General features: G+C 46.4%; 1 protein-coding gene across 2 annotated transcripts; it reads right to left on the bottom strand.

Moving 5' to 3' along the window:
* Positions 1-41,094: 41,094 nt before the first annotated feature.
* On the bottom strand, positions 41,095-51,766 carry LOC109778252 (ferrochelatase-2, chloroplastic). Of its 2 annotated transcripts, XM_020336797.4 has the most exons (11): positions 51,571-51,766; positions 51,359-51,475; positions 50,892-51,264; positions 50,342-50,485; positions 49,381-49,482; positions 46,993-47,096; positions 46,786-46,912; positions 42,816-42,968; positions 42,486-42,586; positions 42,158-42,359; positions 41,095-41,557 (listed from the first exon to the last, which is right to left on the bottom strand). In XM_020336797.4, exons 2-11 carry the CDS (start codon positions 51,406-51,408, stop codon positions 41,333-41,335), a joined length of 1,581 nt encoding a protein of 526 aa, XP_020192386.1. In that variant the 5' UTR covers positions 51,409-51,475; positions 51,571-51,766; the 3' UTR covers positions 41,095-41,332. The 2 variants fall into 2 exon arrangements, with proteins under 2 accessions (XP_020192386.1, XP_045089426.1); XM_045233491.2 differs by lacking the exons at positions 46,786-46,912; positions 46,993-47,096 and having other exon boundaries at positions 51,571-51,747.
* Positions 51,767-72,089: the final 20,323 nt, after the last annotated feature.

Here is a 72,089-nt window from a genome sequence, read left to right as displayed (position 1 = left end):
GATTGTTCGGCTAGGCGGTAAAGGGAGCACCTCTGTGATTGTTACTACCGGGTCATCCGGGTTAGTACCTCATACTGGGTGAAGCCAAAAGCTAGCCATCTTAAAGGATATAATTGGTCGGCAACGACGGAAGTGAAAATTTTGGTTCATTAAACCATAGAGTTCGGGAACTTTCCCCAAACTAAAACCTCAATATTTTCCTCCCACATTGATCGGAGGTGAGGTTTCACGATCATGGTCAGCATGAAAACCCAAAGAAAGGAACCGATAGCAGGACTATTTTCTTTGGAAGATCTTTCTTATGTTAAATAGTATTACAATATATCTCTCTGTGTATCTTTGTTTATAAAATCGTATGACCGGATTGCCTTGTTTTCCATAAATCTTTGCCCTTATAACGGCTTTATAAAGTAGGAAAACACTCCTCGGCTATTGGCCGAGGAGGTTGAAGCCGATGGTTGGTCAACAAAGTTTCTACAATGCAGATCCGAGCATTAATGGTGTAAGGTACTTGGATACATAGAATCATTACAAATAAATTGATATTCAATTCAATATACTCCGGATATTGATCCTTAATTTGGCCACCCTTGCCCAAATTAAGGCTCGGGGGCTACTGGGCTTCACGCTTCGCACTTAAATGCCATTACGGGTTACATCAATCCCCTCATCTGGTGTTGCCACCCGACCAGTGGCTCGGGGGCTACTGCATTGACGATTCAACGCAGATAATTTAGAAAGTGTAAAACAGTTTTCGAGGGAATTACGATCCTCAGGCGCATGTTGAATTTTTGGCCAACACACACCTTAAGGGCTCCTGGCTATATATCTCATCAGAGAATAAATTGCACCGATTGATAAAAACATATCGGCATAAAGCACGGATGCAAGTAGTCCGGTATAAAGCTCAGATGCAAGTAGTCCGGCATAAAGCTTGGATACAAGTAGTCGGATCCATAGAGGGCATTTCCGGTACTAAGCTCGGCTGAACTCCTTCAATCTTTTCAAACCAAGGTGATTTAAGACACCTTGGATACAGTCCGGCTTTGGAGCTCGGATACAGTCTAGCATTGAAGCTCAGATAATGTCCGGCGTTGGAGCTCGGATGCAGTCCGGCGTTGGAGCTCGGATGCAATCTGGCGTTGGGGCTCGGATGCAGAAGGACACCACCGCACGGGAACGACTTCAAACCCGAAGTGTGGCGTAAAAATAACAAGTCATTGATAAAGGCCGAGAACTTAAAGGGGCTCCGCGGATACCCGACGTGTAAACTCTTCGAATTCACTTCGGCGATCCTAAAGATCGAAGATGAAGAAATGTTCGGAAGAAACGAGGAGCGTCCCCAACTTGAAGACCGGTTCAGGGGGCTACTAATGGTGTCCTGGACTAGGGGGTACTCAGCACGTCGTCCCCCGATCCGGTGGATCGATCCGAGGACCCCCATGGCGGTTCACTCATGGGCCACTTCGGGCAGCCCATGTCGCATACAAGGGATATTCCACAAGACTTGGCGCCCAAGACGAGAACTCTCCTAAACTCTAGGTCGTTGGTACATTATATAAACCAAGGCCAGGCTAGTCAATAGATGATCTAATATTCATTAGAACAATCTCGTGGTAGATGCATGTACTCTGTACTATCCCCCCATATGAATACAATCAAAGCAGGACATAGGGTTTTACCTCCATCAAGAGGGCCCGAACCATCGCTCCAAGACGCCTAGATTAGGACCCCTACTACGAGATATGCCGGATATAGAACCAACACTCATCAACTCCTCCCTCTCCAGCCTCCTCTGGTTCCTGATGAGCTTCTATAGCTTACATGAGACTCTGCATCAGGAGATTGCCAAATACCAGTCCAGATTCTTTTGGGCGGGCGAGGGGGACAAGCAGAAGTACCACATGGTTATTTGGCCGGACATCTGCAAACCCAAAGACCCGGGAGGTCTTGGGATCCTGGCCTCTAGACGCATGAATATTGCTCTCCTGACCCGATGGCTTTGGCGGATTGCCAACAGTGAGGGCGGCCTGTGGTTGGACATCATCTGATCCAAATACCTTCGGGGCCAGCCCCTTGCCTTCTGCCAGCGCTCAGGTGGATCCCAGTTCTGGCAGGCTGTGGTCCAACTCATGCTAGTCCTCTGCATCGGCACGTCCATCTCTGTGGGCTCAGGTGCCTCAACCCTATTTTGGTTCAACCGGTGGGTTGGCGATCTCCCCCTTGCAGCCCGCTTCCCTGAGCTTTTCTCCATCACATCCGACCCTCGGGTCTCCATGGAGGTGGCCCTTATTGACTTAGGGCGCCTCACGTTCCGTAGACCTTTTGGCCCCCTCGAGGTCACTGCTTGGGATGCTCTCCTGCAGGCCATCGCCCTTCAACCTCTCAACGTAGACAATGCTGAGGGAGACTCCCTCTCGTGGCGCCTCGAGACTTTGGGTCGCTTCTCGACCAAGTCCCTCTATCAAGTGATTGCCCCGTCTATGGCCTCGGAGCCGTTTAGTTTGATATGGGATATCCGCCTCCCATTGAAGATCAGGATCTTCCTCTGGTAGTGGATCCGTGGTCGCTTGCCCTCTGGTGTTGAGGTGCGCAAGCGCAACGGACCTGGCGACGGCCTGTGCCCCCTCTACGGTGTGGCTGAAGATGCTAACTACATCTTCTTCTCTTGCATGTCCGCCCAGTTCCTCTGGTCTTGCTTCCGCGACGTGGTTGGTGGCACTTGGTGCAACACCAACTTCCCCGACTTGCTGGCAGAGATTCAGGCCTCTGCCCCCATCCACCGCCACACTAGGTGGCTATGTGTTGGGGTACTTGCCTGGATGCTTTGGACCGTGTGCAATAGGCTTGTCATCCAGCGCTCCCCTCTTCGACGTGCGACTGGCGTCATTTTTAAAATGTGTGGTTTCTTGCAGCTCTGGCGGCCGCTTAGCCGCATCCAGGATCGGAACGCCATCAACAACATCTTCGACCTTCGAGCGATCGCCTTCTGTGTGGCGCCTCCGCTTCCGCCGCCTCCCCCAGAGCCAGACTAGACGTCCAGATCTCTCCGGTGTGCCAGTGTGCCGGCCTCTTTTTTGCTTTTTTGGGCTTGTTGAGTTGTGCTCTCAGCATTAACCTTGGTACCTTGTGTTGTGTTTGTGTGTGCGTGTGTGGACCTCCATGCCTTGGGCGTGCTGTGGCTGAACTCGTGTGGTTGTTTGTGGCTTGGGCGGTTTGCTTTATATATAAAGCGGGGTGAAAGCCTTTTTCGGTAAGTAAACCGACTCCAAAATTGTTCTAATGGCAATTTTTCTCCGTTTTGGAATATTTGAAAAATTAGGAAAATTAAAAGTAGTCCGAAAGAGACACAAGGCGACCACAAGAGTGGAGGGCGCCCCCCCTGCCTTGTGGCCACCTTGTGTGCTCTCTGGACTCCGTTTTCTTGGACAATACTTCTTTTGGTCGGTAAAAATTCATTATATAATCTCCCGAAGGTTTTGACCACCGTACCACGGCAATATCCCCTGTTTTCGTTTTGAGCTATTTTCTGCTAGAGTTTTTCAAGGCCAGGCATCATGTCGTCCCCCTCCTCCAACAACACGGGCGACGATGCTTGGCTAATGAAGATAGAGATGAAGAGATAAGAACTTGGGGAAATCAACGAGGGTGATAAGATCAAGAAGGCCGCGGAAGATCAAGTTCCGGCAGCAGAAGAAGAAGACATTCTTCAACCTTACTACAATCATTTTACCCCTATTGAAATTGAAGCTTTTAAGATCATTGAATTAGTTCGTGTGCAAAACAAATATCTTACCCTGAAAATATTCTGTTGCAAGAGCATATCATTACCCTCCAGATCATCATTCATAGATTGGAGTTTCTCCTTCGCTCGAAGTGTGGCACTACTTCATCAACAACTGCATCATCACCACCTCCGAAGAAAGAGACATAAATACATGGGTATGGGCACTCCCCTTGGAAACTACCAAGCTTGGGGGAGGTGCCCCGATATCGTATCACCATCACACTTTTACCTTTATCATTTTTCTTAGTTCGATCCTTTTGGTTATATCTTGATCTAGTAGAATAAAGTTTTTAGTATGATCTAGCTTTGTATTTTGTTTCGATCTCTATCTATGTAATCGAGTCCGTGAGTTATATATAATAAAGAGTAGTTTTTGAGTTGAGGGCTTTGCTATTTTGCTATGATCTTGAGGGAATTAAATAATATAAAGAACAAAAAGAAATAAAAAGATCATATATTGATCTTATGGAGAGTAATAACTTCACATATAAAGAGTATGATGAATAAAAATTGTTGACAGTTGACAAACATAGTTTTGGTCATTGTTGCAATTAATATGAAGTAATAAAGAAAGAGAGGCTTCACATATAAATACACTTTCTTGGACATCTTCTGTAATTGTGAGCACTCATTAAATTATGACATGCTAAAAAGTTGATGTTGGACAAGGAAGACAACATAACGGGTTATGTTTTCTTATATCCGAATAGAAGTTATATTGTCATGGATCATCCAACATGTTGAGCTTGCCTTTCCCTCTCATGCTAGCCAAATTCTTTGCACCAAGTAGAGATACTACTTGTGCTTCCAAACATCCCTTAAACCAGTTTTGCCATGAGAGTCCACCATACCTACCTATGGATTGAGTAAGATCCTTCAAGTAAGTTGTCATCGGTGCAAGCAGTAAAAATTGCTCTCTAAATATGTATGATCTATTAGTGTGAAGAAAATAAGCTTTATACGAACTTGTGATATGGAAGAAATAAAAGCGACGGACTGCATAATAAAGTTCTTTATCACAAGTGGCAATATAAAGTGACGTTCTTTTGCATTAAGATTTTGTGCATCCAACCATAAAAGCGCATGAAAACCTCTGCTTCCCTCTGCGAAGGGTGAAAGATCGTGGATGTCACCTAGAGGGGGGTGAATAGGCGCTTTAAAATAATTATGATTTAGGCTTGAACAAATGCGGAATAAACCTAGCGGTAATTTGACAAGCACAAAACCTACAACAACTAGGCTCACCTATGTGCACCAACAACTTATGCTAAGCAAGATAAACAACTAAGTGATAGCAAGATATATGACAAGAAACAATATGGCTATCACAAAGTAAAGTGCATAAGTAAAGGGTTCGGGTAAGAGATAACCGAGACACGCGGAGACGATGATGTATCCCGAAGTTCACACCCTTGCGGATGCTAATCTCTGTTTGGAGCGGAGTGGAGGCACAGTGCTCCCCAAGAAGCCACTAGGGCCACCGTAATCTCCTCACGCCCTCGCACAATGCAAGATGCCATGATTCCACTAAGGGACCCTTGAGGCCGGTCACCAAACCCGTACAAATGGCAACCCTTGGGGGCGGTCACCGAACCCGTTCACTTTGGCAACCCTTAGGGGCGGTCACCGGAACCCGTCAAATTGCTCGGGGCGATCTCCACAACCTAATTGGAGACCCCGACGCTTGCCCGGAGCTTTACACCACAATGATTGAGCTCCGAACACCACCAACCGTCTAGGGCGCCCAAGCACCCAAGAGGAACAAGCTCAAGGGCACCAAGCACCCAAGAGTAATAAGCTTCTCAACTTGTAACTTCCACGTATCACCGTGGAGAACTCAAACCGATGCACCAAATGCACGGCAAGGGCACACGAAGTGCCCAAGTCCTTCTCTCTCAAATCCCACCGAAGCAACTAATGCTAGGGAGGAAAATGAGAGGAAGAACAAGAAGGAGAACACCAAGAACTCCAAGATCTAGATCCAATGGGTTCCCCTCACATAGAGGAGAAAGTGATTGGTGGAAATGTGGATCTAGATCTCCTCTCTCTTTTCCCTCAAAAACTAGCAAGAATCCATGGAGGGATTGAGAGTTAGCAAGCTCGAAGAAGGTCAACAATGGGGGAAGAACACGAGCTCAAGAGATAAGGTTCATTGGGGAAGAAGACCTCCTTATATAGTGGGGGGAACAATCCAACCGTTACCCCCACTTCAGCCCCGCAGAGAGCGGTACTACCGCTTGGCCAGCGGTACTACCGCTTGCCCCTATAAGCGGTACTACCGCTCCCCCTCGCGGTACTGCCGCTGGGCCCAGAGCGGTACTACCGCGGTGGCTGGGCGGTACTACCGCATACGAGCGGTACTACGGCCCCCACTGCCGCGGCTAGTACCGTAAAACCCGACACAAAAAAGACCCCTCGAATCGAGGCGGTACTAGCACAAGATCGTAGCGGTACTACGGCTGGGGGCCACCAGCGGTACTACCGCTCTGGAGCGGTACTACCGCTCTAGAGTGGTACTACCGCTTGTAGCACCCAAGTGGTACTACCGCTCCGGCCCGCGGTACTACCGCTGGGACCAAAACTGCCATAACTTCTGCATATGAGCTCTGAATTGAGCAAACTCAAGCTTGTTGGAAAGAGGAAGACGAGTAGCATCAAAAAAGTGACTGGTTATAGTAAGAAGAGGCAGGGGAGGTATGCCAACAAATAGAGGAGTGAAACCTCCAACCGAGAAGAACCGGCATAACCTCCAACATCAAAAACATCATAGAAGATGCGAGTGAACTCCGTTTTCGATGAACTCGAGCTTGTCATCAAGATGACCATAAGCTCAAAAACTCACAAAGAAAAGAACCAAACAAGAACCAATAAGGATGATGCAAGGATGCAATGGTTTGAGCTCTCTACGAATGATACGATCAAGCTACTCATCGAGAGCCCCCCTTGATAGTACGGCAATTGATCCTATAACCCGGTCTCCCAACTACCATCATGAGACCGGTAAAATAGAAAACCTATCAAGGGCAAACCTTTGCCTTGCACATGGTCCACTTGAGCTAGATGATGACGATCTTGACTCCCGCAAGTTGGACCACCTTTCTTGGTTGCGTTGGCTCCATGAAGACTACTTGATTGCTCCCCCATGCTCCACTATGGGTGAGCCACTCTTCCGCACATCTTCACAAGTCCATTGTCACCACAATGGACGGCAAGCTTCAAGCATTTGATCTCTTCATGATGCTTCACTTGAACTTGCACACCGCAACATCTTCACAAGTCCATTGTCACCACAATGGACGGCAAGCTTCAAGCATTTGATCTCTTCATGATGCTTCACTTGAACTTGCACACCGCAACCTAACCCCACAAAGAACTCTCACGAAGATCATGGGTTAGTACACAAAGCGTAATTGACAATGCTTACCACACCATGGGATCGCTTGATCCCTCTCGGTACATCTTCTATGCTTTGTGAGTTGATCAAGTTGATTCACTCTTGACTTAGTCTTGATCAACCATGAATCTTTTCAACTCTCTTCATTTGGATGATGTCTTGAAGATATACATGAATGATCACACAATCTTCTTCTCCAAGACATGCTTGCAATAAGCTCAACTCTCACATGACCAATCTTTGGATAATTCCTTAATAACACCTTGGTCACCACATAAACTCCTTGAAACCAACACATGAACTTCAAGAAATGATCACACAATCTTTTCAACTCTCTTCATTTGGATGATGTCTTGAAGATATACATGAATGATCACACAATCTTCTTCTCCAAGACATGCTTGCAATAAGCTCAACTCTCACATGACCAATCTTTGGATAATTCCTTAATAACACCTTGGTCACCACATAAACTCCTTGAAACCAACACATGAACTTCAAGAAATGCCTATGGACAAATCCTTCAAATATAACTCAAGGCAACCATTAGTCCATAGAGATTGTCATCAATTACCAAAACCAAACATGGGGGCACCGCAGGTTACCATAAAGTATTATTGTCGACATTACCCTTGAGGTAAAAGGTTGGGAGGTGAAACTATAAGCCCCTACCTTTCTCTGTGTCCGATTGAAACTTTGAACCCATAAGTATCGTGTGAGTGTTAGCAATTGTGAAAGATTAAATGATAGTTGAGTATGTGTACTTGCTGAAAAGCTCATGAATTGAGTCTTCCCGATGTTATGATAAATTGCAATTGCTTCAATGACTGAGATCATAGTTTGTTAGTTTTCAATGAAGTTTCTGATTCATACTTTACCTTGTGAATGATTGTTACTTTAGCATAAGAAATTATATGACAATATATGTTGTTGTTCTAAAGATGATCATGATGCCCTCATGTCCGTATTTTATTTTATCGACACATTTATCTCTAAACATGTGGACATATTTTTCGATTTCGGCTTTCACTTGAGGACAAGTGAGGTCTAAGCTTGGGGGAGTTGATACGTCCATTTTGCATCATACTTTTATATTGATATTAATTGCATTATGGGCAGTTACTACACATTATATCACAATACTCATGCCTATTCTCTCTTATTTTATAAGGTTTACATGAAGAGGGAGAATGTCGGCAGCTGGAATTCTAGACTGGAAAAGGAGCAAATATTAGAGACCTATTCTGCACAACTCCAAAAGTCCTGAAACTTCACGGAGAATATTTCTGGAATATATAAAAAATATTCGGCGAAGAAAGCACCAGAGGGGGGCCACCTGCCATCCACAAGGGTGGAGGGCGTGCCCTACCCCCCTGGGTGCGCCCTCCTATATTGTGGGCCCCCTGGCAGGCCCCCGACGCCCATCTTCTGCTATATGGTGTGTTTTGACCTGGAAAAAATCAGAGGGAAGCTTTCGGCACGAAGCGTCGCCGTCTTGAGGCGAAACTTGGGCAGAACCAATCTAGGGCTCCAGCGGAGCTGTTCTGCCGGGGAAACTTCCCTCCGGGAGGGGGAAATCATCGCCATCGTCATCACCAACTATCCTCACATCGAGAGGGGGTCAATCTCCATCAACATCTTCAGCAGCACCATCTCCTCTCAAACCCTAGTTCATCTCATGTATCCGATCTTTGTCTCAAAACCTCAGATTGGTACCTATGGGTTGCTAATAGTGTTGATTACTCCTTGTAGTTGATGCTAGTTGGTGTATTCGATGGAAGATCATATGTTCAGATCCTTAATGATAATTAATACTCCTCTGATTATGAACATGAATATGCTTTGTGAGTAGTTACGTTTGTTCCTGAGGACATGGGAGAAGTCTTGTTATAAGTAATCATGTGAATTTGGTATTCGTTTGAAATTTTGATGAGATGTATGTTGTCTTTCCTCTAGTGGTGTAATATGAACGTTGACTACATGACACTTACCATGATTTGGGCCTAGGGGAAGGCATTGGGAAGCATTAAGTAGATGATGGGTTGCTAGAGTGACAGAAGCTTAAACCCTAGTTTATGTGTTACTTCGTAAGGCGCTGATTTGGATCCATATGTTTCATGATATGGTTAGATTTATCTTAATTCTTCTTTCGTAGTTGCAGATGCTTGCGAGAGGGGTTAATCATAAGGAGGAGGCTTTTCCAAGGAAGGGCAGCACCCAAGCACCGATCCACCCACATATCAAATTATCAAAGTAACGAATGCGAATCATATGAGCATGATGAAAACTAACTTGACAACAATTCCCATGTGTCCTCGGGAGCGCTTTGCTTTATATAAGAGTTCGTCCAAGCTTGTCCTTTCCTACAAAAACGGTTGGGCCACCTTTCTGCACCTTGTTTACTTTTGTTACTTGTTACCCGTTACGAATTAACTTATCACACAACTATCTGTTACTAATAATTTCAGTGCTTGCAGAGAATACCTTGCTGAAAACCGCTTGTCATTTCCTTCTGCTCCTCGTTGGGTTCGACACTCTTACTTATCGGAAGGAATACAATAAATCCCCTATACTTGTGGGTCATCAGAACCCTCTAGGGAGGAGGCCAAGGAAGAATAAGAAGGAGTGGGGCTCTCTCCCCCTCTCTCCCAATGGCGCCGGAGTGCCACCGGGGCAAGGATCGTGACGGCGATCTACATCAACAATCTTGCTACCATCAATACCAACTATCCCCCTCTATGCAGCGGTGTAACCTCTCTATTCCCGCTACAATTGTCTACTTAAACATGGTGCTCAACAATATATATCATTATCCATTGATCTGTGGCTATCCTATGATGTTTGAGTAGATCTGTTTTGTCCTATGGGTTGATTGATGATCATGATTGGCTTGAGTTGTATATTTTATTTTGGTGTTGTCCTATGATTCCCTCCGTGTCGCACAAACGTGAGTGATCCCCGTTGTAGGGTGTTGCAGTACGTTCATGATTCGCTTATGGTGGGTGGCGTGAGTGACTAAAACACATACCCGAGTAAGTGGGTTGTTGCGTATGGGAGTAAAGAGGACTTGATACTTAATGTTATGGTTAGGTTTTACCTTAATGATCTTTGGTAGTTGTGGATACTTGCTAGAGTTCCAATCATAAGTGCATATGATCCAAGTACGGAAAGTAAGTTAGCTCATGCCTCTCCCTCATATAAAATTGCAATAATGATTACCGGTCTAGCTATAGATTGCCTAGGGACAAATAACTTTCTTGCGTGACAAAAGTTTTCCACTAAACTACTAAATTTATTATCTTGCAATTTTTCATACTTTTATTCTTGAAAAGTACTTCTAGTTTTATTCTTGTTCTAGGTAAAGCAAACGTTAAGTGTGCGTAGAGTTGTATAGGTGGTCGATAGAACTTGAGGGAATATTTGTTCCATATTTAGCTCCTCGATGGGTTCGACACTCTTATTTACCAAAAAGGGCTACAAACGATCCCCTATACTTGTGGGTTATCAATACCTTTTTTTGACGCCATTGCCAGGGAGCAATAGCGTGGGGTGAATATTCTCGTGTGTGCTTGTTTGCTTTATCACTAAGTAGTTTTTATTTTCTGCCCTAAGTTGTTCTCTATCTTTAGTTATGGATATGGAACACACAATACCAAAAAAAATAGTTGTACCTGGTACTAATGGAGATGGGGAACCTCCTAAAACTCTCGATGCTTGTTATGTTGAAAATATTAAACACTACTTTGATAATCCTGAGAAAACCCCATTCAACTTGATAATGGGAGACACGTTGGATCAACGTGGATACATTAGGGATTATCGCTTGACTCAAAAAGGGAAATTCTTATGGGATCAAATTGACTATTTGCAATGGTATGCTTGGAATTTATGCTTGAGATATGATTATACTTGTTGCTCTCGGATGAAGGCTAAACACATTCCCTTTTCATGTAAATTTAATGATAATGAAACCTTGGCTTCATATGCTAATGGTAGGTATGATTACTATGATGTGGAACGCATAGAAGAATTTATTGCTTTTAAGGGTGCTTATGAAACCGGATCTCTGTTTGAAAAGTATGAAGATTATGATGATGTTGTTTATAGACCTGAAAATTTTGCTATACTTAAATATTGCTATGAGAATTATAAATACAATTACGATATTGATGTATTTTTTGAGAAAGTCTCTGTTGTCCAAGAAGAGTCTAATACTTTGCAGGAATCTATGGAAGAAGGAATTGATGAAACTATGAGCTCATTAGATGAAAAAGATGAGGAGGAGAGCGAAGAACAAAAGGAGGAAGAGTGGTTTGATCACCCGTGCCCACCTTCTAATGAGAGTGACTCTTTATCCCATACATTGTTTAATTTCCCTTCGTGCTTACCGAAGGATGAATGCTATGATGATTGCTATGATCTCGTTCATTCATTTGAAATATCCCTTTTTGATATGTTTGCTATGCTTGTGGCCAAGATGCCAATTTGAATTATGCTTATGGAGATAAAATTGCTATAGTTCCTTATGTTAAGAATAAATTGTTGCTATTGCACCCAAACATGATAGTCCTATTATCTTTTTGGATTCTCCCTACTACACTATATCGGAGAAGTTTGCTCTTATTAAGGATTACATTGATGGGTTGCATTTTACCATTACGCATGATGATTTTGATGAATATAATATGCATGTGCTTGCTGCTCCTACTTGCAATTATTATGAGAGAGGAACTACATCTCCACCTGTCATGCCCAATATGCGATCCTATCCGAGCGGAACTTGAAGGTCCCATCCAAGGATAGAGCCGCATATTGAAACGCTTTTGCAAGGTGGATATCATTACATCGTACCATTAAATAATAGCTGGGGATACATACAAAGGCATACATATGCCACATGAATATATCAAACATCATACATAAGAACAACATCCGACTACGGATGAAACACAAACAGAAACTCAAACGACATCCACCCTGCTAGCCTAGGCTGCCGACCAGGAACCTATCCCAAGATCGACGAAGAAGAAGAAGAACTCCAAAACAAACAAGCATCGCTCTCACGTCTGATCATTGCATTACCTATACCTGCAACTGTTGTAGTAGTAATCTGTGAGCCATGAGGAATCAGCAATCCCATTACCATGGGTATCAAGACTAGCAAAGCTTAATGGGTATGGAATGGATAAGTGGTGAGGTTGCAGCAACACTAAGCATTGTATTTTGGCTAACTTACGCATACAATAGTAAGATAAGAAGCTACGCAAACGGTCGCAAACTAGTAATCATCAATAAGTGATCCTAAACTACTTACGTTCAAACATAACCCCACCGTGTTCTCTTCTCGAACTCACTCAAAAAGAGACGGTCACGGTTACGCACGTGGTTGGTCTATTCTAATTGAGTTTAGTTTAAGTCCACTACAACCGGATATTAACAAATTCCCATCTTCCACATAACTACGAGCATGGCTCTCGAAAGTTTAAACCGTGCAGGGGTGTCCCAACTTAGCCCATGACAAGCTCACGATCCGCGGAGACAATCCTCCATCTCGAAACACCCGATAAAACTCGGGATCCCGGTGCACAAGACATTTCGACAATGGTAAAACAAGTCCAGCAACACCTCCCGACGTGCCGACACCTTGATGGTTGCCGCGCATATCTCGTCTTAGGCCACGATCGGATGGGTCAAGCTACGAGTAAAACCAGCCCTCGAGTTTCCCTGTGGTGGCCCCGTAGGCTGCCCATTTGGGACCAACACCATCAGCGCTGGCCCCCCTGTATTATGTTGAATAATGAACCTCGGGTAGCGCTAACTCCCTATGCGTCAAATTTATTATCATGTTTAGTTATTATGTTGAGCAAATGGTAAAACCAATGTTGGGCCTTGCTGGAAGATTTTTATTCAAAGCGAACTGTGAAGAGGGGCCCATAAACCCTCATCGTGTTAGGAACGCAAAATCAAGGAACATAACACCGGTATGACAGAAACTAGGGTGGCAAGAGTGGAACAAAACACCAGGCAAAAGGCCGAGCCTTCCACCCTTTACCAAGTATATAGATGCATTAATTAAGTAAGATATATTGTGATATCCCAAGATATCCATGCCTCAACATGGAACAACCTACACTGCACCTGCAACTAGCAACGCAATAAGAGGGGCTGAGCAAAGCGGTAACATAGCCAAACAACAGTTTGCTGGGAAGGGGGGAAATGTTACAGGCTTATCATGGCAATTTGGGAGGCTTGATTAACAAGTGGTAGGTAGCGCGACATAGCGATAGCATCGAGACAACTAGCAAAGCAAAGATAGTAGTGATATCCAAGGTAACGGTCATCTTGCCTGAAATCTCGCTAGGAAGAAGACCGATTCCATGAAGTAGACGAACCAACTTAGTCGAACGAATCCTCACAATCGCAATGAAACCGAGAACTATCGAGAAGAACCACAACCAGAAAGAAGCAAACAACATAGTAAACAAACAACACATGAAGAAGGCATGAATGCACAACCAAGTATGATGCATGACAAGATTAAATGCTGTTACTCATGGCAAGATATGAAGCATATGCAAACTACCTATCTAGGCAAGTTTAAATGAGGCAGGAAACAACAAACAACAATTCCGGAAAAATCCCCATATGCATATTCCGAATTAGGTACTGTTTTGAATAAAACATTATCTTAAAGTTGTTAAACAGCAAGTTAAAGTGCATCATTTTAATCTATGCATTTGTATACCCCATTTACATATAAATTTTATTTAATTCAAAGCTACGGTTAATTAGTTATGAAATAAATCATTTTAACATGCCAACTATGCAAATTAATTTAAACAACACGTTTAAACATTTTATACATGGAAGAAAGTTGCAAATTGTGAAACTGCATGAAATTCTAAGCATTTTACATATATAACATGTTTCATTTGGTTGCATGGATATATAACTATGAACAATTCAAAATGATGGCATTTCTGTGCATATGCAAAAGAAATTAAAACGACAGGGAACACAGGTTGGGCCAACCACTGTCATTGACGAGGGGGGCCGTGGTGCTGAGGTGGCAGGAGTGTGGGTGTGGAGAAGGGTGTGTGGACAGCGAGGAAGTCGAGTGGGTTCCCACTGTCATAGAGACCAAAATGGTAAAAACTTAGGCATTTTCAACACTGGCCCGATGGGGTTTCGAACCTGGGTCTGCGGTCGTAAAAATCCTATACGACCTGGTCGTATGCAGCTGAACGGAGACCCTCTTCCGTGTGTGACAGCTATCTCAAAGCAGTGGCCATCTAGTTCCCCACTTCGTCTTCTCCAAATCGTGATTCCTGTAACCAGTCCGATCTATCCAAAGCCTCCAAAGTCACCCGCCGATGTGCTCCTCGATGCCAGGCAGGCAGGCACACCACTCTAACTTGGCGCGTTCAATCTCCGGCGGCAGCGGCCATGTTCGTCAGCGCCCCAAGCTACTTGTCCCCGTCGGCGGTGTGCTACTCGCTGTTTCTCAGCACCGGGATTCGCTACACAACTCAACCAGCGGGTCCCCTATAAATTGATGGTGTGTGCTATGAAAAACTAGTCTTTGGAGGCTTTGAGGGGTGGCAGCAGGTCCCCTAGTTGGAGCGCTTTGAGATGTACGTTAACACGTGGCAGCAGATAAGGCGGTCTCACGCGAGGAGAAGAAAGACCTGGTCGTATAAGATTTTCTTCCAAGCGGGAGAGGGTTGAGCCACTGCGCTAGGGTCGGGTGGTTTGGAAAGGTGGGCGACTGAGCTGCTTTTAACCAGTCCAAGGCCCTGAGTTGGATTCTTCTGCGGAGAGAGAGGAGATGTCGTTGTCGCCGGCGATCAACGGCGACGGGCATGCGGGAACAACATGTGAGCGCGAGATCAAGCGGCTGCTGCTTGTCGATGTCGTGTGCGTGCGTGCGCTCGGGTACGAGCAGGAGCTCGACTCGGGCACATCGAGGCATGGGGCTGGCCATGCTAGGCGAAGCGACGATGCGGGCGGGCAGCACGGACGTGGGGCAAGAGTTGTGTTGTGGGCGTGCGCATGAATGGATGGATCGTGCAGAAGGTTCGGGTGCGCGGGAAGACTCGGGGACGAGCTCAAGGTTACCTCGGACATGGCGGCGGCAAGACGAATCAGGGCCATGGACTCGCAATCGAGCACGGGTGTAGATGCGTGTGCGTGGAGGTGTGCAGCGAAGGTGAAGCAAAGCAACAAAGCCAGCGGCATGTGTGGGAGCAGGGGCTTGCGGCCATAGTGGCGACCACGGCGATGCATGGGACGGCTGCAAGGCGACGGGCGAGGCTCTAATTGCGCGCGAGAGATGCTGGTGTGCGTGCATGCGGAAACTGGTGAGGTTGCGGGTGTCGTGATCAAGGGTCTGAACAGAGGAGCTAAAGGCACGAGCTTCCGCTCGCTACCATGGCAGGACATGGTGGCCGGAGCTCCTGTTCGCAAAGGGCGGCCACTACAGCGTATGGAACAGAGCAGGAAAAACAGGAGAAGGAGCAGAGCATCACCGTGGGTTTGCCAGTGACGACAGACTCGCCGGGGAAGCAGAGGAGACGCCGTGGGGACGCGCTGACCGGCGGCCATGGTTTGGCCCGAAGAAGAGGACGACGAGGACATCATGGAAGGAGCTCCGGAGACCGTGTGGACGCGTGCGCAGGCGAGGAAGACGGCGGTCGACGCACTGGTGCTCCTAGCGGAAGAAGCCGGACGGAGACGGGCGGATCAACCCGAGCTCAAACTCAAGCTCAGCTCGGCCATGGCGATGAAGAGGACGTCGAGGAGGAAGCCTCGGAGTCCTTGTGGTTGCGGCAAGGGTGAGGAAGACGATGAAGACGTTCTCGACGCTCCCGCAGAAGAAGACAGTGGCTGCAGGGGGTGGGTCACGCTGGAGATGAGCTCGGGCTCCCTCTCGGCCATGGCAACGGCTTGGGACATGGATTTTTAGAACACCCGCACCCCGGCCCTGGTATCCTGGCTGTCCAATATTGCTTTAAGATCTGTGCAACACAACTAACTTTCCATATGAAATTTTCTCTTTTTTGTTTCTCTCACATTAAAGATGTCTTGAAGTCCAAACCTTTGCAGCGTGGCAAAGCTTTCCATCTAGAATCTAGGATAAATCTTTCAGAATTTTTTGTCAAACATAAATATACAAAAAATGATTTTTAAAGATTTTTTGTATATTTATGTTTGACAAAAAATTCTGAAAGATTTATCCTAGATTCTAGATGGAAAGCTTTGCCATGCTGCAAAGGTTTGAACTTCAAAACATGTTTTATGTAAGAGAAACAAAAAAGAGAAATCGATTTGCACGAATCGCGATGCGAAGAATGGATGGCTAGATAGGGAGGGCCTGGGTGCAGGTGTTCTATTATATATTTTCCTGGCTTGGCATGGAGAGGCTTACCTGGGTGGCGGCGAGGGCGGGAGAGGAGGGAATGGAAAGAGGAGGTCTAGGGCAAGGCATAGGACGTGCTAAATAGGGCTCTCGGGCAGTCTCCGGCCGTCAAATCATGGAGGATGTCGACGTGGACACTCCTGATGGTCTGTCGTACATGAGGTAGAAGAAGTACAGAAGGATCAGTGGAGTTGGGTTGATCGAAGAGGTAAGTGGGATGTGCGGGACGGTTGTTGCTGGGCTGCGGGCGGCCTCTTCCTCTATGCATTCTTCTCTTTCTTTCTTTTCTTCAAACAGAAAATAGAGAAAATAACTGCACAGGGGTAATGGAGAGGTGTGGGACTGAGACAAGGATATCCCTGGACTCCTGGATTTATGCAGGATTAGAATAAATTGACTTGGCAATTTTTAGAGGTAGAAAATAATCCAAGTTTGAATTAAATTCAAACTTGAGCCATTGTTTAACCCAACCAAACAACTCCAAAATGGATGAAATTTGACAGAGACGTATAAGGCATGGAGTATGATTATCGGGAAATAAATGAACATTAATGGAGGCACCAAAAATGTCACTTGGCATGAAAGCCAAAATTTGAAAGAATGGAAGAAGCGATAAGGTTTGCACGTGGAGAAAGGTCTTGATGAAATGATGAAGATCCATGGGTCATATGCATAGGGCAAGAAACATAGACAAACATAGTGCAAGTACAACAAGATGAATACCACAATGCATATGACATGATTTTGACAACAACATAGGATGGCACAATGCAATATAATGGCAAGAGGCACAATGCAAACACATGGCACAACAAGTGAAATGAGCATGGTTCAAGAAGCAAAGATATGACAAGGCACTCAACATGATCATGGCATAAACATATAGGAATGAAATATGCAAAACAATCATGATAATGCAACAAACATAATAAACACACGTCAACAACTAAAATAAATGGAAGGGCAACTGAAGCATCGGTCGCGGGGCATTACAACTCTCCTCCACTAACAGAAGATCTCATCCCAAGATCTTACGAATGAGGCGAAGAGAAAGAGGATGAGGTAAACAAGAGCTGATGAGAGAAGATGAACAAGGTCGAGAACACTCGGGTGGAAAAGAGAACGGTGATTATGACGAGAATCAAAAGCTCAAGGAGCAAGATAGACTCTGAAACTACTCCGGTTAGAAGAAGATAGAAAAGTAATACGAACAAAAGAATTTGGATAGCGTCCGAGTAGAAAAGGAAAGCAAAGATTGACAAGAAAAAGGACTTCAAAAGGGGACTTCACACTCTGGTAAAATGGATAAGCAAGGAATAAACTAGATGATGGATGAAAAGAGCAACATCACACTACCTCCGAAACGGAAGAATAGAAGGTAAACATTGGAAGGAAAAGAAAGGGGGGAAACAAAAGACAACTTCCACCATAATAGAATTGAGAAGCATCCTTGCAAGGAAGGATTAAACGGAGTTTTTGGAAATTCAACAACGCAAGGAATAAGCTTATTGTGGGCTTATGGAAAACATCTCAAAACCTGAGGTGAAATTATGCCACAACCAAATGTCTGAATAGCTGAGAAGAACGAAGAAATGCAAAACTCCACTTCAAAAGAATAGGGAGAATTGATTGCACTTCGAGACGCAAGAAGAAAAGATACTTAAGCTCCTCCAACAAGAATCTCGATGAATTAAATCCATGACGAGAATGAGTTAAATCCTTTATGAACCACCATGAAGAACTTCCGTAACAAAAGGATGATGAGATAGAATTGAAGGATGAAAAGAATAAGATTAAAGCATTGTAGTGATTTAGATGGAGGTTCCGACGAGATGGCCGAGGAAACTTTGAACTTCCGAAAAGAAAATATGAAAACACTTCGAATCAAGAATGTGATATGATGAACAAACTCCGGAAAGAAGAGGTTAATCAACTTGATGAAAGAAGAATAAGGATTATGTTATGCTTATCCTCCACAAATTAAATTGATGATAAGCAATGGATTTGCATACTACTTATTCTTCTTGCAAGGGTTGAGGAGATATATAGCGCAAACTTGGGAAAGTCTTCAACGAACCACCGATAGGATTTGGAAGAACGAATGAATTGATATGATAACAAAGGAAGAGAAATCTTGAACGAACCACCTTAATCATTGAAAACGAACAAAGAAAAGAGAATGAATCGCTGGGAAGAATTAAAAGAACAATTATACTTGAGGGGATTTAGATACAAGAGAATGAAGAGACCACGAGCTGATTAAAGGAAACTTGAACGAAGCACTGGAAGAATTTGGGAACGCGAAAAGAATGTCGTGAGTGAAGAATTCTTTTGAAGTGGCAGCCTCTGGAGAATCGAAAAGGAAAGAACTCATGAAATGTTGCGGATGAGTATGAAACAATTCTCATAATCGAAAACAATTATGAGGATGGCATTCAGCTAGAACCATGAATCTTCACGTGAACGGACAAGATTTAAGAGAAACTCTTCTTCGGTCTTCAAGGCTGATAATGACGACAAGAAATACTGTGAAGAATTACAGAGATGCTCCAGAACAATGAATACTAGAAATGTTGAGCCGAAGTTGAAAAGAATTTGAAAGTGATCTCGTAGTCGGGAATTGACTGATGAAAATTCATTCTTACGTCAAACTTTGAAAGAATTGGAGAATAACTCCGAAAAAGAAATTAGAAGAGTCAGGTAAGATCCTGGGAAAGACCTGTGGGTTATGGGCCCACTGAAAAGAAACACCGTTGAGAAGGATTGAAGAAGAGATAATGCACCGGAACAATTCAAAAGACTTATGAGGTGACAACATCGAAATAATTCAATGCAAACACGAATCTTCTGAGATGTCTTGAGCACTCCAGAAGGATAAACTGGGGAGAGGCGAACGAGCAGGGGGAAACATTTTGAGTTAAGGAAAGGAATATGACCAATTCTAAAAGCTAGAATTGAATCCACCAGAAAGGAAGACGAGATGAACAATGATGAACTAGACGAGAATTCACCGGTTGAAACAATTAAGGAAAGAATGAAGAGGCTTCACACGAACAAAAGGATACTCGATTAGATTCTTCAACTCTGGGAAGAAAGGGCGGGTGGGTGGGAAAAACAAAGTAAACTTGGGATGGAAGGTGAAAGCTGAATAAAACTATTGCTTATTGATGATTTGGTGCGGCATACAAGAGTATATAAGAGGGTACAAACCGACTTGGGGTAGGGGTACAAAACTGACTTGGACTAGAAGTCGTATACCATAATGACTACTCTAACATCCCCCCGCAGTATCAACGGCAGGCTCGACGACGTTGAGACTGAAACAGATATCTTGAAACAGCTTAGTAGGCAGTGCCTTGGTGAAAATGTCAGCAAACTGAGCCGTAGAGGGAACATGAAGCACCCGAACCTGACCAAGAGCAACCTTTTCACGAACAAAATGAATATCAATCTCAATATGCTTTGTGCGTCGGTGTTGAACTGGATTGCTGGTCATGTAGACTGTTGATATGTTGTCACAGTAGACAATAGTGGCCTGCTCAATAGGCCTGTGTAGCTCGGAGAGTAACTGCCGAATCCAGACTGTATCTGCAACGGCATGTGCCACAGCGCGATACTCAGCCTCGGCCGACGAACGTGAGACTGTAACATGTCTTTTCGAAGACCAAGAAATCAAATTGTTACCAAGAAAAACACAAAAACCGGAAGTGGACCTTCGAGTATCAGGACAACCAGCCCAGTCTGCATCAGAGTATGCGGTAAGCGAGTTTGGAGAAGAATTATTGAGGTGGAGACCATGATTGAGAGTTCCTTTTAAATACCGAAGAATGCGTTTAACATGATTATAGTGAGGAACCCGGGGATCATGCATATAGAGACATGCTTGTTGAACAGCAAAAGAGATTTCAGGACGAGTAATGGTGAGATATTGGAGAGCACCTGTTAGGCTACGATAGAGAGTAGGATCGGAAAAGGGTTCACCGGTAGCCGAAAGTTTAAAACTAGTATCGACAGGAGTGCGAGATGATTGACAGTCAAGCATACCAGCACGATTAAGAAGATCAAGAATATACTGGCGTTGGGAAAGAAAAAGGCTGGAGGAATCTCGAACAACAGCAATGCCTAAGAAATGATGAAGGAGTCCTAGGTCAGTCATAGAAAATTCAGATCTAAGAAGAGAGACAATATGATCTAAGAACTTTTGAGAGGAGGCGGTAAGAATGATATCATCTACATAGAGAAGTAAATAGGCAGTGTCAGAAGTTTGATGATACACAAAAAGAGAGGTGTCGGAGAGAGATGGAGTGAAGCCTATTGTTTGAATGAAGGAGGAGAAGCGTTGAAACCAAGCTCGTGGGGCCTGTTTAAGACCGTAGAGAGATTTCTGAAGAAGACATACATGAGTTGGAAAGGATGGGTTTTCAAAACCCAGAGGTTGCTGGCAGTAGACAGTTTCTTGAAGGGAACCATGGAGGAAAGCATTTTTAACATCAAGTTGGTGAATGGGCCATGAAGAGGAGACAGCAACACTAAGAACGGTGCGAATGGTGCTAGGTTTAACAACAGGAGAGAAGGTTTCTTCGTAATCAATTCCTTGTTGCTGAGAAAAGCCACGACAAACCCACCTGGCTTTATATCGTGAGAGGCTCCCATCGGAGTGGAACTTTTGGCGAAAAATCCATTTGCCAGAAACAATATTTGTATTGGGAGGACGAGGAACAAGTTGCCAGGTGTTGTTTTGAAGTAAAGCATTATATTCTTCTTGCATGGCAGCGGCCCAATTGGGATCAAGTAGAGCAGTTTTGTAATTCTTTGGAAGAGAAGTGAGAGATACGGAGGTATGAAGGTTTAGGCGGTCTTGGGGTTGATGAAATCCTGATTTGGCCCTAGTACGCATGCGATGATCATTAATCGGGGCCGCTGTAGGAATAGCACGAGGGGGTAAGGTGGGTACTGATGAGTCCGGCGCAGCGGAAGAGTCGGACGAAGGAGTAGGGCTGGGTGGTGGAGTGGGAGCAGGGCTGGGTGGTGGAGTGGGAGTAGGGGCCGGGGGTGTTGGGGACGTCTCGGGTGGGGTGAGTGTATGGTTGGGATTGCCTATGGTGGGTGTTAATGGTGGTGGTGATAAGTTGTGTTCGGCAGGTAGGGGAGTATATAGTTGGAAAGGACGGGGAGAGGGGGTGTTTGCGGAGCTAGGGGTGTTGGATGGTGTAGTAGTGCGTTGTGAGAAAGGAAAAATGTGCTCAGCAAACGTGACATGACGAGAGACATGAACGTGTCCGGTGTGAAGGTCGAGACAGCGATAGCCTTTGTGCTCGTCAGAGAAGCCGAGAAAAGCACATGGGATAGAGCGTGGTGACAATTTATTTGCAGAAGTGGCGTAGGCATTGGGAAAACAGAGACAGCCGAAAACACGAACCGCGGAGTAGTCGGGGTGGGAAAGAAAGAGGGAATAATAGGGAGTAGTGTTGGGTTTAGTTTTAGAAGGTCGAATATTTAGAAGGAAGGTGGCCATGTGTAGGGCTTCAGCCCAAAACTTGGGAGGCATAGATGATTGAATGAGGAGAGTGCGAACTATATCATTGAGGGTGCGAAGAGAGCGTTCTGCTTTACCATTTTGAGGGGAGGTGTAGGGACATGAGAACCTAAGCAGGATGCCATGTTGTAAGAAGAAAGTACAATTTTTAATGTTATCAAACTCGCGACCATTGTCACATTGGATAAAGCGAATTGGGAGGAAGAAGTGAACAGACACATAGCGTTCAAAATTAAGGAAAAGAGAATGGACCTCGGATTTGTTGCGTAGAGGAAAAGTCCAGACAAACTGGGTGAAATCATCTAGAATAACAAGGTAGTATTTAAAACCCAAAACACTTGCAATGGGAGAGGTCCATAAATCACCATGTATTAATTCAAAGGGATAAGTGCTACAAGAACTAGAGGAACTAAAGGGAGGACACACATGTTTGCCTAATTGACAAGACTCGCAAAACACAGAATTATGAGAGTCCCTATTACATGGTATGGTAAATTCACTAAGCATAGAAGCTAAGACGGCGGGGTTGGGATGGCCCAAGCGACGATGCCAGAGATCGACGGAGGCCAGCATGGATGTTGGAGGGGTGGCGGCAGGAACTCCATTAAGAGAATAAAGATCACCGGAGCTATTGAAGCGAGCGATCTCGGCCTTGGTCAGGTAATCCTTCACAGATAAACCAAAAGGGTCAAATTCAACCGAAACTAGATTGTCGCAAGTAAATTGGCGAACAGAGATACGATTTTTAATGAGGGCGGGTGCAACTAGAACATTGCGAAGTAAAAGAGGTTTGGTGGAAGAGGGAAGTTGAGCCTGACCAACACAATATATAGGAATAGATGATCCATCTCCAAGGATAATGGAAGGGAAAGGAGATTTAGTGCAAGAAGATAACCAATTACTAGATGCAGACATATGACTAGAGGCCCCTGAATCAAAGATCCAATCCGTACCTGAGTTTCCTTGTGCAGCAAAGTTATTCATGGCCTGGAGAAAGGCAGCTCGATCCCAGCTCGGCGTCGCAGGTGAGGGTGGCGTCGAAAGCAGTGCCGGCGGATACGATGGTGAAGGCAGTAGGGCCGGCTGGGGAGTGTAGTAGGCATTGGCCGGCTGTGGTGGGGGTGGCGTCGGGAGCAGGGCCGGCTGAGGTGTGTAGTAGGCGCCGCCGTCGGTGCTGTAATGACCATAAGGAGCATACGTCGGGGCGGCGTGATAGGCATTGGCCGGCTGTCGGGGGTTGAGAACCCCGGGAGCACCAGTAGGCGGCCGAAGGCCGGGTTGCCAGGCACCTGAGTATGCCGGCGGAGCACCGAGGGTGGACGGAGCGGACCAGGGCATGGGCCATGCTTGAACAAGCCCCGTCCAAGGATCATGAGGAGGCCGCCATGCAACCGCAGATGGAGCACTAGTGGGTGGTGCAGGACTCGGTGCTGGTGATGTCGTAGGCGGAACCGAACGAGTCGACGGCGGCTTGTAGATAGGGTTTTTGCCGCGGTAGTTCGGACTAGGAGGCCAGCCTGGGGCGGTTGAATAGATGATGATGCAGACGGCCCGGCGGCAGGAGCCGGCCTGGAAGGCGGCGCTGGTGTAGACGACAGAGGAGGACGAGCCGCAGCATGAAAGACCTTGGGGCGAGAGTCCTTGCGAGCTTGTGTTTCCGCCGCGAGTTGTAGCAAGGAACGAACTTCAGCGAAGGTAGGAGGGGGCCGTATCATCGGTATGAACGAGGCTTGCTTGTCAAAGTCTTCGCTGAGGCCGACGACGACGATATTGATTAGCTGTGAGTCGCTAACTGTATCGCCGAGTTCGCGGAGCTCATCACCAATGGTCTTAACGCGCTGGCAGAACAGATTCACCGGGGCGTCTCCTTGCACCATATTGCGAAGCTCGGTGTGGAGAGCGTTTTTCCGAGCGTCGGTGTTGCTTTGGAAGAGCTGACGGAGGGAGTGCCAGATGCTGGCAGCGGTGGCGCCGTCGTGATCGAGCATGTTGAAGATCTCGGTGGTGATGCGGGTGTAGAACCACTGGACGATCGCGAGATCGTCTTTCAACCATTGCGGATCGTCGGGGCGGGGAAGACAGTTGGCGGCGACATGCGAGCGCAGGTTGCAGCGGCCGAGGTGGAGATCGAAGAGATGTCTCCAATGGTAGTAGTTGTGGGCGGCGAGATCAAGAACTATGGGGATGTAGGGGCTGACGTCGGAGATTGTGTCAGCAAGAGATATTGGTGCAGCGAGGATGGGTGCAGGGTAGTTTTGTGGAGCTATGGTGAGGGCCGAGAGAGAAGCGGCCGCGGCGTTGGCAGCCTTGGCGATGAGTGCGGCCCGGCGCTCGAAGTAGCCGGGCGGCGGCGGCGGCGGTGGCGTTGGCGGAGCCATACCCTAAACCTTGGGACTGGTATCTGATACCATGAAAGCTGAATAAAACTGTTGCTTATTGAAGATTTGGTGCGGCATACAAGAGTATATAAGAGGGTACAAACCGACTTGGGGTAGGGGTACAAAACTGACTTGGACTAGAAGTCGTATACCATAATGACTACTCTAACAGAAGGAATGGACTCCATTGAGAAGAACTAAGGATTGAACTTGAAAAGGTTCGAACTCCGTTGGGATAACTGAGAATCGATGTTGCAAAAGTTGAAGAGGATGGAATAACTCAAAGAGAAGTGCACCGGTTGAACAAAGGATGGACAACGAACGAAAACACCTCCGTGATCCTAAAGAAAATTTTTGAAGGGGGAGAGGAGTAAGTCAAAACACCTACATCAAGATTTCTCACCAGAGCGACGAAGGGACTGAGGAGTAAAAAGAATTCCTACTCTCCGATATAACTGCGGATGAGTATGAAACAATTCTCATAATCGAAAACAATTATGAGGATGGCATTAAGCTAGAACCATGAATCTTCACATGAACGGACAAGATTTAAGAGAAACTCTTCTTCGGTCTTCAAGGCTGATAATGAAGACAAGAAATATTGTGAAGAATTAGAGAGATGCTCCGGAACAATGAATACTAGAAATGTTGAGTCGAAGTTGAAAAGAATTTGAAAGCGATCTCGGTGTCGGCAATTGACTGATGAAAATTCATTCTTACGTCAAACTTTGAAAGAATTCGAGAATAACTCCGGAAAAGAAATTAGAAGAGTCAGGTAAGATCCTGGGAAAGACCTGTGGGTTATGGGCCCACTGAAAAGAACCACCGTTGAGAAGGATTGAAGAAGAGATGATGCACCGGAACAATTCAAAGACTTATGAGGTGACAACCTCGAAATAATTCAATGCAAACACGAATCTTCTGAGATGTCTTGAGCACTCCAGAAGGATAAACTGGCAAGAGGCGAACGAGCAGGGGGAAACATTTTGAGTTAAGGAAAGGAATATGACCGATTCTAAAAGCTAGAATTGAATCCATCGGAAAGGAAGACGAGATGAACAATGATGAACTAGACGAGAATTCACCGGTTGAAACAATTAAGGAAAGTGAAGAGGCTTCACACGAACAAAAGGATACTCGATTAGATTCTTCAACTCCGGGAAGAAAAGGGCGGGTGGGTGGGAAAAACAAAGTAAACTTGGGATGGAAGGAATGGACTCCATTGAGAAGAACTAAGGATTGAACTTGAAAAGGATGAAACTCCGTTGGGATAACTGAGAATCGATGTTGCAAAAGTTGAAGAGGATGGAATAACTCAAAGAGAAGTGCACCGGTTGAACAAAGGATGGACAACGAGCGAAAACACCCCCGTGATCCTAAAGAAAATTTTTGAAGGGGGAGAGGAGTAAGTCAAAACACCTACATCAAGATTTCTCACCAGAGCGACGAAGGGACTGAGGAGTAAAAAGAATTCCTACTCTCCGATATAACTAGACTCCGAAAAATGTTTTCTTCTAGACTCGACAACGGCCAACTACGATCAATCAAGGGGGCTCCTATGGTCGATCGAGGCTCTGATACCAACTTGTCACGCCCAATATGCGATCCTATCCGAGCGGAACTTGAAGGTCCCATCCAAGGATAGAGACGCATATTGAAACGCTTTTGCAAGGTGGATATCATTACATCGTACCATTACATAATAGCTAGGGATACATACAAAGGCATACAGATGCCACGTGAATACATCAAACATCATACATAAGAACAACATCCGACTACGGATGAAACACAAAAATAAACTCAAACGACATCCACCCTGCTAGCCCAGGCTGCTGACCAGGAACCTATCCCAAGATCGACGAAGAAGAAGAAGAAGAACTCCAAAACAAGCAAGCATCGCTCTCACATCAGATCATCGCATTACCTGTACCTGCAACTGTTGTTGTAGTAATCTGTGAGCCATGAGGACTCGGCAATCCCATTACCATGGGTATCAAGACTAGCAAAGCTTAATGGGTATGGAATGGATAAGTGGTGAGTTTGCAGCAACACTAAGCATTGTATGGTGGCTAACTTACGAGTACAAGAGTAAGATGAGAAGCTACGCAAACGGTCGCAAACTAGTAATGATCAATATGTGATCCTGAACTACTTACGTTCAAACATAACTCCACCATGTTCTCTTCTCGAACTCACTAGAAAAGAGACGGTCACGGTTACGCACGCGGTTGGTGTATTTTAGTTGAGTTTAGTTCAAGTCCACTACAACCGTATATTAACAAATTCACATCTGCCACATAACCACGGGCATGGCTCTCAAAAGTTTAAACCCTGCAGGGGTGTCCCAACTTAGCCCATGACAAGCTCACGATCCGCGGAGACAATCCTCCATTTCGGAACACCCGTTCATACTCTGGATCCCGGTGCACAAGAGATTTCGACAATGTTAAAGTTGCTAAACAGCAAGTTAAAGTGCATCATGTTAATCTATGCATTTTTCTACCCCATTTACATATAAAGTTTATTTAATTCGAAGCGACGGTTAATTAGTTATGAAATAAACCATTTTAACATGCCAATTATGCAAATTAATTTAAACAGCACGTTTAAACATTTTATACATGGACGAAAGTTCCAAATTGTGAAACTGCATGAAATTCTAAGAATTTTACATATATAACATGTTTCATTTGGATGCATGGATATATAGCTATGAACAATTCAAAATGATGGCATTTTTGTGCATATGCAAAAGAAATTAAAACGACGGGGAACACAGGCTGGGCCAACCACTGTCAATGATGAGGGGGGGCCATGGTGCTGAGGTGGCAGGAGTGTGGGTGTGGAGAAGGGTGTGTGGACAAACAGGAAGTCGAGTGGGTTCCCACTGTCATAGAGACCAAAATGGTACAAACTTGGGCATTTTCACCACTGGCCCGATGGGGTTTCGGACCTGGGTCTGCGGGGTAAGCGGGAGAGGGTTGAGCCACTGCGCTAGGGTCGGGTGGTTTGGAAAGGTGGGCGGTCGAGCTGCTTTTAACAAGTCCAAGGCCGTGGCTTGGATTCTTCTGTGGAGACAGAGGAGATGTCGTCGTCGCCGGCGATCAACGGCTGCACGGAAGGGCTCCGTAGGCGGCGGCGGGCGTGCGGGAATAACATGTGAGTGCGGGATCAAGCGGCTGCTGCTTGTCGGTTTCGTGTGCGTGTGTGCGCTCTAGTACAAGCAGGAGCTCGACTCGGACACATCGAGGCATGGGGCTGGCGGTGCTGGGCGAAGCGACGACGCGGGCGGGCAGCACGGACGTGGGGCAAGAGCTGTGTTGTGGGCGTGCGCATGAATGGATAGATTGTGCCGAAGGCTCGGGTGCGCGGGAAGACTCGAGGAAGAGCTCGAGGTCGCCTCGGACATGGTGGCGGCAAGACGAAGCAGGAACACAGACTCGCAATCGAGTGCGGCCGTGCGCGGGTGTAGATGCGTGTGCGTGGATGTGACGCCCCCGATTCGACCGTACACTAATCATGCACACAAATGTGTACGATCAAGATCAGGGACTCACGGGAAGATATCACAACACAACTCTACAATATAAATAAGTCATACAAGCATCATAATACAAGCCAGGGGCCTCGAGGGCTCGAATACAAGTGCTCGATCATAAACGAGTCAGCGGAAGCAATAATAGCTTAATACAGACATAAGTTCAAAAAGTTTGCCTTAAGAAGGCTAGCACAAAAGTAGCAACGATCGAAAAGGCAAGGCCTCCTGCCTGGGACCTCCTAACTACTCCTCGAAGCCGAACTCCATGTAGAATCATCCTCGGGATCTCTAGCTCCTGGACTCCAGCATCTGGTTGCGACAACCAGGTATAGAAAGGGGAAAAGAGGGAGAAAAGCAACCGTGAGTACTCATCCAAAGTACTCGCAAGCAAGGAGCTACACTACATATGCATGGGTATATGTGTAAAGGGACATATCAGTGGACTAAACTGCAGAATGCCAGAATAAGAGGGGGATAGCTAATCCTGTCGAAGACTACGCTTCTGGCCACCTCCATCTTGCAGCATGTAGAAGAGAGTAGATGGTAAGTTCACCAAGTAGCATCGCATAGCATAATCCTACCCGGCGATCCCCTCCTCGTCGCCCTGTTAGAGAGCGATCACCGGGTTATATCTGGCACTTGGAAGGGTGTGTTTTATTAAGTATCCAGTTCTAGTTGTCATAAGGTCAAGGTACAACTCCGGGTCGTCCTTTTACCGAGGGACACGGCTATTCGAATAGATAAACTTCCCTGCAGGGGTCCACCACATACCCAACACGCTCGATCCCATTTGGCCGGACACACTTTTCTGGGTCATGCCCGGCCGCGAAAGATCAACACGTCGCAGCCCCACCTAGGCTCAACAGAGAGGTCAACACGCCGGTCTAAATCCTATGCGCGCAGGGGTCTGGGCCCATCGCCCATTGCACACCTGCACGTTGCGTACGCGGCCAGAAGCAGACCTAGCCTAGCAGGTGTTCCAGTCCAATCCGGCGCGCGCCGCTCCGTCGCTGACGTCAAGAAGAGCTTCGGCTGATACCACGACGTCGAGTGCCCATAACTGTTCCCGCGTAGTTGGTTAGTGCGTATAGACCAAATGGCCAGACTCAGATCAAATACCAAGATCTCGTTAAGCGTGTTAAGTATCCGCGAACGCCGACCAGGGCCAGGCCCACCTCTCTCCTAGGTGGTCTCAACCTGCCATGTCGCTCCACCATAAAGTAACAGTCGGGGGCCGTCAGGAACCCAGGCCCACCTCTACCGGGATGGAGCCACCTGTCCTTTTGGCCCCCTCATCAGAATCACTTGCGGGTACTCAACGAGCCGACCCGACTTTAGTCACCACATGTGTCACGTATATAAAGTATATAGTATATACCCGTGATCACCTCCCGAAGTGATCACGGCCCAGTAGTATAGCATGGCAGACGGACAAGAGTGTAGGGCCACTGATGGAACACTAGCATCCTATACTAAGCAGTAGGATCGCAGGTAAGGGTAACAACTGTAGCAACAATGACAGGCTATGCATCAGGATAGGATTAACGGAAAGCAGTAACATGCTACACTACTCTAATGCAAGCAGTATAGAGAAGAACAGGCGGTATCTGGTGATAAGGGGGGGCTTGCCTGGAAGCTCTGTTGTACATGAAGAAGGGTCGTCGGTGATGTAGTCGTACTCGGTGGCATCAACACCGGTCTCGGGGTCTACCGGAGAAGAAGAGCGGGAAGAAACAGTAAATACGGAGCAAACAAAGCATCACAAAACATAACGAGGCAATACACGGTGCTAGGTATGCCCTAACGCGGTAGTAGGTGATACCGGCGAAGGGGGAAAACATCCGGGAAAGTATTCCCGGTGTTTGACATTTTCGGACAGACGGACCGGAGGGGAAAAGTTCCATGTTCGCTATGCTAGGGACGTGTGGCCGACAAACAGACTACGTATTCGGATTCGTCTCGTCGTTCTGAGCAACTTTCATGTAGAAAGTATTTTCATCCGAGTTACGGATTATTTTATATGATTTTCTAAAGATTTAATCATTTTCTGGAATTACTTAAATTAACAGAAATGGAATTATGACGTCGGCATGACTAGAGGATGACGTCAGCAGCCAGCTGGTCGGCTGACCAGGTCAAACCTGACCTGTGGGTCCAGCGGGACCCACTGGTCAGTGAGAGTGGCTATAACAGTGAATTAACTAATCGAACTAAACTAATTAGGGGTGTGGGCCCCATATGTCAGTGAGACATTTGTCTAATCTAACTACTAATTAAACTTTTAATTTCAAATTAGATTAATTACGCGCGGGGCCCACACGTCAGTGGCCCACGGGTACCCAGTCAACAGTTGACTGGGTCAACCTAGTCATCTGGGGCCCGTGGGGCCCGCGTTTAGTGGCTGTGAGGTGGGGCCCGGAGGGCCACGTCGGCGGGCGGCGCCGGAGACACGCCGGTGACCATTTCCGTGGCGGAGCATCGCCGGACTTCGCCGGAAAAACGCTACGGGGCACGGGGAGAGGTGCGGCTAGGCGCGTTCGATCGAGCGTCCGACTCCGCATCGATCTACGTCGGTCCCGTGGGCTAACTCGGCCGGAGTGGCGCGCTACATCGACGGCGGTGTCGACCGTGGCGGACGCCGGTGTTCTGATGTCATCGCGAACAACGACAGAGGCTGCGACATGCCCAAAAGAGGGGTCCTACGGGGTCCTAGAGGTGCCCGGAACACGACTACGAGCTCGGTTGAGCACTTTATCGTCGGTAGCGACGGCGACGAGCACCACGGCGGAGTAAAGCTCAGGTGAAAATGGAAGTGGCGGCTACGGGCATCTACGAGCAGCGCTGAGAGAGGGGAAAGGAGAGATTGCTCACCGGGGAGGCACACGGAGGCCACGGTGGTGGCTTAGGAGCAGCAGGGCGTCGGCAATCGGCGGAGGAGCGTCGGCGACCGTAGGCGCGGAAGAACTCGATTCCGGGGCTGTGGTGGCGCCGAGCTCGAACCCTTGGTCAGAGATGGAGTAGAGGAAGTAGGCGGAGCTGTTGGACTCGTCGGCGAGGCGCGGGGAGCATGGTGGCCGCGTCAATGGCGAATGGCGGCGACGATGGTGTTCGCGCGAGATGGAAAAGCGAGGGCGAGGAGCAGGCGGGGGAGAAAGATCTCGAGGGTTGTCGACGAGGCCTAGGGGACTCGTCCTTATCCCCTCGGCGATGTGGCGGCGTGGGGCGGCGAGCAGGTCAGGCGGGGACGGCGAGGGGCGTGCGCCCTCGGTCGGTTGAACAGAAGAGGAGGGGGAAGACGACAAAGGGAGGGGGAGGTGCTGGGCCGCTAGATCGATTCGGCCGGCTAAGGCCCAGGGGCAGGGGGTGGATCTCTCTCTCTCACCTCTTCTTTTACATTTTTTTTTAACTTTTCTGTTTTCTTTTATTTTCAGAAAGCAAAATAGTTTTATAAAAACTAATCTTGCACCTAAAATACCAATTTAACTTAGGCCACTGCTATAATTAACTTGGCACCAAAATAAAGTAGTTTAGTATTTTTACCAATTAGAAAGGCAATTAAATTATCGGCTAGGACATTGTTTTATCTAGTTTAGGGCAGTGAAACGCCTTATAAAAATGTTGGTTCACCACCAATAGTAACAAATGATTATTAGCAACATGATGAACATTTTAGATTTCATGTTTGTGAAATTTTGAATTTCACTTAGTAATTGAATTTGAATTCAAGTGAAATTTTGAAAAGAGATAGGATCAAAGATGATCATGCATTGTTTAACAAAAGATTAGATTAAACCCAGGGGGTTACTGTAGCATGATACTCGGGGTGTTACAGTGGAGGTGTGCAGCGAAGGTGCAGCAAAGCAACGAAGCCAGCGGCATGTGTGGGAGCAGGGGCTTGCGGCCATGGCGGCGACCACGGCGATGCATGGGACGGCTGCAAGGTGACGGGCGAGGCTCTGATTGCGCGCGAGAGCTGCTGGTGTGCGTGCATGCGGAAACTGGTGAGTTTGCGGGTGTCGTGCGCAAGGGTCCGAACAGAGGAGCTAAAGGCACGAGCTTCCGCTCGCTACCATGGCAGGACATGGTGGCCGGAGCTCCTATTCACGAAGGGCGGCGACTACAGCGTATGGAATGGAGCAGGAAAAACGGGAGAAGGAGCGGAGCATCACCGTGGGTTTGCCAGTGACGACGGACTCGCCGGGGAAGCAGAGGAGATGCCGTGGGGACGCGCTGACTGGCGGTGATGGTTTGGCCCGAAGAAGAGGACGACGAGGACGTCATGGAAGGAGCTCTGGAGACCGTGTGGATGCGTGCACAGGCGAGGAAGACGGCGGTCGACGCGCTGGTGCTCCTAGTGGAAGAATCCGTACGGAGACGGGCGGATCAACCTGAGCTCAAACTCAAGCTCAGCTCGGCCATGGCGATGAAGAGGACGTCGAGGAGGAAGCCTCGAGTCCTTGTGGTTGCGGCAAGGGTGAGGAAGACGATGAAGACATTCTCGACGCTCCCGAAGAAGAAGACGGTGGCTGCAGGGGGTGGGTCACGCCGGAGAGGAGCTTGGGCTCCCTCTCGGCCATGGCGACGGCTTGGCATGGAGAGGCTTACCTGGGTGGCGGCGAGGGCAGGAGAGGAGGGAATGGAAAGAGGAGGTCTAGGGCAAGGCACAGGATGTGCTAAATAGGGCTCTCGGGCAGTCTCCGGCCGTCAAATCACGGAGGATGTCGACGTGGACACTCCTGATGGTCTGCCGTACAGGAGGTAGAAGAACTACAGAAGGATCGGTGGAGTTGGGCTGATCGAAGAGGTAAGTGGGTTGTGCGGGACGGCTGTTGCTGGGCTGCGGGCGGCCTCTTCCTCTATGCATTCTTCTCTTTCCTTTCTTTTCTTCAAACAAAAAATAGAGAAAAGAAATGCACACGGATAATGGAGAGGTGTGGGACCGAGACAAGGATATCCCTAGACTCCTGGATTTATGCAGGATTAGAATAAATTGACTTGGCAATTTTTAGAGGTAGAAAAATAATCCAGGTTTGAATTAAATTCAAACTTGAGGCATTTTTTAACCCAACCAAATAACTCCAAAATGGATGAAATTTGACAGAGACGTATAAGGCATGGAGTATGACTATCAGGAAATAAATGAACATTAATGGAGGCACAAAAAATGTCACTTGGCATGAAAGCCAAAATTTGAAAGGAAGGAAGAAGTGATAAGGTTTGCACGTGGAGAAAGGTCTTGATGAAATGATGAAGATGCATGGGTCATATGCATAGGGCAAGCAACATAGACAAACATAGTGCAGGTACAACAAGATGAATACCACAATGCATAGAGATGATTTTGGCAATAACATAGGATGGCACAATGCAATATAATGGCAAGAGTCACAATGCAAACACATGGCAGAACAAGTGAAATGAGCATGGTTCAAGAAGCAAAGATATGACAAGGCACTCAACATGGTCATGGCATAAACATATAGGAATGAAATATGCAAAACAATCATGATAATGCAACAAACATAATAAACACACATCAACAACTAAAATAAATGGAAGGGCAACTGAAGAATCGGTCTCGGGGCGTTACACCACCTCTCTATGTTTCCAACACGATAAAAGTGCAAGAAATTGCTTATGCTATGTATTGGCCTTTACTTGATGTGCATGAATTGTTCTTTTATGACATGCTGATGCATAGGAAGAGAGTTAGGCTTCGTCATTGCATGATATATGTTACTTGGTGCTCACTACTAAATTACAAATCATTGTTAATTAAAATTGGCTTCGATATACCTTGGGATCCGGGCAGATCAATTATTTGAGCACTTTATGCCTAGCTTAATGGCTATAAAGAAAGCATTGCTAGGAAGACAACCCGGAAGTTTTAGAGAGTCATTTTATTCTGTCTTGTGCTTTTATAAAGTTTAAAAACAAATAAATATAGAGGGGAACTTAAAACTTTTCAAAAGGAAAAGTGAAAGTAAGAAAGACAAGCACTGTTGAAGTGGGGGAGCTCCTTGAACTTTGTTCATGCCGATTGAAACTTTGCAAACCTTGATTACCGAAAAATAATTATCCCTTTGTACAAATCCATTGTATTATAAAAATAATGTGCCAAGATTTGCCTTTAGCACGTTTAGATTGCTTGTTTGGTATGTGTGGTGCAAAAACAGAAACTTTTGCTGTAGTGCGTGAATTTACATTTTTTTTACTGGAACATGCAAAAATTCTAAAAAAATTACACAGTACTGCTATGCAAATTGTTTATTTTGTCCTAATTGTTCAGAATTTTTGGAGTTACAGAAGTACGGTCAATGTTTAGATTGCTACAGACTGTCCTGTTTTTGACAGATTCTGTTTTTGATGCATTGTTTTGCTTGTTTTGATGGAACTATGGATTGTATAGGTGGTATAAGCCATGCAAAAGTTAGAATACAGTAGGTATAATGCAAAAATAAAATATGAATGGGTTTGCAACAGTACTTAAAGTAGTGATTCGCTTTATTATACTAACGGATCTCGTGGAGGTTTTGTTAAGTTTTGTGTGGATGAAGTGTTCGAAGATCGAGGAGGTCTCGATATAAGGAGAAGGAGGAGAGGCAAGAGTTCAAGCTTGGTGATGCCCAAGGCACCCCAAGTAAATATTCAAGGAGACTCAAGCGTCTAAGCTTGGGGATGCCCCGGAAGGCATCCCATCTTTCTTCAACAAGTATCGGTATGTTTCGGTTTTTGTTTAGTTCACGTGATATGTGTAAATCTTGGAGCGGCGTGTGCATTTTATTTTTCTTTTAATAATGCACCATGCTTCACTTATATCATTTAAAGTTTAGATTGCATGTTTCTCTACATATAGAATTGTAGAATGCTCTTTTGCTTCACTTATATTTATTAAAGCATGGTCTTTTGCAGAAAGAATTAAACTCTCATACTTCACTTATATCTATTTAGAGAGTCAATAGGAATTGGTCATTCACATGATTAGTCATAAAATCCTACATAAAACTTTCAGATCACTGAATATGATATGTTTGATTCCTTGTAATAAATTTGCGATATAGAGATGATAATATGTGGGAGGTACTAGTGAATGATTGTGGTTAGTAAGAATATTGGTGTTAAGGTTTGTGATTCCCGAAGCATGCACGTATAGTCTCTCGTTATGATAAGAAGTTGGAGCATGATTTATTATTGATTGTCTTCCTTATGAGTGGTGCTCGGGGACGAGCGATGGTCTTTTCCTACCAATATATCCCCCTAGGGGCATGCGTAGTAGTACTTTGCTTCGAGGGCTAATAAACTTTTGCAATAAGTATGTGAGTTCTTTATGACTAATGTGAGTCCATGGATTATGTGCCTCTTACCTTGCAGTAATTTCCTAGCCTCTACGGTACCGTGCATTGCTCTTTCTCACCTCGAGATGTGGTGCAAACTTCGCAGGTGCATCCAAACCCCGTGATATGATACACTCTATCACACATAAGCCTCATTGTATCTTCCTCAAAACAGCCACCATACCTACCTATTATGGCATTTCCATAGCCATTCCGAGATATATTGCCATGCAACTTCCATCATCATCATATACATGACTTGAGCATTCATTGTTATATTGCTCTGCATGATCGTAAGATAGCTAGCATGATATTTTTATGGCTTGTCCGTTTTTTGATATCCTTGCTACGCTAGATCATTGCACATCCTGGTACACTGCCAGAGGCATTCATATAGAGTCATATTGTTCTAGGTATCAAGTTGTAATTTTTAGTTCTTTTGAGTTGTAAGTAAACAGAAGTGTGATGATCATCATTATTCATTACTAGAGCATGTCCCAGCGAGGAAAGGATGATGGAGACTATGATTCCCCCACAAGTCAGGATGAGACTCCAGAAAAAGATAAAAAGGAAAGAAAAAAAAAGAAAAAAGTGAGGCTAAAAAGAGCCCAACAAAAAAAGAAAAAGAAAAAATGAGAGAAAAAGAGAGAAGGGGCATGCTAATTCCCCACTTGTGCTTCAAAGTAGCACCATGTTTTTCATATAGAGAGTCTCCTATGTCGTCACTTTCATATACTAGTGGGAATTTTTCATTATAGAGTTGGATGCACACCCACTTAGTTTTCAGTTTGAGCTTTCATACACTTATAGCTCTTAGTGCATCCGTTGCATGGCAATCCCTACTCCTCGCATTGATATTAATTGATGTGCATCTCCATAGCCCGTTGATTAGCCCCGTCGATGTGAGACTTTCTTCCTTTTTTGTCTTCTCCATATTAATCTTTATCACTGTATTCTATTCTACCCAAAGCGCTATATCCATGGCTTGCGCTCATGTGTTGCGTGGGGGTTGAAAAAGCTGAAGCGCGTTAAAAGGTATGAACCAATTGCTCGGCTTGTCATTGGGTTTGTGCACGATAAATACTTTGTGTCAAGAAATGGAGCATGACAAGACTATATGATTTTGTAGGAATAGCGTTCTTTAGCATTGATATTTTGAAAGACATGATTGTTTGTTGGGATGCCCGAGTATTGATGTCTTTATGTCAAATTATAGACTATTGATTTGAATCACTCGTGTCTTAATATTCATGACATGATTAGATTATATGATCAAGATTATGCTAGGTAGCATTCCACATCAAAAATTATCTTTTTTATCATTTACCTACTCGAGGACGAGCAGGAATTAAGCTTGGAGATACTGATACGTCTCCGTCGTATCTATAATTTTTTATTGCTCCATGACAATTTTACACAACTTTCACGTACTTTTGGCAACAATTTATATGATTTATTGGACTCACATATTGATCCAGTACCCAGTGCTAGTTCCTGTTTGTTGCATGTTTTTTGTTTCACAGACTATCCATATCAAACAAAGTCCAAACACGATAAAACTTTAAGAAGATTTTTTTTGGAACATATGTGAATTTTTGTAAGAAGGATCAACGCAAGACGGTGCTCATGGGGCCCACTAGGCATCAGGGCGCGCCATGGGGTGCCCGGGGCACTCTGATGGGTAGTGGGCACCTGGTAAGGCGGTTGCTTCCCTTCTTTCGCCGCAATAAAGATAATTTATGGATAAAAAACCTCTCAAAATCTTAGCCCAATCGAAGTTACGGATCTCCGGGAATTTAAGAAACGGTGAAGGACTGGAAAATAGGAACGCGAAACAGAAGAGAACAGAGAGATAGATCCAATCTAGGAGGGGCTCCTGCCCCTGTGCTGTCATGGACTAGAGGGGGAACCCTCTTCCCATCTAGGGAGGAGGCCAAGGAAGAAGAAGAAGGAGGGGGGCTCTCTCTCCCCCTCTCTCCCGGTGGCGCCGGAGTGCCGCCTGAAGGAAATATGCCCTAGAGGTAATAATAAAATTGTTATTTATATTTCCTTATATCATGATAAATGTTTATTATTCATGCTAGAATTATATTAACCAGAAACTTGATACATGTGTGAATACATAGACAAAACAAAGTGTCTCTAGTATGCCTCTACTTGACTAGCTCGTTAATCAAAGATGTTTAAGTTTCCTGACCATAGACATGTGTTGTCATTTGATGAAGGGGATCACATCATTAGGAGAATGATGTGATGTATAAGACCCATCCATTAGCTTAGCATAATGATCGTTAGGTTTTATTGCTATTGCTTTCTTCATGAGTATACATATTCCTTTGACTATCAGATTATGCAACTCCCGAATACCGGAGGAACACCTTGTGTGCTATCAAACGTCACAACATAACTGGGTGATTATAAAGATGCTCTACATGTGTATCCGAAGGTGTTTGTTGGGTTGGCATAGATTGAGATTAGGATTTGTCACTCCGAGTATCGGAGAGGTATCTCTGGGCCCTCTCGGTAATGCACATCACGATAAGCCTTGCAAGCAATGTGACTAATGATTTAGTTGCCGGATGATGCATTACGGAACGAGTAAAGAGACTTGTTGGCAAAGATTGAACTAGGTATGAGGATACCGACGATCGAATCTCGAGCAAGTAACATACCGTTGACAAAGGGAATGACGTATGTTGTCATTGCGGTTTGACCGATAAAGATCTTTGTAGAATATGTAGGAACCAATATGAGCATCCAGGTTCCGCTGCTGGTTATTGATCGGAGATGTGTCTCGGTCATGTCTACATAGTTCTCGAACCAGTAGGGTCTGCACGCTTAATGTTCGATGACGATTTTTATTATGAGTTATGTGTTTTGGTGACCGAAGATTGTTCGGAGTCCCGGATGAGATCACAGACATGACGAGGAGTCTCGAAATAGTCGAGATGTAAAGATTGATATATTGGACGATGGTATTCGGACACCGGAATGGTTTTGGGACGTTTCGGATATTTATCGGAGTACCGAGGGGTTACCGGAACCCCCCCCCCCGGAGAAGTATTGGGCCTACATGGGCCATAGGGGAGAGAGGGGATCCCGCAAGGCGTGGCGCCCCCCCCCCATGGGCTGTCCAAATTGGACATGGGGAAGGGGGCGCCCCCCCCCCCCCCTTCCTTCTCCCTCTCCCTCTCCTTCCCTTTTCCCCCTCCGAAAGAAAGGAAGGGGGGCCAACTTGGACTAGGAGTCCTAGTCGGTCCCCCCCCTATGGCGCGCCCCTTGGCCGGCCTCCTCCCTCTCCTTTATATACGGGGGCAGGGGGCACCCCAAAGTACAACAGTTGTTTCTTAGCCGTGTGCGGTGCCCACCCTCCACAGTTTACTCCTCCGGTCATTGCCGTAGTGCTTAGGCGAAGCCCTGCGCAGATCATATCACCATCACCATCACCACGCCGTCGTGCTGACGAAACTCTCCCTTGACACTTTGCTGGATCAAGAGTTCGAGGGACGTCATTGAGCTGAACGTGTGCTGAACTCGGAGATGCCGTACATTCGGTACTTGATCGGTTGGATCGCGAAGATGTTCGATTACATCAACCGCGTTAACCTAACGCTTCCGCTTTCGCTCTATGAGGGTACGTGGACACACTCTCCCCCTCTCGTTGCTATGCATCTCCTAGATAGATCTTGCGTGATTGTAGGAAATTTTTGAAATTGCATGCTACGTTCCCCAACACCGCCAGGGCAAGGATCGTGACGGCGATCTACATCAACAAGCTTGCTACCGTCAACACCAACTTTCTCCCCCTCTATGCAGTGGTGTAACCTCTCTATTCCCGCTGCAATTATCTACTTAAACATGGTGCTCAACACTATATATTATTGTCCAATGATATGTGGTTATCCTATGATATTTGAGTATATCTGTTTTGTCCTGTGGGTTGATTGATGATCATGATTGGTTTGAGTTGTATATTTTATTTTGATGTTGTCCTATGGTGCCCTCCGTGTCACGCAAACGTGAGGGATCCCTGATGTAGGGTGTTGCAATAGGTTCATGATTTGCTTGTGGTGGGTGGCGTGAGTGACTGAAACACATACCCGAGTAAGTGGGTTGTTGCGTATGGGAGTAAAGAGGACTTGATACTTAATTTTATGGTTGGGTTTTACCTTAATCATCTTTGGTAGTTGTGGATGCTTGCTAGAGCTTCAATCATAAGTGCACATGATTCAAGTACGAAAAGTATGCTAGCTCATGCCTTTCCCTTATATAAAATTGCAATAATGATTATCGGTCTACTTATCAATTGCCTAGGGACAAATAACTTTCTTGTGTGACAAAAGCTTTCTACTAAACTACTAAATTTATTATGTTGCAATTTATTCGTAGTTTTATTCTCGTAAAGTACTTCTAGTTTTATTCTTGTTCTAGGTACAGCAAACGCTAAGTGTGCATAAAGTTATTGGTGGTCGATAGAACTTGAGGGAATATTTGTTCTATCTTTAGCTCCTTGTTGGTTTCGAGGCTCTTATTTACCCAAAAAAGGCTACAAACGATCTCCTATATTTATGGGTTATCATCCTTTTCCACCATTGTTGTTGAGGCTAGACATCTTCGTCATATCCCCCCACTACAACTCATGCCTGCTCGGCTGGCCACGCCGCATCCTCCTCGCGCCGCTGATGGCTAGGGCGTTGCGCGTGCAAAGTATTGGTGACCACCACCGCGCAGGACCAGCCACCACCGTTGCTCCCCGACCACCAGCACCACCCCAAACCCAACCCACCTTCGCCCCGCCCCGCATGCCTGGATAAAAGGCCAGGAATCCCCCGGGTGCCGCCGCATCACTCGCTAGGAGAGGTGTGGTGGACGGGAGAGAGGATACAGTAAGCGAAAATGAGAGCGAGTGGGTGACAAGGTGAGGGGGAAATGAACTCAGCTTTGTTCCACTCTGCACATAACATCTTTCAAAGCAGCCCAAATAGTCGGAGCATTATCATGATATAATCTACAATATTTAAACCACTAAATGAGAGCAAAATCAGTGAATTCACAAAAAGTTGTAGTAACAAAAAAATCCTTGGGATATTGCAGCGCCGTCCGGTTGGTGTCAAACGTGGTGTACTACTGCTCTACGAACGCCTTCGGCCACTGCGTCGTGGTCCTTTTCCACCGCCGCCGCCGTATCCCCAATACTACAACCTGTGACCGCTCGGCTGGCCACATCGCATCCCCTCGCGATGCCGGCGGCTGGGGCGTTGCTCGTGCTCCATGACCACCACCGTCGCGCAACACTGGCGACCACCACCGGCAGGCCGGGCCACCATCACCACCCAAGACCCAACCCACCCCCGCCCCGCACCACAGGCCTGGATAGAAGGCCAGGAATCCCCAGGCTGCCGCCGCGTCACCTCGCTAGGAGAGGTGTGGTGGACGGGAGAGAGGATACGGTGGGCGGAAATGAAAGGGAGTGGGTGACATGGTGAGGGGGAAATGAGCTCATCTTTGTTCACTCTGTACATAACATGCACGAACGATGTTGGAAGAGCGTTCGCTTTTTTTGGATAAAGGAAGAGCGTTCGCTTGGGGAGCCTAAAAATCAACGTCTTATTTTTATCATTTGAGTTTACTAAAGGATGTGCATCCGAAGCCAGAGGCGTTCTCTTTTCAAGAAAATAAATATGTTTGGCAGGGTGAGGCTCCAGCTTTTGTTTGTGATCTTGTAGCCAACGATTCGACAGCTCTTATTGGTTAATAATAATGTAAAGCTCTCTTCAGTCTAGCATATTTACACCGGCGAATTGAGTCCATATTTTCCTTTCTTGGCGTAAGGCAAATCGATCCATCATATATAGCATCAGGACATTCCCCAAATGAACCAAAATTACGATCAGATCCCCTCAAGGGGAGACCTGAAATCCATCCATCCATCCATCCCCGCTTGTTAAGGGAAAGGTGGCAAAATACCCCACTGGTGCAAGAGCCCCTGTCCGGTTGTTACCTCCAGCACCAGGAGAGCCAACACGGCCAGCATAGCAGCACGTCCATTCCATGTCTCGGCGCTCTTCGTCCAGCCCCACTCCCACACAATCACCGGAGGAGGCAGCATGTCGCGTTTCGAGTCGTAGGCTGCTAGCAGCTCCTCCACGCTTCCAAGTGGCACCAGTGACTGCAAAGATAATTCACCATTTTTCACTGGAAATTCCTACTGTGAACGAGTGTAAGTCTGCTTCTTGATTAAATTAAAAATTGCAGTTCCTGATGCCAATTCCTTCAAATTTACAAACTACTGGATGTTCAATTATTTAGGATATCGTTCAAGGAATCACTACTATGCTGACCACGGAGTGATCAGCGCTTTGACCACAATCAGATTTTCATACAAGGGGTGTCCCATCTAGGGCATGTTTTTGCATGTCACTTATGTTTAAACCATTTTAATATTATCTGCTGACCCTAATTCAGTATTTGGTCTCAAGTCTTATAATGCTACATACTAGTTACACAAAATCAGCTCCAATTTGCACCAGTATATTCTGAGTCATATAGGTTCATTGAATCACCAGGCCTGTGTTTAACTCTAGGTTGAAAAAACCACATGCATATTACTCCCTCCGTATCAAAATATAAGACGTTTTTTGATACTCCATTTGTATAAAAAAACGTCTTATATTTTGATAGAGGGAGTAGAATATTGGAAGCTGACATGATTGATTCACATACAAAACACGAATAGAAGGCATTTTGCATGTCCTGTGATACTTGTTACCTGTCGAGCCTCAAGGTTGGAAACTGCCATTGCGCCAACATAAGGCAGGCTTTCGATAACAGCATCCGCCAGATCTGAAATGAATGTGGGCTCACAACCTAAAGCGGGAACTCGTCCCCAGTGCTTGATACCAGATTGCAAAGCCAGCTCCTTGTATTCGACGTCAATTTCTTCTAACGTCTCAATGTGTTCGCTGACAAAACTGAAGAGAGAAGACAAGAATAAACAATGATGATTATCAAACTAATAGTTTAGTTTATAAGGGGCATACTGCATATAGAGTATCACTTTAATTACGACAGCAGAAACCAAGTTAAGAGAAGTATACCTAATGGGAACTGCTAGAAGACTCTTTACCCCCCTCTGCCCAAGAGCAATAATTGTCTCGTCAGTGTAGGGTTTCAGCCATTCCACTGGTCCTACTCGGCTCTGGAAATTTATGCCAATATGTTAGTTTAGAAGGCCAGGTAACACTTCAAATAAGACTAAGCATCACTTTTATCTGCTGCTGTACTTGGACTGGAGCAACCACCATATCGATGTTATGCTAGCAATGCACACTACATAGGCTCCCCATTTGGATGGTGATTGCAAAAGCCAAGGAGTACTGTAGTTGCTTACGTAAAATACACGGGGTATCAGCATGTGATGTATTGACCTGATAAGCAAGTGTACATGGATTTGCCATTCCTCTTTTTTCGAGCTCCTCCATGATAAGATCCACGCACTCTTCCATCTCTGCTTTATACGGATCACCAGCTTCTTCAACGTATGCCAGAGGAACTCCATGAGCACTGAAAAATATCATAACCTGCAAATCTCATGTCCCATCAGGTATAATATTTCATTCATCAGAACAAAGAAACTGAAAAGGCTAAGATCTGTCTGAAGTTAAGAAAACAAATGGATGCAAAATAGGAATAATCTAAGATGTATCTTCATCAATCATTAGATATTTTTGCTTGAAGCTTATCATACTAGGGTAACTGCTGTAGAACTGGATGAGGTGCTTTCTTTGTTGCAGGACTTTCGCCTTGAGCATCAGCCGGACCAAAGGTTCATCGTTCACGGTCTGCCCTTCTCCAAGAATGCGTACGCACAGATCATTGCAGAAGATGACGTCGACCCCAACGCAGCACTAATCTGGGTTTCCAAAGCTCCCAACAAGGTGAAGGTATTTGCATGGCTACTGTTCAAAGATAGGCTCAATAAAATAGCAAATCCACTCCGCAAAGGTATTGGGTCCAACAGCTCCTGCCCAATATGTGTTGCTCCTTCAGAAGATGTGCTACACCTCTTCCTCCTGCGCCCTTCTGCATGTCAGGTTTGGTGGCGGTTGGGGCTCATGCCGCCGGACAGTCTACACCAAGCTTGGGACTTCGGTGCACTAGAGGGGCTCAAACCTTCGGTTTGGCCCACTGTCCTCCTCTGTGACATCTTGACTTATTAGGAATGATAGACTACTCATATCAACAAGGAATTCCTTCTTTTTCAGGAGCCCATCCGAAAGGAATCTCAAAGTTAAGCATGCTTGGCTTGAAGCAATATGAGAATGGGTGACCGACCCGGAAGTTGATCCTAGATGCGCACGAGTGAGGACAAAGTGCACAAGAAAGACTAGTGTTGGTCTGTGGGGACAGTCTCGATCCCGCCAGGCATAACGGTCGGGAACCGGTGGCTGTGGCCGAGGCGTTACAAATGGTATCAGAGCCGACCCTCGCGGTTTCATGGGCTTGTGCGGGTCAGTGGCCCAGACATGTACATGGAACGTGTGGCCCGTGGTGGCACACGACATGGACACAAATGGATGTTGGTATTGGCGCATATACGTGTGCTCTGTTTCTGCAGCGCTTTGCAGTCATTGGCGATGTGCAGTGGCGACTTGAAGTAGTGCAAGAGGAAGTTGCTGCAGCAGCGCTCGTTCGTGGTTGGCGGCAGCCATGGAGTAACAAGAGCGCTTCTCTCTTTCCTTGATGGCGTCGCGTGCAGCGGAGGATCCAACCGGAAGTGAGCCGCCGCCGACAATAATGGTCCCCAACCCGTGATAGTCCTGGGGCGCCTCTGCAGCCCCGAGACGCGGTGGGTCGTGGCGGACCGTCGCCCACGCAGCCGGCGAGCGGTGCCGGCCGGGGTTGATGTTGCCTCTCGTGATCAGTTGTCCTGATGGGTGCGGCATCGGTTGGGCAGCCATCATCTTAGGGGCTTGGAACATCCAATCTGGCGGCAATGGTGATGTCCGCCGAAGTCAGATCGATCTAGACCTGCAGCAGGTGATGCGGAGCTGTCGATGGTTCCCTTGTGGACTGGCAATTCCGTGGTCATTCATGTCTCAGATGATCCGTTCACTGCGTAGATGCATGACGGTATTTGTGTCCTTCCCTCGGTATGATTTGCTGTTGCGGATGAGGATGACAGAGATGGTGGCTGCGTGCGGTGTTGTTGTCTGGTTCTGATTAGCCATTGGCCGCTACTTGTGAGGATGGTGCGGGTACTCTGGATTGTCCCGAACATGGGATTTTGGCAGTGCCAGCGACCATCGTTCCTCATCGTTGACTTCGCTGTGTGGTGGTGAGCAATTTTGCCGTGGCTTGACCATCTGCTCGCCCTGCATGGCCATCACTCGGACTGTGCGCGTAAGCAGCTGCTAGGATTGTGGCAAGTGGAGGTGGCATCATATAATGACTTCGGTTGGGTGGTACTTCTCAAGTACCCGGTCTCGAGAAAATCAGAAGCCCGACCCCCGCTCCGCTCCCGCGAGCGGACGGGGGAATCCCTAGCCCTCCGGCCCCGTCCCTCTCCCTCCTGCCGCTCCCTCCCGCCGCCGCCTGGCGGCGCCGCCGGGCGAAGCCCGGCCGGCGTAGGCGGCGGCGGGGCCTCTTCTTCCTCTCCGCGCGGGGGCTCGGGTTGGCGCGGGACAACCTGCCGTCGGGGGCGTCGGGCTGCTGCGGGGCTCGGCGGCACTACAGCGGGCGCGTGAGGCGGCGTCGGCGGCGTCTGGCGGCGGAGCCCGGCGGCGGCGCAGCGGTGCCTTGCTGTTCCGGGGTGGTGTGGTGGCTGCATCATCGGTGGTGGCGGGTTGACCTTATCCCTGCCAGATCTGGCACGGGATTGGCTGACGGCGCAGGGCCAGGGGCGCGGGGGCGGTGGGTGCGTGCTGCCGGCGTGGATCCAGCGGGGCAGTGCGCGCCCGTCGCGGTGGTGCGGCTCGGCTGTGAGGCAGGTGGCGGCGCGACCGTCCTGGATCTGGCGTGGGATCCGGGTGGACGACGTGGGTGGGGCAGCGGCCTCGCGTAGCCGTTGCTCCGGCCATGGGCGGCGGCGCTCGGAGGTCCGGCACGTGGTGGTGGCCTCCCGGGGGCGCGGCGGCTACACGATGGTTTGGCGGATCTGCCCGTGGCGAAGGCCGGCTTTCTCCGGCGTCAGCTCGTTTGCGGTCGGACCGCTTCGACCGTCGCTCCATCTCCTCGTCGTCCGGGCGATTCTTCGGTCGAAGGGCTGGCCCTCTCCCAGCTGCGGTTCATCGCTCGTCTCGCGCCCGGAGCTGCAGGACGGAGCTCGTCTTGCGCCCGGCAGCAGGACCGAGCTCGTCTCGCGCCCGGCTGCAGGATGGAGCTCGTCTCGCGCTCGGGGCTGCAGGACGGGCGGTGGAGGCCAGTTTTGGCCGTCCTTTTGGGTCTCTGCGTTGGGGGTGGTACAGGGGTGCGAAAGGCGGGGCCTTTCCGCTCGTCTCTTCGGCTGGAGTAGCGGCGGGTCTCAGGTCAGGTGGTGCCTTGGTCTTGAAGAGGTAATACCCTACGTCCTGCTTCGATTTCAAGGGGGTACAGAGTACATGTGATCTACAGCAATATCGTGTGTATATGAGTTGTTGTCTACATAGGTCGGTTGCATCTAAGGGCAATAATGGAGAAGACTACCTCTGAATCTATTGAGTACACGCCAAGTCTTTGGAATCTTCAATCCTGGCTCTCCTGGGCTCGACAAACGAGGCCCACTTGGTTTATCTTCATGGGGGTCCTCGGCCCAGCCTATATGGCTGGGGGCCGACGTGGCTAGCACCCCCTAGTCCAGGACACCATTACGGAGTGTTACAAATCTATGTGACATTTTGGCTTAATATGAACGATAGACTACACATATCAACAAGAAATTCTTTTTTTTTGGGTAGTCCATCCGCAAGGAACCTCAAAGTTAAGCATGCTTGGCTTGGCACAATTTGAGGATGAGTGACCGACTAGGAAGTTGATCCCGGGTGAGCATGAGTGAGGTTATTCAGAATTTTTTTACTGAGGATGCGTTCTCTAGAAAAGAAACTTCCGAAAGAGTGATTCCTATTGCTCCCTTACAAAGTTAAATATTCTACCCCCTTAAGCAGTTCCAACCAGAGCCTGTGTTAGGATGAGTGGCTAAATTTTATTACGTTATTAGTAACCTAGATGACAACGTTTCTGTCTTAATGTATGCCCAGTTTGAAAATATTAAGCATTGGCAATTCGGCACACATAGATTGCCTGAAAGAATGGCCTAGTATTATATTTTGTGTTACAGCAAGGAAATCGCCTCCAATATCAACAGCCTTCTACTACTTTCAGTCAGGAGAGCACACCAAGAACATGAAACATGGTTCTTACCTTCTGCGGTTTTGGAAATTTCAACAACTCCTTCTCGATCAAAGTTGTCATGGCCTTAATATATCCTTCACGCTGATACCAAGAAGGAATAACCGTATGTTGCATATTGACCAGATACTCATCCTCTCTAACATTGCAGCTGAATGTGTCACTCGTATAATCTTGAAAAGCGATGTGCAACTCATCATTTCAAATTACTGTACTTACCTGAATATGCTCTCCAGAAGACGGAGACTTGAACCACTGGTCGATATGGAGAACTGGGGGTAAAGAGGTAGTACAACAAGTTTTGTGATTCCATCCTTTTTTATCTGCAATGCAAAGAGGACAAACTAATATCTAGTGCAACGAAATACTATAAGTTACGGTAAGATATCTAAGTAATTTACCATATCTATAATAGCATTGATTTTGAAAGTTTTGTGAACTTTGAATATTCTTTTTGTATGTTAGAAGATTTAAAACTGCATCTCAGATTACCATACTATTGCCAATCACAATCCAAAAGTAAATAATGTGTTAAAGAGTATTAGTATAGGTCTAGGTCTCTTTACGTAGTAATCTAGATTTTCTTCCTTATACCCCAGGTCTATTGTACTATACTATATTTGTCCCATTGGCCATGCAGTACAATCTAAGTTGCCCCTCCATGGTATCCTGAGCCCAGGTTTAGTGTTTTCTGCTCCGGTGCCGCAGCTCGTTTCTTCCCAATCGGATTGTTTTTCCCAGTGTCCACGGTCAATCTTGATCTCTCAGGGCTGATCAATTTTTGGTCTGATCCCCACCTCTGGAGTTCGTCCCTCTCTGTGACCATCAAAGGAACTCCAGACTTAGTCCCGACGGCGTCTGCTTACCTGGAGCTGTCACTGCCACTCTTTGCACAATGCTGCTGCTAGCATTCTGCTCTTCCTATTGCTACCGCTAGGTGCTGTCGCTCGCCCATCAGCTTGCCACATCTTGCTCCCGTTGCTGTTCCAATGCTATCTTCAGAGTTTCTGCTGAGCTAGCTTCTATAAAAGAAAAAAGGTTAACATGGATCGTTTCGCCGAATCCGTCTTGCACATGCACCTTCCAATTGGTGTTGCATGCTCAACCGCTAGTTGCTACTCGTCACTACTCCTTGTCGGCATCTCAACTGCACGGCCTCCTCCGTAGCCTCTTCTGCAAATACGATGGTTCCTGCATAATTATTGTTGTAATCTGGGGTAGCGACTTGGAAAAAGTCGAGTCTGCAGTTGCGACTAGTCACGACTCGCGACTCGAGTCGACACTAAGTTGAGTCGACATTTTTTTTGCGACTCATCGACTAGTCGACGACTAGTCACGCGACTCGAAAACCATGGTTGTAATAAAATCTAGCTATTGCTCTCATTAAATAGCGCATTAGGCAATTTCCCTTTTTGGCACGTGCCGATGGAACCGCGCCTAAAGCCATCGAAGAGCTTAAATCCGCCGTTCAATGTCACCTTCTATCATAGCATTGTCGGCAGCCTCCGCTACTTGGTTCACACTCGCCCGGGCATCAGCTTTGCCGTCGGCATGGTGAGCCACTTCATGGCGGCGCCCACAAGAGAGCACATGAGCGCCGTCAAGCACAGGTACATAGCGGGCACGCTCCACTACAGCTGCAGCTACAGCAGGAAATCCGGCGACACGAGACTCGTCGGCTACAGCGACGCTGACATGGCTGGCGACATCGACAACCGGAAGAGCACCTCAGTCACACTGCTCTTCTTCGGCTATTGCCCGGTGTCTTGGCAATGTCGGAAGCAGAAGGTCATCTCGCTGTTCTCCTGCGAGTGTACATCGCCGCCGCCACAGTGGCATGCCAGGGCATATGGCTTGGGCAGCTCCTCGGCGATCTCCACGGGACAGATCCTCTCATCGCCAGCCTGGACAACAAATCTTCGATTCAGCTCTGCAACTTCATCAAAAGGCTGCATTGAGGATGGAAAGATTGCCGTCAACTTCATCGGCACCTGCGATCAGCTCGCGGACATATTCACCAAGGCACTTGGGCGTGTCCAGCTCGAGGTACTTCGGGAAAAGATCAGCGTCATGGAGGTGAAATAATTGAGCAACAATTAGCTTAGGAGGAGTTTCTTGTAATAATCTAGACGTTTGTGGTGTATGCTACAGCTTGTGTTTTCTTTTTTAGGACTTGTTGAGCTGTGCCCTCAGCAGAACCCTCTTGTACTCTCTCTGTGTTTGTCTGTACTGTACCTTCATGTGTGTGTGTGTGTGTGCGCATGCATTGTGAACTTGTGTTGGGCTGTTGGGCTGTGGTGGTTTGCTTTTATCTATAAAGCGGGGCGAAAGCCTTTTTCGGTAATAATCTAGACGTTTCTCTCATTAGATAGCGCATTAGGCTATTTTCGTTTCCTTGTCATGGCAACACATTTTCTACCATTTGTTATCAGTAACTTCTGATACTGACAGTATTGAATTCATGCACCAACCAGTTGCTCCGAATGTCCAGACTCATGGAGAGAGGCGGGCAATGTATTTCAATAGACAGAAACAAATGCCAGAAAATTATCAATAAAGTAAACAGCAGAACCAAACTAGCATAATGGAGACATGAAAAGCCCCTACTTGTTCTATAGCTTCCTCGGTGAAGGGATGCCAGTACCGCATTCCCACGTACACCTTAGCAGGGATATCCTTTCCACATAATGCTTCCATAAGTGCTTCTCCCTGTACAAGGTTCCCATAAAATGGTAAAACCATAAAATGAAATATAATATAGGATGCATATAGTTTATGGGAAGATATGAATAATATAGGAGAAGTGAGGAGACCTTAACTAATTTACTTAGCATCATAATGATATAAATAGGTCAACGCCTAAGGGAAACAACATATTTTCTTGCTCAACATCAAATAGAAGTATTCTTGTCAGGTGACTCATTAACCCATCTAGCAGTGCGACATTGGCTTGAGGGAACATTACAAGAACGAAATGAGCCTAACTCAATTATTTGGGGAAGTGGATTTACAGCCCCACCACCTGAGTTCAAGTCCCCACGGATGCAAATATGGGTTCCTACATATACTGTATGGGTTTCCTCTATGGTTATTTTCTTCAAAACAAGTGAACATTATAAATGGTTAGAATAAATATTACAATAATTATTCACAACATGCATGGTTGTGCATTATGCTGCATCTTGCTCAGACAATTAGCTGCTGAACAGATCGCTATATTGTTAGGAGTTGTGACTCATGGACTAGGCGTAGGTGGTTTCGAGTGATCTTATATTATGAGTAGCAAGCAGTTTCTTTTGTTTTTGTTTCACTTATGCTCCTTGGTGATAAGTGCAATTCCAGTGCTTCCTAGGATTATGGAGACAATCTTTTTTCAACATTTTACTGTCATTTGGGCAGATAGCTTTAATTCTGCTGAACAGTAGGTTTAATGTGTGATACAGAACTATTTTTTAGTTATGTTGTTCAGTAGTGAGTGAATTTCAGTAATATCCATTGTGTTAAGAGATTCACTTGTGCAGGATCCATGAGAAGTTAGCAATTAAGACAATACAAGATTACAATGCACCTGCGCATCAGTAATTTGTCGAAGAGGTGAACCACCACCTATGGATGCATAACCTTCCTTGCTCTTTGGCGCTCTTGCAACAGAAATGAATTGTGCTAGCGGCTTCTGCAGAAAGCGGAACGCCCTAGGAAGACGGATGATATCCTGTCATAATGTATCATGAGATAGCCAATGAGTAGGAGAAAATAAGTTGCAGTGTGATTTCCTCAAAAGCACTTGTAAGGAGGCACATCTGAACTTCTGAAGCTCTTTATTTTTTAGCTACAAAATGTATCCCATGATTGTAGAACTTGATGCAAAGCTCCAAGGTTGATTTGGCCTTTACAATTTGATGAGAAGTACTCCCTCCGTAAACAAATATAAGACTACTTTAGTGATGTAAACGCTCTTATATTTCTTTACAGAGGGAGTACAAAGTAAATTGTTGTACATTTCCAGGAAAATGATAAATTCTTGCTCGACATAATCTTTTGGGCGAAATGAAGACTGGGAAATATAGCAAGTGAAAAAACTTAAGAGGCTCATAATTGCATATGAGGATGGTAATTACCGGATCAGCAAAGAGATTAAACAAGAAAGGCTGGACATCATCAAGGGTCTCTGGGCCTCCAAGGTTTAGCAGCAGAACGCCGATTTTCTCATTGGCAACAAAAAGTTTCCGGATATCGGACTGCGCAGTGAGAACCGCCTCTGATGCGGATGAAGATGCACTAAAATGTTGCCTCGAGTCAGGTGGCGGCTGAGAAGACCTACCTAGCTTGCATTTGCAGGACAAAGGCTTGATGCGGCAACATTGCCCAAGACAAAGTCCCGTGGCGCTACCAATCGAAGAAGATTTAATTGAATATGCCCTCGAGAGACTGAGCCTGCTTGGACAAGGAACGGAACACCAGCTATGTAGGTATGCGCTGGAATCCCATCTCCTGAACCAAAACCCCAAACCACCAATCCCCATTAGAGACCACATGCATCAAAACAATTAGTCCCAGCCGTATTAGGAGCTATTGGTAGTATTACCTAGATAAATTACGCGGTGCAGGCCCAGGAGCGAGCCTGACGTGGAGCATGGATATCGAAATTTGTTGGGAAACCGAGCGAAATTAGTACTCAGACGGGAGGGAAATCCGCAACGAACTGCATGGATAGGAGAAGACAGGAGATTCAGGTTAGAGCAAAAAATAAGAGGTAATCGGAACAAGCCAGTGCATTTCGGGTTCCTTATCGCCTACCGAAGAAATCAAATCCGAGGAGGCGCGGAGGTACAAGAGAACTTGTTTGAGGTCCCTGTTTATGACGGGGAGGAGAGAGAGGATTCGGGCTTCGGGGGAAGAAGCGGAAGGACGAAGTGGCAAGTGGCAGCGGAAGGAAGCGAGAGGATAGGGTTCGAATGTTGGAACGGTGGAAACTTTTCTAGAGATTTATTATTATATTTGATTTGACTTTTGATCAAAATATCTTCCCAAGGGAGGGGCGCGCCACCGGCTTGCCTGCTCGCCCTGGTGCCCGTGCTGCCGGCCCATCCATTTTTCGTCCAACGTATGTCTCCTTCCCGCCGTTCCTTCCCGCCAAAGAAAAACCAAAGAAATCTCGTATTTCCTTGTAATAATCTTTTCAGAAACAAAGTAACGAGTTCGGCCTGTCATTACTCCTGTAAAGAATATTGGAGTACCCATTTTGTGGGGCTTCGCGGGCAAGGAGGCTCTCCATGTCGTCTGTTTGCTATTGGCGTGCCACAGGTGCCTTTCGTGGGCTCCCCACACTGTTCGATCTACCCGGGCAGCGTGCACTCAGACGACCTGCCTCGGGGTCCATGGCGGATGGACCACGGGAGCGCTAGGGGGCATCATCATGCGGAGTTTTCGGTCACGCCCGTGTGCGAGGTCTCGCTCGTGATGGGGTGGGAGGACCCGCCTATCCGCTGCCTTTGGCTCCGTGTAGGGTTGTCTGCTCACGCCACCCAGGCCCGGACGGCGAGCCCGTCCACACCGTCCCATTCCCGATGGCGTGCTGCAGGCGCCTTCTGGGTGTTCTTCGCGACGTCCGATCGGCCCGGATGGCGTGCGCCATGGCCACGAGCCTTAGGGGTCCATGGTGGGTGGACCACGAACGCACACGAGGCCAATGTCAATGGTGTTTTCAGTCGTATCCACTGGCAAGCTCCCGCGCATGATGGGTGGTGGACCCGACTGCCAGCGGCCTTTGGCTCCAAGTGGGGTGGTTCGGTCGCGCTAGCTGGCCCGCGCGCGCGGTTGTCGGGGGTTGGCGCATGTCGGATGGGCCGAGCGGGTCAGCTAGCTAGGGTCGTGATGGCTGGACAATCGTCCATGAGTTCCATCTGGCCAGGGGTCGCGGAGGCAAGAGGCCACCATGCGCGCGCACTCGGCCCTGTCGGGTTGCTTCCTCGCTCTAGCCGAGCACTGCCGCTCGTAGCATCGCTTGCTTTGTGCTGAGTTGTTTCACTCTGCCGACTCGAGTTGCCTTGGGATGGAGGATCGGTTGCTCGGCCTAACAAGTTGGTTGTTTTCGTGGGTGTTTTGGTCGTTTCCTTAAGCCGGTTCTAATTTCCTATAAGTTTGTTGTTTTACACGTCTCGTCGGGCATTGTGCGCGCTGGGCTCTCTTTCGCTTCATTTTGCTCCTGCTGGCGGCGGACGCATCTTTGAGGTGGAGATTATCCGAAGCGATAGCCGGCAGGTGCAGGGCATCTGTGTATACCCAAAGTCATCAACGTGGAGGCCGGCGTGGGCGGCGGGCAGCGTGGCGCCTGTGTTGGGGGAATTACCCTTGGATTGGACTCGGGTGCCCAAGACACAACCCGCCAAGGCCAGAAGGCCCAGGACCGGGTTGTCTAGGAAGCTACCTGGGTCGAGTCTTCGTGGGCTAGTGAGCCTGGAGAGAACCCGGCCGGTGGAAACAGGACCCGGCTTTTCCCGGAATCCCAATACCAGACGGGGTCCACAGCTTGGAAAGCACGATGGAGACTAGAGTAGGACTCTGACTACGGGTTGAACGGAATCTCTTGTAACCCCAGGGACCCTATTATTATATAAAGGGGGTTCCTGGGTCGTCAGAAAGAACAAGTTCTAAGCTCTCAAGACAGAGGTGGCTAAATAACACCCTTGTAATCCAGATCACCGTATTCAATAAGCAATCTAGGAGGAGTAGGTTTTACCCTTAATAAAGGGGCCGAACCTGGGTAAACTCGTGACTCTCGTTTCTGACCAACCCCATACAAGGCTTCACCTCGTAGCTATGGCCTCACGACTAAGTTCTCCTATGAGGACACTTGCCATGACAACCCCACAACAGTTGGCACCCACCGTGGGGTGCGCGCACAAGGGTGTTGTCTTCTTGGAGGGAGGCTTCCTAGGGATCGAGAAGCTTGCGATCGCTGGATGAAGAAGAGCTGGCGCAGAAGGATCTACATCAACGATGCAGGCTGGGGTCCCGAGACCGACTCCCTTGAGTCAGGATTTCGGGTCCCCTTCGGCAAGATCGACGTCTTCATTGGGTTCATCGGCGGAACCGTGCAGGATCCAAAAATTGCCGCCGACTCTGTCTCAGGAAGTGCCACGCTCGTCTGCTCTAACGGCGAATCATCGGGGCGATAATAACCACGATGAAACCGAGTCCTTCCTCTCGCTTTTCGACGAGAAGTTGGGTTGATATTCAGATGAGGAAGAGTACCCAGTCTCTCACGGGCCACCTCGTCACGCATCTGTCTACATGACAGGAGATCAACAGGTACAACCTCATTACGACGGCAACGGAAACCTGATCACAACCCCGCCGGACGCATTCTCAAGCCAGAACCCAGTTTTTGGTACGCCGGGCCAGGTAGCCAACACCCTAGTGGTAGCCGGCGCAGGTGTAGGATCGAAAGTATGTCTAGAGGGGGGTGATTAGACTACTTGACCAAATAAAAATCTAGCCTTTTCTCAATTTTAAGTCTTGGCAGATTTTAGCAACTTTGCACAAGTCAAGCAATCAACCTACACATGCAATTCTAAGAGTATAGCAGCGGAATGTAAAACAATTGCACATGAAGGTAAAGAAAGGAGTTTGAGGGAGCAACGCAATGTAGACACGGAGATTTTTTATCCGTGGTTCCGATAGGTGCTGCTACCGTACATCCACATTGATGGAGACTTCAACCCATGAAGGGTAACGGTTGCGCGAGTCCACGGAGGGCTCCACCCACGAAGGGTCCACGAAGAAGCAACCTTGTCTATCCCACCATGGCCATCGCCCACGAAGGACTTGCCTCACTAGGGTAGATCTTCACGAAGTAGGCGATCTCCTTGCCCGTACAAACTCCTTGATTCAACTCCACAATCTGGACGGAGGCTCCCAAGTGACACCTAACCAATCTAGGAGACACCACTCTCCAAAAGGTAATAGGTGGTGTGTTGATGATGAACTCCTTGCTCTTGTGCTTCAAAACGACAGTCTCCCCAACACTCAACTCTCTCTCATAGGATTGGATTTGGTGGAAAGATGATTTGAGTGGAAAACAACTTGGGGAAGGCTAGAGATCAAGATTTATGTGGTTGGAATGGAATATCTTTACCTCAACACAAGTGTAGGTGGTTCTCTCAGAAAATATATGTTGGAAGTGTAGGCATGTTCTGATGGCTCTCTCCACGAATGAAGAGGGGGTGGAGGGGTATATATAGCCTCCACACAAAATCTAACCGTTACACACAAATCACCAAACTCAGTGGGACCGAATAATGAAACTCGGTCAGATCGATTTAGTTCAAAATGTGAACGTTAGGGTTTTCGGTGGGACTGACATGTCAAATCGGTGGGACCGATTTTATTAGGGTTAGGGCATAACGTAATCTCGGTGAGACCGATTACACAAACTCGTTGAGACCGATTTTGGTAACAGGCTAACAGAGAGTTGGTCAGGCAAACTCGGTGGGACCGATTCGCTCATCTCGGTTGGACCGAAACGTTACGAAGGGGAAACAGAGAGTTTGCATTGCAAACTCGGTGGGACCGATCGCTCATTTCGGTTGGACCGAAACGTTACGAAGGGAAACACAGAGTTTGCAATCCCATCTCGGTGAGACCGAGATCCCTATCCGTGAAACCGAAGTGACTAGGGTTTGTGGCAGTGGCTATGTCAAATGAACTCGGTGGCGCCGGATAGAAAGTTTTGGTGGGGCCGAGCTTGACTTTTGGTTTGGGACATGTGTGGATGTGAGAAAGTGGTTGAGAGTTTTGGAGCATATCACTAAGCATTTTGAGTAAGAAACCTATTAAGCAACACCTCATCCCCTTTTAATAGTATTGGCTTTTCCTATGGACTCAATGTGATCTTGGATCACTAAAAGTAAAATGTAGAGTCTTGAGCTTTAGAGCTTGAGACAATCTTTTGTCCTTAGCATTTTGAGGGGTCCACGTTTCTAATCCATGCCATGCCAATCATTGAAGTTTCCTGAAATATTCATCTTGAAATAGCATTAGCTCAATGAGCTATATGTTGTTAATAATTACCAAAACCACCCAGGGATAGTTGCACTTTCCATCTCCCCCTTTTTGGTAATTGATGACAACATATAGATCAAAGCTTCGACAAATGATAATAAGATTGAAGTACCTCGTCGCTTTGAGAAGTATGTGATAAGCAAGAGCTCCCCCTAAATTTGTGCATTATTTAAGATTTGCTTTTGAATGCAAATGCACAATCGATTAGGATCATGGGTTACTCTTCCATGTCACATACATCTTGGTGGAGCGCTCAAAATGATATAAATTAAAAGCATGCACTCACCACCAAGCAAAGTGAATGATCATATATGGATATAAAGGATAATATCATCCAAGCAAGCATTAAAGTAGCATATGATCAAACACATGATCATACAAGTATCTCACACAAGGACATAAAGTAATAAAGTTCAACCAAAAGCAAGAGAGATAAAAGACAAAACACGCTCTCTCGAAGCCTATGATCTATACATATTTCTCCCCCTTTGGCAACAAGTTACCAAAAAGTTTGAAAATGCATAGAGCTATGCGTCTCTCAGGCTTGGTCTTCGGGAGGTGGTGTAGAGAGAACTCCAAGGACGAAGGCATCAGTTGATGTTGTTGGAGCTGGTGGAGTGGCTGCTGGAGGTGGCACTGAAACTGTGGCTGCTGGTGCTGATGTGGTGGCTCTAGTGTCATCCATGGGTACTGCAGCAGACCTCTGACCTCTAGGCACTCGCTGAAAAGCATCAGTAGTTTCCTTCCCTTTCCTCTCTTCTGCTTCCTCCTGGAGCTGATCAACTACTGTTTGGATCTCAGTTACCTTCAAATCAAGATCATAAATTTTGTCTCTATGATCCTCTCCAAACTCTCCTGATTCTGAGTCAGGGTGGCCAATCCCTTCTCAATCCTCAAAGTAGCTTGAATCAGATATCCAAGCTGGTCTTGTTTGCTCTTCAGGAAAACTTGAGATGCTTCCTCAACACTAGGCATCTTGGCAGCTTTCTCTGCTTTAGCTTTTGCTCTCTTCTCTTGTGCTTGAGCTGATGAAGGTTCATTCTCATTCATGACAACTTCATTATCTTCAAACTCAGGGAGCAAGGGTAAGTGCTCTTTGTCCAACAAGTATATTCCTGTGCCCATCTTAGCATTGATGAGCTCCTGAATATGTGGAGCATACCCACAACTCCTCTTTTGATCAGCAGCTGTCCTCTTGATTGTCTCTACAATCAGGCTCATGACTTTAAACTTTTGAGCGACATAAAAAATTTGCAACATGTTGATGGAATGTCCTCTGATCATCTTGTGATCTCCTGACTTTGGTAGCAATGTGTGCCTTAGAATGGTGTTGATGATAGGCAAACTAGACAACAAATAATGTATAGACCCAAGCTTGTGTGTCTCCAAAGCTTTATCAGGGATCTCTTTGTACATGTTAGCCATAGTGTTGTGGTCTTTCTTCTTCGTTGCATACACATCTAAGTCATCTTCATGTTCCTCTGGGGCATTGATCAGCTTGGCCCATTCTTCAATAGTGGATTGGTACCTAGTACCTTCAGACATCCAAATGATCTTCCCATCTGGGTAAAAGTGAGCAGTGGAGTAAAACTGCATGATCAACTCATCATTCCATTTTGTGAGCTTCTTCCCAACAAATTTGTCAACTCCACATGCTTTGAAGCTGTCATAAACTCCTGGGAAGTGATCTTCATTCTCCTTGATGTATTCCCAATCAACCCATCTCATGTCACAGACAATTGGCTTCTTGTCAAGCAGAATGGTCTCATAGAAGTCTTGTTGTTTCTTTGTACGAAACATGTAGTCAACTGCAGTCCTCCTCCTCACAGCATAGGGATCAGACTGTCTCCACAATCTCAGTCCAGCATCCTTTCTGATATGCATGTCCTCAACCACTGGATGAGCATCATCGTGGTCTGGAATCTTGGGGTTCGGCTTTCTCAAAACAAGAGACTCTTCATCCTCTTCTTCAGCTTGAGGCACTGGGGCCTTGTTCTTCTCTCCTGCAGGAATGCTTCTAGTGTTTCTCTTGGGCTTTGGGGGTTTCTGAGCTTGAGCTTTGGGAGCAGACTTGGGCTTAGATGGAGCAGCCCCTGACTTAATTGCATCTCCCATAAGCTTCTGAGCTTTGGGTGCTGGAGCATCCTCTTCTTCTTCATCATCATCAAAAGAGTGCTTCTCAAATTCAGCCATGGGGTCTACCTTCTTGCACCATCTTCCCCTTTTTATCTCCTTCTTTTTCTTTTCCTCAGCAGCATCTTCTCCTCTAGTTGACTTGGAGGGCTCCTGAGTGGATGCCCTGGCTTTAGACATTGGGACTCTTCTGGTAGGTGCCTTCTTGTTCAAGCCTGGCTTAGTTGCAGCAGCTGTGCCATACTCTTTCTTCAGCACTTTCTTCTTTGAGGTGGCCTCATCCTCAACAGCCACATAATCTTCATCCTCAGAGTCTAAGGTTCTCTTCTTCCTTGCTCTAGTGGCTGCCTTGGGCAAGTTACTAGGTGTGCTTCTACTGCCCTCATCATAGCTGCTTGAGGGATCTGAACCCTCACTCAGTTGCACTTGTTCCTCAGATCTGTTCTGACTGTCACTCTGGTCAGACATCTTAGCAAACACACTGACAACAGACCTTGTGAATAGATGTAGACGAGGTAGAGTGGATGAGCATCACAAAGTGCAGAATTTTTGTAAAACAGATGACTTAAAAACTTAGTTTTAGTTCACCACAGAAAGCATTTCGGAGCTACCGATTTGATAAACTCGGTGATACCGAAGCAATTTTTGGAGCCTAAACATGTGAACTCGGTCAGACCGAGTCACAGTTCGGTGGCACCGAGACTGCTAGGGTTTCACAGAGAATTGAACTCGGTCACACCGATGTGCAGTTTTCGGCCAGACCGAAAATGCATGTGCTATGGCCTAAGCCTAATCGGTGAGACCGATTTCTACAACTCGGTCGGTCCGAGATGAGTTCGGCGGAGACCTAACCCTAAATTTCCAAATCAAATCTAACCTAAGGGATGTTTTCAGTGGATAGATCATTTGCATACGTGGTAAAGATCATGGCAAAGCAATGTGCTATGAATCAGAGTTAAAGGAATAGCACACACAGTCAAACCCATACCCTAGTTCGGCGGAGGTTCGGTACGGCGACAACGACGGAGCAGATTCCCGTTGACGGCGATGGAAACCAGCGGCAGGAGGTCGCTGGCGGCGAGGAGATGATCCGGAGACCCGAGGAGGCAGAGCAGGACACATGCGCGGGCGAAGGGAGTTGTCCACGGTGCGTCAAAGGAGGCACCAGAGCCGGTTTCTAGCTGGGATAGGCCCGCTGGAGCCGCAAACACTTTTTCAAACACCACAAGACGCCCCTCTCCAGGCAATGCTGAGAGTAAACATAGAATCTGGCACGGGAGTAGCAGCAGGAGCACCAATTGCAGGAATAGTTCCAGGAGCAGGAACCACCATGCCTAGTCGGCTCAAGGTGTCGTGCCTCCAAACACGAACCAGCCCCAGATGCAATAGCAGCCGTCTCTGCAATAGTACCAGTTGCAACAGTGCTACTTCTTGAGCTTGCGTTGTTTTTTCCCTTGAAGAGGAAAGGGTGATGCAGCAAAGTAGAGATAAGTATTTCCCTCAGTTTGAGAACCAAGGTATCAATCCAGTAGGAGACAATGCACAAATCACTGAATACCTACACAAACAATCAAACAACTTTCACCCAACGTGATAAAGTTGTTGTCAATCCCTTCACGGTTACTTGCAAAAGTGAGATCTCGTAGAGATAGATAAACGATAAAGTAAATATTTTTGGTATTTTTGGTTTATAGATCGGAAAGTAAAAGATGCAAAATAGTAGATCGGAAACTTATATGATGGAAAATAGACCCGGAGGCCATAGGTTTCACTAGAGGCTTCTCTCAAGATAGCAAATAATACGGTGGGTGAACAAATTACTGCCGAGCAATTGATAGAAAAGCGCAAAGTTATGACAACATCTAAGGCAATGATCATGAATATAGGCATCACATCCATGTCAAGTAGACCGAAGATGATTCTGCATCTACTACTATTACTCCACACATCGACCGCCATCCAGCATGCATCTAGAGTATTAAGTACATAAAGAACGGAGTAACGCATTAAGTAAGATGACATGATGTAGAGGAATTAACTCAAGCAATATGATGAAAACCCCATCTTTTTATCCTCGATGGCAACAATACAATATGTGCCTTGCTGCCCCTACTATCACTGGGAAAGGACACTGCAAGATTGAACCCAAAGCTAAGCACTTCTCCCATTGCAGGAAAAACCAATCTAGTTGACCAAACCAAACTGATAGTTCGAAGAGAATTACAAAGATATCAAATCATGCATACAAGAATTCAGAGAAGATTCAAATAATATTCATAGATAAGCTGATCATAAATCCACAATTCATCGGATCTCGGCAAATTAACACACCGCAAAAAAGTATTACATCGAATAGATCTCCAAGAACATCGAGGAGAACACGGTATTGAGAATCAAAGAGAGAGAAGAAGACATCTAGCTACTAGCTATGGACCCGTAGGTCTGTGGTAAACTACTCACGCTTCATCGAAAGGGCAATAGGGTTGATGTAGAAGCCCTCCGTGATCGAATCCCCCTCTGGCAGGGTGCCGGAAAAGGTCCCTAGATGGGATCTCACGGGTACAGAAAGGTTGCGGTGGTGGAAAAGTGTTTTCATGGATGCTCTGGTGGTTTGGGGATATTTGGGAATATATAGGCGAAAGAATTAGGTCAGGAGATTCACGGGGGGACCACAAGGGTGGGGGCGCTCCCTCCGTCCTTGTGGCCGCCTCGCGGCTCCTCTGGCTTCATCTCCAAGTCTCCTGGTTGTCTTCTAGTCTAAGAAAAATCATCGTGAATGTTTCATTCCGTTTGGACTCCGTTTGGTATTCCTTTTCTGTGAAACTCAAAAACAAGGAAAAAAAAGGAACTGGCACAGGGTTCTAGGTTAATAGATTAGTCCCAAAAATAATATAAAATAGCATATAATGCATATAAAACATCCAAAATAGATAATATAATAGCATGGAACAATAAAAAATTATAGATACATTGGAGATGTGTCAAACAGCTGGCTCCGCAGTTGTTGATCCAGCAGCAGCCGACACATTTTCATACACTAGTTGGTAACTATTCTAACCTGGTGGACAATGTGTGGGCAGTGACACACAACCTCTCTTTGATCCGATCAATGGGAATAATCCGTTCAAAGTCGAGGCAAGGAAGGGAATTGACACTACAAAAAAAAGACACTTCCGTGATGATACGTGTTTGTCACAGTAGGTCGCGTTTTTTGTCATGCATGTACATCCATGACAAATTTATGACAGAATCAAGATAGTTAGACCTGTGCTGTCGTAGAAGTGTTCCATGACATTACCAAAATTATCATCACGGAAGTGTCCACTTCCATGACGATAAATCGCGCGTCACAGAAGTGCTTTCGTCAAGGGTGACCGACACGTGGCATCCACCGTAAGGGAACGCCGTTAAGCTATCGGGTCCGGTTTTGGATCCGATAACCCATTAACAGCCCCGACCAATGGGGATTTTCCACGTGTAAAATCATCATTGGCTGGAGGAAACACGTGTCGGCTCACCGTTGGGACAGATGTCATCCACTCATTGGACACAAAGCGCCTATGATACGTCGACACGTGGCACGGCCCAACAAAGGCCCATTCCTGTGAAAAGGCTGGCCCGTTTGACTTGATCAAAAGGTGGCAGGCCGGCCCACGGCAAGCCTGTTAACGGCCTATTCGCATATAGCCGATTTACAGCCCGCTAACCCAGGGCCCGTTTACGGCCTAACCGAATTAGGCCTAGTAGCATCATCTGGGCCGTCCAATATAATTCCAGCCTGTTTTAACTTCCGGCCCATGTATGGCCCATGACGTCTTTCGGCCCATATGAGGCCCTTATTACTCTCGGCCCATTAACGACCCGTGGTAAAACTGGCCCGTAATGAACAGTGTATCACTTTATACCCATTAACTTCCGTGGTGAAACTGACCCGTAATGAACAGTGTATCACTTTATACCCATTAACAGCCCATTATTCCATTGGGCCATTTCCAGCCCATGTTATCTTTCGGCCTTCTCGGGGCCCATTTATTCTTGGGCTCATTTCCACATTCGTTACTTACGGCCCGTTACTGTCATTTTTTGCTTGTGGGCCAAATTCAGCCCGTGGTTACAGTCGGCCCGTTTGTGGCCCGTTAATACGTTGGGCCGTTTTCATAGCGTCATCAAATACGGCCGATTAACGATGACCCGTTATGATCGGCCCATGAACGAACGATTCCAACTCTAGCCCGTTTACGGCCATAAAGCGGTATGTTATTGGCCCATGTTTGGCCAATCGATCATACGGCCAGTAGAAGGCCCATTGATAATACGGCCCGTAGAAGGCCCATTGATGATACGGCCCGTAGAAGGCCCATTGTTTCTACGCCCCGTAGAAGGCCCATTGTTTCTACGGCCCGTAGAAGGCCCAGTGTCACTACAGTAAATATGTAGCCCATGGTTATTGTGGCCTAGTTAAAAAAAGGTTATTGCGGCCACTAGCAAACCGCGGAAAAAGAACAGCACTGACTACAAGCAAACAAATAAACAAGACAACAAGGAAATAAATAACCAAGCAACTTACGCTAGGCTATCACGGCTATTACACATATTACATCCACTGGGCATCAAAGTTCGCCACCAGTGCAAATATAGGGAACAAAGCAGCATATCATATACACTAGTTGTCAAAGTTGGCGACCAGTGCAAATAAACGCCGCAGCAAAACATGTCCAGAACTGAAACCACTTCAGAAGATCTCAAGAAACAATATCCTGGGTACCCATAATGCTGGCAAGATGCTTAGCAAGCTTATTAACTTTCTCTTGTTTGGCGCTTAAATCCTCGAGCGCTTGCTGTTGCACCAGAAAGTATGCATCTGAATTCTGCAGGGACTTCCTCAGTCCTTCAGCTTCCTGTCGCAACACATCTGATTGATGTCTTTCAACTTGAAGCTGAGACTCAAGAAGACGAACTGATTTAGGTAGCGAGTTCGAAGAGCTTGTGCCAGCGGTAGTGGCCAGTAACTCGAACACTACATCAAGACAGGACTTCTGGGTTCTCTCACTGTCGTCAAGGTAGTTTTTATCAGCTTTCTTGGAGACCAATAGGGATGTCTCACTATCTTGAACCTTATCTGCATTACTTCCTTCACCATTGCATAATGGGGTACTGTTCTCCAATATTTTGTCCGCATTCTAAAAGAGAAACAAGCAGACACATCACAGGTTTACCATGTTGTATATGACACTCATTTTGGTAAATCAGTTCAGTAGTAAAGTGCACAGGATAACAACATGAAACAAACATATATCTATGTACCATGGTCACTTTATGGTCTATATCATTCTAGTTTTTGTTGCCAAATCAAGATAGAGACACAATTCAAATAATATTTGTTCAAGACAAAGCAGAATAGACAGAATATAAGTGTGGGAAACTATAGAGACACTTGTAATGTGCATGACATGAGAACATAACTGTTTATTCAATTGAAACTAAAATCAATATAGAGCAAGTTACAACAGCAAACCAGTTAAAGAAACAAGTTTAAAACATACCTGTTGCGCCATTGGAGTTTCAATTCCATCCTTCAAATTTGAAAATAGTTGGTCTGAGTAAATACAGTGATGCAAGAGCAAAGGAGTATGAACCATAGCTACAGAACCTGACCTGAGAACAATTCTTCTTCTCCTTTAAGCGTTGAGTTGGGATTCGGAAGTGTGGTCCTCGTGCTTTGGGCACTGCAGTTCCCTTACAAACTGCTCGTGTTTGGGTGCTCTGTGGTGGAGACGGTGCTATGTCAACTGGAACTGGGTTACTATCTGCTAGGGTTGGGGTTAGAAGGGGTGTAGCTGGTTCTCTGTCCAACTGGGTAGGGGTACAATCTGCGAGAGTCTGGGTTATGTGTGGTGGGGCTGGTTCTTGGGCAAGTACAACCGTGGTTCTATCTGCATCAACTGGTAGCACTATCTTTTTTGAAGACCGTGTTGTTACTCCCTTAGATACTGCCATCACCCTCTCCAATTCAAATGGCTGATAAACAAGAAAAGTAATTGAATGTACAGACATTGTATGATAGACAGGTGCAATGGATAGTGGGGAATAAAAGAGGGCATGAAATAATTCCATTTATGTTGTCTAACCAAACAGGATAGCATGACACAATTTCACATATATGATGGCTAACTAAACAGGATAGCATGATACAATTTCACATTATGATTGCTAACTAAAAAAGATGGAAAGACATAGTTCAAACTATGATGACTATGTAAACAGGATGACATGATATAACTATATAATGTGTTTATTAAATAGGTTGGCATGCCATAATTCACATACATGCCGCCTATGGAAACATGATAGCATGATATAATTCCCGGATAGAATGACATAATTCAAAATATGTTGACTGTAAACACTAAACAGGATGAGATGATATAACTATATGATGTCTTTATTAAATGGGTTGCCATGCCATAATTCAGATAGATGTTGTGTATGTAAACATGATGGCATGATATAATTCAAATATATGATTTATATAGTAGGCAAGTAAGCAGATGGCAATCCATATATGATGTAAAAACTAAGCAATGCAAGACAACATGCATGACGTGGGTAATATAACCCTGCCAAGTTTGAGCATAGACCTCAGGGGGGAAATAGGACTGGTCATCAATCTCTGAATCCTCCTCTGAGGAGCTCTTTGTATCCTGCAAGATGTCTGCTTCAGCAGGTAGCATTGTCTGCTCTGAATACCTTGTTTTCACTCCAGATACTTCCTTCACCGCTTCAAATGGCTGATGCACAGGAAGAGTAGTTGAATATACAAACGTTGTCGACAAATGGAACACGTAATACAAAAAAATGATAGCATGATATAATTCACATACATGATGATTGGCTCAACAGCATGGCATTGCATAATTCACATATATAATGCCTTTGCAACAAGATAACATTGCATAATTCACATATATAATGTCTTGCAACAAGATGGCAATGCATAATTCACATATATGGTAATTAGACACTAAACAGGTGGCATTCACACAAAGATGTCTAAACTGATCAAATGACATCGCAATGCAAGACACCATACGCACGATATGAGCAACATAACCCTGTCAAGTGAATTAGAGCATACACCTCGGGGGGGGGGGGAATAGGATTGGTCATCTGTCTCTGAATCCTCCTCCGAGGAGCTATCCGTAACCAGCGAGATATGCGCTTCGTCAGATAGCATAGTCTGCTCTGAAGACCTTGTTTTCACTCTAGAATTTTCCATCACCGTGTCAAATGGCTAATGCACACGAAGAGTAGTTGAATGTACTAACATTGTTGACAAATGTAATACGTAACAAAAAAAGGATGGCCTGATATAATTCACATATAAGATGACTGGCTAAGCAGGATGGCATTGCAAAATTCACATATATGATGCCTGGCTAAACAAGATGGCATTGCATAATTCACATAAACGATGAATAAACTAAACAGATGGCATTCACACAAAGCATGTCTAAACTAAGCAGTTGACATATTTGATGTATAAAGTAAGCAATGCAAGGCACGATATGCATGATATAACCAACATCAGCATGCCAAGTTAGAGCGAAGACCTCATGGGGTAAATAGGAGTGGTCTTCTGCTTCTGAATCCCCCTCAGAAAAGTTATCTTCCTCTTGATTACGATCTGAAATGGGTGGAGGGGGGCTGCCTTTGCGCCCACCATGGAGCGACGTCTGCATGAAATTTTATTGCCACGCAAGGCTCGTCTCTTTTGCTCTACATGTTCAGTTCCATTGTGTACAATAACTGACATGCATAGGAATAAAACATAGTGAGATTATGTAAGGAGTGCATGCACAAATCTAGATTGATGGTAGCAAACTGTGGATAAACCCAAACCAATGATAGCAGGCAGATAATAGCTTTAGTTAAAAAATATAGATAATGGCTCCTTTAATGTTTGTTTGCACCCAACATGAAACTCATAGTAGACACCCGAGATTAACCAGATAGTAGACAGATAGTACTGATTGCTGCCCCAATATGTATCCCACAACCATTTAAAAACTCAAGTTTCAGCATAAGTTTGGCCTGACTCAAAGTCTAATAGGTGAACACGACGATAAAGTAGCATGTCATCATATTAAGCGATGCATAACGTAAGCAGACACGAAAGAGTCTGACCTCTCTTGCGTGTAGTCCTCAAGGTCATCTGCTCAGTTGATGATAGTAATGCAGTTGTCGTGGCTGCCGGCGGCGGGGAAGAAGATCTGAGGCGGCGGAAGACAGTCTGGAGAGCGGATCCCTGCTGTGGTGAACCCTTCCATCGTTGGAGTAGCTGAGCTGGGGTGGAACACAGCACCGCAGGAGCAGGACAAACCACACAAGGTTTTCTTTGACACATATCTATAACATAAGTAATTGTGTAAGGGCTTGTTTAAATTTGAGGATTCTAACAATGCAGGGATAGGAAATAGACAGGAATAGGATAGGAATGCACGTGCAAAACAGAGAATTAAAAACACAGGATTTCTGCCAATCTGGGTGTTTGGTTCACAAGAATTGGAAGATCACAGGATGCAAAGAAGTATGGTGAGATTAAGTCAAACCACAAGAAGTGTACAACCTCTTTGGCGAAGCCATGTTGATCTCAGCGTGATTGGGTTGGCCGGTGAGGATGCTCCGGCTGACTTGGCTGTCGGAGGAGGGGAAGAAGATCTTAGGCGTCTGGAGATGGAGCCCGAGGTACTGGTCTGCTGTGATGGAGGGTTTCGTCGTTGGAGCAGCTCCGGTGAGTTGTACGACGTCGAGGCTGAAGCAGGACAAGAGAGACAACGTTAACCTGAGTGGAATTCTAATAGCATCTCCAATAGATGACGTAAAATACATAACCACAAAGTGCTAGATGTATACATCAGCCGTTCATCTCTGAACTTAACTGTCGAAACTGAATTTAACTGTCGAAACTGAACTTAACTGTCGAAACTGAATTTTGCTATCGAAACTGAATTTTACTGTCGAAACTGAATGCACTAGAGGTGAGGCTACACATCAGTCGACTGACTTTTTCATCTCTGGTCAGTCAATTTTGCAGCCGTTGGATACGAAATCAAGGGCCTGCAGTTCATCTTCAACCTCCACCCCCCTGAGCTGCCAGCCACCACCGGCCAAACAGCCGCCCCGCCCGCCCCGAAAACACTCCCCACTGCCGGTCCGCCGCCGCCCCGGCCATCCCTCTAGGCCCCCCCGTGCCGAGCTTTTTCTCCGGCGATCCCCACGCCACTGCCCCACCACCGCCGGCGACCATCGCCCCCACCCTGGACCCTAAGATAGATAGTGGGGTACTTCTCAGGCGAGCCCCCTCCCCGCTGCGGCTGGTTCTTCCTTAACTCCGGCAAGCCTCCCACCCCCTGAAAATTGACTGACCCGAAAGTCGATTCAGTCGACTGAAGTGTAGCTAAATCGGAGCAGCATCGCAAGCAAGAGCAAGAGCGAGAGCAGCAGCGCGAGCAAGAGCAAGAGCAAGAGCAGACCAGGCAGGGGACCGAGAGCAAGAGCAGAGCAGCAGCGCGAGCGAGAGCTAAAGCAGCAGCAGCTCCTACCGATGTGGACGTCACCACCGAGGGAGCGATGCCGTGGAGGAAGTGGCCGGCGATGCCGCGGTGGATGGAGCCATGCCGTGTCGGCTCGGGACCGAGCGCCGGCAGCACCGTGAGATCGAATCAAGAAGAAAATGCGGCGATTAGTGTACAACCTCTTTGGTGGCGCCGATTAGGCCGCAGCTTCATCCGAGGAAACGGTGATGCTGATGCTCTTCCGGTGGTGTAGATGAAGACGACGGTGTGGGAATGTAGGTGGCGCGAAAGACGAGGGGAACGTCGGGGCAGCTCCTTGGAGGTGGAGGACGGGGTGGCTGAACCGGCGGGACGACCAGATCGACGACGGATCCTCATCCGGTACGGTGGATGAGGGACGTCGAGGTGTTGCTGTGGACGACGTCGTCGGGGAAGAGGCTCCTGCTGGGTGGCGGACGGAGGAGGGTGTGGGGCTTCGCGGGTTTTCCCGACCTCGGTGTACGAATGGGTGGGCGGATGGGATGGGAGTGGGGAACCATAGCTTAGGGACGCGCTTGTCTGAAATGTGGGGTAAGTTACGAAAGTACCCCCACCAATTTAAGGCGGTTCTTTCGGTTCAGGGGTATCACGGGCATTTTGCGTGTCGGGATTTCGCAGGAGGTGGGAGTTTTCGCGCGCGTTGTAATTTTGGAATAGCAAGGCGCGGGTTGAGATGGAGGGAGTTGTCGGAGCACAACGAGACAAAGATATATCTTAAATATTTCGGGCTAACAAGGCATGGGTTGAAGAGGCGGGAGTTTCGCAGCACGATAGACAGAGACGCTAGCTTGAAATTTCGGCATAACAAGGCGCGGCTTGAAATTTTGGGAGAACAAGCTTAACGTGTACCCAAAAGAAAAAAAAGACAATTTAGACTAGTATGATATACTACGTACAATGTGTTTAACACGCACAACACACACACAGACACCATTTAGACTAGTAAGGTACACGTGCATTGCACGCATGAGATTTGGCAACCAAATTATGAATAAATACCACATTATAGCATGTAAGCTTTGAGTCATATATGCATGATGTAGATGTTCGTTTAATTCATATAGTTCATTTCATTCAAAATCATCTAGTTTTTATAAGAAAGCTAATCTATTTTAAGATTCATGGAATTGTGCGTTGTAAGGCATAAAGTAAAAACAAATCATGAAACATTTGGGCAATTCTGACACGGAAGATTCTAGAACAAAGAAGAAGTGCTTGTGTTTTGAGGTTTGTGCATTATGCTTAAGTTCAACCATAGAGTCTTCTAGATTGTACATGTGGCAAGATCTGGTGGAATCTAGATGATATCCAACGGCCAGTAGTGCTCAAATTTGCCAGCTCTGCACCATCGGATTGGCCTCATCCAACGACCATCTTTCAAAGTTAAAGTTATCCGCACACTATATAAAAATATATAAAATATAATATATATAGGGGTATAGATATAGATATGTGATGCGAAAGCCACCCATCATCTCCAATTAGAATAGTTTGTCCATGCACAGATGCAATGTGGCCAAATGATGTCTGCCATCGTATCTCAAATTCAAACCAATCTGACCTTGTTCAATGTGTATACATTGCAACATGCTCGTTTTCAAACCACACCGCGCAGATCTCCGTTATATTCATGCATGCATGGGTTTCAAACATCGTCATCTCTTATTCAAATATTTGAATTCAACTTTACATTGATTATGACCTCACCTAGTCTTTTACACCCACACATTGGTCTTCTCTTTATAATTGTACCACTAACTTTCTCTCGTGCATGCATGCACACACACTACCAGTCGGCATTATCCATCGCACACATGCAATCTTTTTCTTCAGGTCGGTCTCCCTTGAAGGCACACACACACACATCCCCCTCTCCATCATATCGGGCATTCTTTATCTCTGACGTGCATGCGCAACGATCGATGTTCCTCTATGTGTGTGTGTGTATATAGCTAGGTCTTTCATAGTTTTCCACATAAACCGATCAATCTATATATCTAGTGAGGTCTCACCCTCTTTCCCACGTCCACATCGATCAATCTATACCTCTCTATATAGGATTACATATATAGCTAATACACCCACATTAATTATATATCCAATGCCCCCCTCTCATCATCCATGCCTTCCGCTTCATCTCTCAGACGGACGTACAATGGCCAAGACAGGGGGCAGCAAGGGCCCTGCCCCCCCTAACATCACTATATATCGAGGCTAATATGAATGTGATCATTAGACAATTGCTGGTAAAAATAGTTTAAGTTGATGAATTGGCCCTCCTCGTAAAGGATTAGCAATGCTTGGCCCCCTAGCTCATGGGACATTTTTCATGGCTCCGCCACTGCGCGCAACAGCGCACGTTCTCGCCCCCTCTCTCTAAATATCGATCTCGCAGTTGTGCACTCCTTCATAGTCTCCCTCCACTCGGCCCCTCGCACCATCTTCTAGCCCCCACCGGATTTTGCCACATGTACAATCTAGAAGACTCCATGGTTGAACTTAAGCATAATGCACAAATCTCAAAACAAAAGTGGTTCTCCTTTGTTCTAGAATCTTCCGTATCGTAACTGCCCAGACTTTTTTTCTAGTTGAATTGCCATTCTTTGTTTGTACTTTATGCTTTACAACGCACAATTCCATGAATCATAAAATAGATTAAGGGCTTCTTTGATTCAAAGGATTCTCGAAGGAATTTTGGAGGATTCTAATCCTTAGGAATTTTTCCTATATTGGTTGTTTGATTCGTAGGATTGTAAACCATAGGAATTTTTCCATATGATTCATTTGCACTGGATTTCATAGGAAACATCCCATCCACTCAAACCTCTTTGAAAGAATTCTGCGTTTTTTCTATGCACAATCAAACACTCGTACCATCCTGTAGGATTCAAGACGACATTCCACTCTAATCCCATGTTCTTCCTATTCCCGCATTTTGGAAATCCTATGAATCAAATAGGCCCTAGGTTTTTTATAAAAACTAATTGATTTTGAATGAGATGAAATATAAGAATTAAATGAAGGTCTACATCAGGCATATATGACTCAGAGCTTACATGCTACAGTGTGGTATTTATTCGTAATTTGGTTGCAAAATCTGACGCGTGCAATGCACGTGTACCTTACTAGTACTTCGAGTATGTGCAAAACACAATGGCACGCTACACAGTGTCTCTCTTACAGTTCATGAAGCCACGTGGGCACGTGGCACATGTGGAGGCGGTGTCGCGACATCCTTGTGTGGATTGATCACAGTGACGTGCTGCTGGTTCCAGAAGAATGTACTCGTCCTCCCTGAGCCGCACTGGCGGTACATGCACGAAGCGAAGATGTGCACGCACGCCACGCACACACTCATTCCCTCGCATGCACACGCGGGTACACGGGCGGACGCAATTTTGTACCAAGATCCACCCCATGTGATAATTTGACGCGTGTAAAGTCCTTCACTTCATTGATGGTCAATTAATACAGCGCATGCAAATTGAGTGGACGTGAGGGCGGAAGAAAGACATTACTACTCCACTGCGCGCATGCGAGTAGTTAAATCATGGGTTGCTAGTAGTACTTCCATTGGTCTCCTTCGTATTTTGTGCCAATTTTTGACAGTAACATAATATTTACGCATCTGAGCAGTGCAGTCTACTTGAAATTTATGTTCCACTAAACTCATCAGGAGCCGTTTCGGGCCTCGAAACCAAAAACCATCAATTAATCTTTACCTTGTTCCCATCACATTCGAAAGTACTAGTGCTACAATTAAGTGCAAGCCTGCTCACACCTACCAGTACATACCAAACCTGAACGTGTTCCCACGATGCAGGTTTTAGTACTAGTGCTAGTACTTAGGCTATAAAAAGGGGAACTACCTAACCGAAAATTACTCTACCTTCCTCCTCATAAGTCCTGCTTCTTCGTCCGTCCTTGTCATGGCCGGTGTGCAGAGCTCTAGGTCGAGAACTACGCGTAACAAGGGAGCGGCAACCAAGGCTGCGGAAAGAAAAGAGAGGGCTCGCCGCCACGCAGAGACCTCGAAACATCTCTCACTGGCAGGTGATGGCTCCCAGGAGCGCCCTAGACGCAGAGGCGAACATGCTGAGCTGGCGGCGCTGGAGTCGTTATCCCTCGACGGCATGCCTGATCAGCCCAATAAGCACCTCAATAAGCAGAAGGAGTTCATCCACGGCTTGGTGGAGCTGCTGAAGGAGAGCCTCGATGACATGCCCGTTGAGCTCAATGAGCAGGGGGGTTGACCGCCGGCTTGGTGATGCTGCTGAAGAAGAGCATTGCCTCGGAGAAGAAGGCGACCGGCGAAATCCTGCAACTTCAGGAGGACAACGCGAAGCTCTGCCACGAGCTCAACCTGCTGAAGGAGGAGAACGCCGGCTGGAAGAAGCTGCCTGAGAATAGTAGTTCCTCGATGAAGATGTTGCAGGCCCTCGTCATGGAACAGAAGGAGGAGTTGGCGAAGTTCCGTATCGAGCACCCGGCTGCTGTCAAGGTACG

The sequence above is a fragment of the Aegilops tauschii genome, chromosome 1, assembly GCF_002575655.3.
Source record: "Aegilops tauschii subsp. strangulata cultivar AL8/78 chromosome 1, Aet v6.0, whole genome shotgun sequence".
In the NCBI taxonomy this organism is placed as follows: Eukaryota; Viridiplantae; Streptophyta; class Magnoliopsida; order Poales; family Poaceae; genus Aegilops; species Aegilops tauschii.
This window is presented reverse-complemented; position numbering and strand designations above follow the sequence as displayed.

Excerpts from the sequence above, each read along its gene's own strand:
- LOC109778252 (XM_020336797.4), bottom strand. The coding sequence starts at position 51,408 with ATGCTCCACGTCAGGCTCGCTCCTGGGCCTGCACCGCGTAATTTATCT. Across the intron at positions 46,913-46,992 it reads CTTCTGGAGAGCATATTCAG|AGAGGATGAGTATCTGGTCA; the intron begins GTAAGTACAGTA and ends CTGCAATGTTAG. Across the intron at positions 42,587-42,815 it reads CATGTACACTTGCTTATCAG|AGCCGAGTAGGACCAGTGGA; the intron begins GTCAATACATCA and ends ATAAATTTCCAG.